The sequence below is a fragment of the Bos indicus genome, chromosome 1 (assembly GCF_029378745.1).
Source record: "Bos indicus isolate NIAB-ARS_2022 breed Sahiwal x Tharparkar chromosome 1, NIAB-ARS_B.indTharparkar_mat_pri_1.0, whole genome shotgun sequence".
Classification (NCBI taxonomy): Eukaryota; Metazoa; Chordata; class Mammalia; order Artiodactyla; family Bovidae; genus Bos; species Bos indicus.
In genome coordinates this window covers 155,874,939-155,947,027 of record NC_091760.1, presented here as the reverse complement: position 1 = coordinate 155,947,027, position 72,089 = coordinate 155,874,939, and the positions used below count along the sequence as shown (strand labels likewise).

At 42.0% G+C, this 72,089-nt stretch overlaps 1 long non-coding RNA gene across 1 annotated transcript; it reads right to left on the bottom strand.

The window, feature by feature from the left end:
• Positions 1–49,790: 49,790 nt before the first annotated feature.
• Positions 49,791–68,771, bottom strand: LOC139185230 (uncharacterized). The gene is made up of 2 exons (XR_011568800.1): positions 66,596–68,771; positions 49,791–51,522 (listed from the first exon to the last, which is right to left on the bottom strand). It is a non-coding gene; the product is annotated as an uncharacterized lncRNA (long non-coding RNA).
• Positions 68,772–72,089: the final 3,318 nt, after the last annotated feature.

Here is a 72,089-nt window from a genome sequence, read left to right as displayed (position 1 = left end):
CACAGTTAGCTCCCAGTCTTTTTTTTTTGCTGACTATAGAGCTTCTCCATCTTTGTCTGCAAAGAATATAATCAATCTGATTTCAGTGTTTACCATCTGGTGATGTCCATGTGTAGAGTCTTCTCTTGTGCTGTTGGAAGAGGGTATTTGCTATGACCAGTGCATTCTCTTGGCAAAATTCTGTTAACCTTTGCCCTCTTTGAACTCCAAGGCCAAATTTACCTGTTGCTCCAGGTATCTCTTGACTTCCTACTTTTGCATTCCAGTCCCCTATAATGAAAAGGATATCTTTTTCCTGTGTTAGCTCTAGAAGGTCTTATAGGTCTTCATAGAACCATTCAACTTCAGCTTCTTCAACATTACTGGTTGGGGCATAGATTTGGATTACCATGATATTGAATGGTTTGCCTTGGAACAAACAGAGATCATTCTGTCGTTTTTGAGATTTCACCCAAGCACTGCGTTTTGGACTCTTTTGTTGACTATACGGGCTACTCCACTTCCAGTTTACCTTGATTCATGGACCTAACATTCCAGGTTCCTACACAATATAGTTCTTTACAGCATCAGACCTTGCTTCCGTCACCAGTCACATCCACAACTGGACAATGTTTTCCCTTTGTTTCAGCCTCTTCATTCCTTCTGGAGCTGTTTCTCCTCTCTTCTCCAGTGGCATATTGGGCACCTACCAACTGGGGAGTTCATCTTTCAGTATCATATATATTTGTTTTTCATACTGTTTATGAGGTTCTCATGGAAAGAATACTGAAGTGGCTTGCCATTCCCTTCTCCAGTGGACTACATTTTGCCAGAACTCTCCACCATGACCCATCTGTCTTGGGTGGCCCTACATGGCATGGCTCATAGTTTCACTGAGTTAGACAAGGCTGTGGTCCATGTGATGAGTTTGATTATTTTCCTGTGATTGTGGTTTTCATTCTGTTTTCTCATTGGATGGACAAGAATACTGGGTTTATGGAAGCTTCATGATGGTAGAGACTGCCTGGGAGAAACTAGGTCTTATTTTGATGGGCAGGGCCAGTAAATCTTTAATCCAATTTTCTGTCGATGGGTGGGGCTGTGCTCCCTCCCGGTTGTTTGACCTGAGACCAAACTACGGTGGAGGTAATGAAGATAATGGTGACCTCCTTCAAAAGGTCCGGTCCCATACACCCGACCCTGTGGCAGCCACCACAGAGCTACACCTCCACTGGACAGTCCTGGACCCTAACAGGCGGGTTGTGGTCAGTCCCTTGTGGGGCCACTGCTCCTTTCTCCTGGGTCCTGGTGTGCACAAGGTTTTGTGTGTGCTCTCCAAGAGTCTTTTTCCCCAGTTCTGTGTAAGTTCTGACAGCTCTACGGTGAGGTTAATGGCAACCTCCTCCAAAGCCAGACAAAACAATACCAAAAAAAAAGAGAGAATACAGACAATCATTCCTGATGAACACAGATGCAATAATATTCAACAATGCATTAGCAAACTGAATTCAACAGTACCTTAAAGGGATCATACGTGATCAAGTGGGATTTACCCCAGGGATGCAAAGATGGTTCAAATTTGCAAATCAATCAATATGATATACCACATTAACAAAATTAAGGATTAAAATTATATGATTATCTTTGTAGATGCAGCAAAAGCTTTTAATAAAATTCAACACTCATTTATGATAAAAATTCTCAGCAAAGTCACAATATTTCAAGATTTTTGAAGAAAATATGAAATTATTTTTAACATCAAGATATGGATGGATTTTGTCAACAAGACACAAAAATAATAAACGAAAAAAAAGCCAAAATTCTATTGCATTAAAATGAAGAACATCTATTTTTCTAAGTATAGCATAACAGAAGAGCCAAAACAAATGGTAACTGAGGGAAAATATCTGCCCCGTACATAGTACTGACAGGAGGCATTCGCTACTACTGACAGAAGGCGCTATAACGGACTGAATGTTTGTATCTTCTCAAAACTCATATGTTGACATCCTAACCCCCAGTGGGATGACGTTACGATGTGGGACCTTTGGGGGGTAATTAGGTCATAAGGGTGGGGCCCTCATGAATCAGATTAGTGTCCTTACAGAAAGGAAAAAGAGAAGCTGATTTAAGGATAAGATCCTGTCTACAAACCAGGGAAAGTGACCTCACTGAAGAATAAATCTGCTAGAACCCAAATCATGGACTTCCTGATAGCTGGAACGTTGAGCTATAAATCTCTGCTGTTTAAGCAAAAAAAAAAAAATGCTGTCAGAAGTGACATTAAAAATGTGCAATAATTAAGGATAAATATGACAAAAGACTTGAAAGACCTGAACACTGAAAATTATAAACTATAACAGAATAATTAAACATGTAAATAAGTGGTGAGAGAGACCGTGTACATCAATCTGAAGACTCAATAATGTTAAGAAATCCACTTTCCCAAAATCAAGCTATAGATTTTAGAACACCAGTTAAAACCCTTGCAGGCTTTTCTGTAGAAATTAACTGACTGATTCTAAAATTGATACAAAAATCCAAAGGATCTAGAGTAGCCAAAACAGTGTGGAAAGGGGTGATCAAGTTAGAGGACTAACAGCAATGAAGCTACAATATTTAGGACAGTCAGGTGTTGGTGTAAAGACAGAAAGATAGATGGATGGAATAGGACAGAGTCTATAGATTCAGACATGTTCAGACAACTGAATATGTACAGACAACTGATTTTGACAAAGTTTCAAGGCAATTCAATAAAGAAAACTTGGCTCTTTTCAACAAATGGTGCTGACATAATTGAATATTATTTGTGGTTTTAATAGCACAAGATATGGTACATATACTATCGATGATACATCTCTTGTACCATAAAGAAAACTTTTGAATTTGTATTACTTTAAGATATGATGCCACAAGTACAATCTTTAAAAGAAAATATTAACAAACTGAGCATCAAATTTTAATCAAAATTTAAAACTTCTGCTTTTTGAAATGCACTGATAACAGAATGAAAAAATATTCTACAGACTTGGAAAGACATTGGCAAATTACACATCTGATTAAGGGCTTGTATCTAAAGTATACATTCAAAACTCAATAATAAGAAAACAAACAGTTGGCAATAGACTTGTAAAAAATACTTCACCAAAGAAGATATATTGATGGCAGATAAGCAAATGAAACAATCCTCAATAACATTAAATTAAGACCACAATGAGCAAAGCAGACCTGTTAAGATAGCTAGAATTTTCTTTAAAACATTTTCCATACCTGGTGTTACCAAGGGTTTTGGAACAACTGAACTTTAATCACACTGGTGAGAATGACTGTAAAAGGGCTCAAGTCCTTTGGGAAAAAATATTTAATAATTCTCCTAAAAAGTGAAATGTACCTATGTGTAATCCAGGCAATCCACTTCCAGATATTCATCCAGGAAAGTTAATGTCAGAACAAAGACTCAGTTCAGTTCACTCGCTCAGTCATGTCCGACTCTTTGCAACCCCATGAATTGCAGCACGCCAGGCCTCCCTGTCCATCACCAACTCCCGGAGTTCACTCAGACTCACGTCCATTGAGTCAGTGATGCCATCCAGCCATTTCATCCTCTGTCATTCCCTTCTCCTCTTGCCCCCAATCCCTCCCAGCATCAGAGTCTTTTCCAATGAGTCAACTCTTCCCATGAGGTGGCCAAAGTACTGGAGTTTCAGCTTTAGCATCATTCCTTCCAAAGACATCCCAGGGCTGATCTCCTTCAGAATGGACTGGTTGGATCTCCTTGCAGTCCAAGGGACTCTCAAGAGTCTTCTCCAACACCACAGTTCAAAAGCATCAATTCTTCGGCGCTCAGCCTTCTTCACAGTCCAACTCTCACATCCATACATGACCACAGGAAAAACCATAGCCTTGACTAGACGGACTTTTGTTGGCAAAGTAATGTCTCTGCTTTTGAATATGCTATCTAGGTTGGTCATAACTTTCCTTCCAAGGAGTAAACATCTTTTAATTTCATGGTTGCAGTCACCATCTGCAGTGATTTTGGAGCCCCAAAAAATAAAGTCTGACACTGTTTCCACTGTTTCCCCATCTATTTCCCATGAAGTGATGGGATCTTCATTTTCTGAATGTTGAGCTTTAAGCTAATTTTTCACTCTCCATTTTCACTTTCATCAAGAGGCTTTTTATTTCCTCTTCACTTTCTGCCATAAGGGTGGTGTCATCTGCATATCTGAGGTTATTGATATTTCTCCCAGAAATCTTGATTCCAGCTTGTGTTTCTTCCAGTCCAGTGTTTCTCATGATGTACTCTGCATAGAAGTTAAATAAGCAGGGTGACAGTATACAGCCTTGACGTACTCCTTTTCCTATTTGGAACCAGTCTGTTGTTCCATGTCCAGTTCTAACTGTTGCTTCCTGACCTACATACAGGTTTCTCAAGAGGCAGATCAGGTGGTCTGGTATTCCCATCTCTTTCAGAATTTTCCACAGTTTATTGTGATCCACACAGTCAAAGGCTTTGGCATAGTCAATAAAGCAGAAATAGATGTTTTTCTGGAACTTTCTTGCTTTTTCTATGATCCAGCGGATGTTGGCAATTTGATCTCTGGTTCCTCTGCCTTTTCTAAAACCAGCTTGAACAACAGGAAGTTCATGGTTCACATATTGCTGAAGCCTGGCTTGGAGAATTTTGAGCATTCCTTTACTAGTGTGTGAGATGAGTGCAATTGTGCGGTAGTTTGAGCATTCTTTGGCATTGCCTTTCTTTGAGATTGGAATGAAAACTCACCTTTTCCAGTCCTGTGGCCACTGCTGAGTTTTCCAAATGTGCTGGCGTATTGAGTGCAGCACTTTTACAGCATCATTTTTCAGGATTTGAAATAGCTCAACTGGAATTCCATCACCTCCACTAGCTTTGTTCGTAGTGATGCTTTCTAAGGCCCACTTGACTTCACATTCCAGGGTGTCTGGCTCTAGGTCAGTGATCACACCATCATGATTATTTGGGTCATGAAGATCTTTTTTGTACAGTTCTTCTATGTATTCTTGCCATCGCTTCTTAATATCTTCTGCTTCTGTTAGGTCCATACCATTTCTGTCCTTTATTGAACCCATCTTTGCATGAAATGTTCCCTTGGTATCTCTAAGTTTCTTGAAGAGATCTCTAGTCTTTCCCATTCTGTTGTTTTCCTCTATTTCTTTGTATTGATCACTGAAGAAGGCTTTCTTATCTCTTCTTGCTATTCTTTTTTGTATTAGTTCCAAACTGGAAACAGCACAGAGAAAATATATAAAGAAACTGTGGTATAGTAACATATACTATAAAAGTCGCTTGTTCCTGGGAAGAAAAGTTATGACCAACCTAGACAGCCTGTTAAAAAGCAGAGACATCACTTTGCCAACAAAGGTCCATCTAATCAAAGCTATGGTTTTTCCAGTGGTCATGTATGATTGTGAGAGCTGGACCATAAAGAAGGCTGAATGTCAAAGAATTGATGCTTTCAAACTGTGGTGTTGGAGAAGACTCTTGAGAGTCCCTTGGACTGCAAGGAGATCCAACCAGTCCATCCTAAAGGAAATCAGTCCTGAATATTCATTGGAAGGACTGATGCTGAAGCTGAAACTCCAATACTTTGGCCACCTGATACGAAGAGCTGACTCATTGGAAAAGACCCTGATGCTGGGAAAGATTGAAGGCAGGAGGAGAAGGGGATGACAGAGGATGAGATGGCTGAATGGCATCACCAACTCAATGGGAATGAGTTTGAGCAACACCAGGAGATAGTGAAGGACAGGGTAGCCAGAGTCAGACATGACTTAGTGACTAAATAATGACAATAGTAACACAATGGAACTCACTCATAAAAACACAGGAATTATTGATGCAAAGAAGGACAGGGGTGAATCTCAAAATAATTATTCTGAGCAAAAGAGGCCAGACACTCCCCACACCAACAAAAATACAGTCAGCTGGACTCTGTTTGTCTATGTTTCCAGAAAACACAAACAAACCTGTTGTGACAGAAAACAGATTAGAGGCTGACTGGGGCTGGGAAGGGGAGAGGCAAGAGGAAGTGATTAGGGAGACATGAAGAAACTCTGGGTGTGATGGGCGCTTGCATTATTTGATTATTGTTATAGTTTCGTGGGTGTAAACATGTGTCAGAACTTACCAAGCAGTACGCCTTAAATAAGCACTGCCTGTTTGATGGCGACTATTCCTCAATAAAGCTGATAAAATGCTTACATATAAAAAAAGTAGACTGGATCTTTCCTTTTATGCAAATCCAGAACCCCTTTAAGGAAAGTTTGAAGTGAAAAGTATGGTGGCCCCACTAATGGTTATCAGGCTGGACTCTTGGGAGGTATAAGAATTCACCTAGAGGTTGAAGCAATTGCTTTCACCTAAAGCTCGAAAGACTTCCCTGGTGGCTCAGATGGTAAAGAGTCTCCCTTCAGTGTGGAAGACCGGGTTCGATTCCTGGGTTAGGAAGAACCCCTAGAGAAGGAAATGACAACCCACTCCAGTATCCTTGCCTGGAAAATTCCATGGATGGAGGAGCCTAGCAGGCTACAGTCCATGGGGTTACAAAGAGTCGGACATGACTGAGTGACTTCACACATACAAAGCTTGAATAGACCAAGATCAGGCCCAAGTGTTTAAGCTCTAAAGAATGTTAAATTGATAATGTCAATTTAAGAAAAGAAATATAAATTTTAAAAATTAAATTAGGTTCAGAAATTATTATTAATATACAACTGTTGTTGTGTTTTAGTCACTCAGTTGTGTCCTACTCTTTGCAACCCCATGGACTGCAGAACGCCACGCTTCACTGTTCTTCACCATCTCCTGGAGCTTTCTCAAACTCATATCCATTGAGTCGGTGATGCCATCCAACCATCTCATCCTCTGTCGTCCCCTTCTCCTCCTGCCGTCAATCTTTCCCAGCATCAGGCTCTTTTCTAATGAGTTGTCTCTTTACATCAGGTGGCCAAAGTACTGGAGTTTCACCTTCAGCATCAGTCCTTCCAATGAATATTCAGGACTGATTTCCTTTAGGATGTTCTGGTCGTATCTCCTTGCAGTCCAAGGGACTCTCAAGAGTTTTCTCCAACACCACAGTTTGAAAGTATCAATTCTTCAACACTCAGCCTTCTTTATAGTCCAACTCTCACATCTATACATTACTACTGGAATAACCATAGCTTTTACTATATGAACCCTTGTCTGCAAAGTAACATCTCTGCTTTTCAGTATGCTGTCTAAGTTTGTCATAGCTTTTCTTCCAAGTTAGATATTACTTGGAATATCTAACTTAAAGTTAGATATTGCTGTGCCCATTTGATGGACAAGAAAACTAAGACAAATTAGCTACCTTACCCATGACCACCTGGCTGAGAAAATAAGGAGATTGGGAATTTTTTATATACAGTAGAAACCAGAAAATCTACCTAATTTTAAAAAGTTGACACAATCCTCAACTGCACAAAATTCAAAAATGATGTATATATTTATTAATTCACCACTTGTACTTCTAACACATTTTTGTGCAAAATCTTTGTTCATCTATTTTATGACAATTTTATAACATTGTTTATAAGAAGACAAAAAGATGGCTCATTATTTCCTCTAGAGACCTGCATACACCATGAGCCATTGTGCGCGTGTCATTATTTGTTATATTTCTGATCAGAGCACACTTTCCAGTTTGGCTTCATATTGGAAGAACTGAATCTTCCATTGGCAATTTTACATTTCTAATAATTGGAAGAATTCCCATTGATTCATTCCTGTTTCCTTGCATTTCAACCAAGCTTCTCCTCAATACCTACATACTTCTAGAGCTGGATACCTTAGCCCCCATTCATTTCATGATCAAGTATATGCCCTTGTAGGTTCTTGTCTCAATGCTGGGTTCACTGGCCCAGGTGATGGAATGAATATTTCTGGAAGGCAGTTCCAGCTGGGACGGATGGCTGAAAAAAAGGTGAGAGTGAGGTCACTCAGTCGTGCCTGACTCTTTGCCACCCTATGGACTGTGGCCTGTCCGGCTCCTCCGTCCATGGGATTTTCCAGGCAAGAGTACTGGATGGGTTGCCATTTTCTTCTCCAGGGGATCTTCCCAACCCAGGGATCAAACTCAGGTCTCTCTCATTGTGGGCAGACTCTACCCTCTGAGCCACAGGGGAATCCAGGGGTGGATGGCTAACAATACCTTAACTGAATATATGTCTATGGCCCACATAAATACATCCCTCTTGAATTGCATCTTCTAGAATTACTGGAGTGTCTCCAATGCTACCCAACCCAAGTAAATAAAATGGGGCAGGGAGCATTTGAGGAGAGAAAAGACAACGGTCTTAATGAATTTCAGTTAAAATACCTAGCTCTCGAAAATTTTGAAAACTCCTGTACTATGAGAATACGTGAGTAGAGTCCCTCCTGCAGCCCTAGAAGGGCCCTGTAAGGAAGGGAACCCGCCAATTAAAACTGATATTTCCTGATGGAATGGCCTCTGAAATTAGCCTCTCTTTCTCCTTCCGCTTGCCTGTTTCCTCGTGACTGCTTCCCCTCTCCCTCACGGCGTTCCCCACCCTCTGGCAGTCTCTCACTTCAGAGGACAGCAGCAGGGCACTTGGATTTACCTGCGGCCTGTAAAACACCTGAGAACTGCAGCTCCGATCCTTATCACGTGCTGGGGAGGGTACCATCATGATACCTTCAGCAAAATGAGCAACTATCAAGATAACGAGAAATACACTTTCCTTAAGAAATACTAATATATTGTCTCAGATCAGAAACCAATGTACACCCACATTTTAAAAAAATTAAGCATATTTAAAAAATTGGAGAATTTTGCTCCTCAAACTTAAACCCAGACCCCAGTTTTTATTATTCCTATGGAATTAAATCTCAGATTAATTATAGTTATCAGAGAATGACATCATTTACTTAATTTTTTTCTGTGTAACTTAAATTCCTTAACCAAAACATTCTTTATTTTCATTCTGTATTGCTCAGAATCTTTGTAAATTTTAAGTGGACAGCTTTTGTCACTGAGAATAGCCTGTGAAATGAAAGTAGAAGTGGCTTAGTCCTGTTTGACTCTTTGAGACCTCATGGACTGTATGGTCCATGGAATTCTCCAGGTCAGAATACTGAAGCGGGTAGCCTGTCCCTTCTCCAGGGGATCTTCCCAAGCCAGGGATCGAACCTAGGTCTCTGGCATTGCAGGAGGATTCTTTACCAATTGAGCTATCAGCTATTCAGGAGACTAGCCTGAGTGTAATTTAATTTGATTAATTAGGTTTCTGAATTGTCTCAGGAATGTGATTCATACCAGGGCATCTGTGTCACTTACAACTCTTAATGGTGAAGGTGGCAGAGAACCTATTGAGTGACTAAAACTACAAATAGTGGTTTGAGCAAAGGTTTGAATTATTCCAGGAGCCGCTCTTACTTCAGGTGAGGCTTGATCCAGGAGCTCAGTGACTGACAGTGTGAGCCTGAATCCTGTCTCTGACCTCTGTCTTCTGTCCTAGCGGCTTCAACCTTAGATTCTGCATAATACACAACCCAGCAGAGCCATGCTGTATCCTGTGGGTAAGAAAATGCTGCCACCACTTCAGAACTCACTTCCTGATATAACATTGTTAAAGAGGGGAACTACTCATTTCCAGAAGACCAGCAAACATCTCATTCTATTTCCCTGACTCTGAATTATATTCATATTCATGAATATACCTAATCATGTTTGTACCAGGCAATATGGCAGGGGAAATGGTGAAAGGGAATAGAATCTAGTGCTTATCTTATTTCAATCTAAACTCACATCTAACGCAGATATGGGGTCATTTCTGCACAAATCAAATGGCTGTGGTGTGTTGTTGGGTACAGGCAGTGAAGGTAGATATGCCAGAAGAAAATAATGATAAGGGTGAACAGATCTCAGGGATGCAGCCAAGGAATAAATGCCCACTGCAACATCTATGAAATGATTAGACTTTGATGTCAGACAATCTGGAGCTCTAATTACATTAAATTCAATCATGTATTATGAATAGGACTTCAGACACAAGTTGACTTTTTAAAGACAGTTCCCTCTTCTATAAAATGGTGAAAATAATACCCCTCGAAGTTATTATGAAAGTTACATAATATACATATAGTGAATGACAGTGTTTGTGATCCATAATAGGTGCTCAGTAATAATAGTCACTCTTGTACAAATTCTTCATTCCTATGAATGGCTGCTGTTAATCTGGAGGTTAGGGGAATCCTCTTTTGCAGAGAACAAATCGCCACTCTGGAGTTCCCTGGTGGCCCACAGGTTAGGATTCTGGGTTTTCATTGTCATAGCCCAGGTTTAATCCCTGGTCAGGGAACTGAGATTCACAAACCGAGCAGTGCAGAAAAAACAAACACACACATCACTACCTCCTGGCCAGAGGAAGAGCAGCCCTGAACTTCAAGAGGCAATTGACTGTTTCCTCCCGGCCTCACCCGATGCACAGAAAACCCCCTGCAAGCCTCCACCGAAGGGTATTTTAGGTTGGAAACAGTCCTGGGGTCCCACATCCAAACAAGAATTCAGTGTTCTGGGGAAATAACGATCTGAACAGTGATCAAATTCCTACTCTAGCTCCGAAGCGTCCATTTAAGTCCACAGGCATGCACGCACGCATGCTTAGTCGCTTCAGTCGTGTTCCACTCTCTGTGACACTCTGGACTGTAGCCCACCAGGCTCCTCTGTTCATGAGCTTCTCCAGGCAAGAATCCTGGAGTGGGTTGCCATGCCCTCCTTGGAGGATCTTCCCAACCCAAGAATCGAACCCATGCTGCTTATGTCTCCTGCATTGGCAAGCGGGTTCTTTACCACTAGCGCCAGCTGGGAAACCCCAATTGCACAGTGTAGCTAAAAGACTAGGACCTTCAAAGGTATGTTGGTTGTGATTGCAATGGATTTTTCCCCAAAACACAAGTCCATCCACATCAGAGTTTCTTTGGGGAAGATATATTCATAAGTGATTCCTAAATTAATTTTCTGCACAGTCCCTATTCAAAAATAGTGAGTAGTTTAGTCTGGCAGCAAGCACATCACTGGGGACATACATTTTGAATGTTTAACAATCATCATCGAGGATATACATTTTTTAACATTTGAGAAATCTAAACGGAGCCATATTACAGAGAAAATCCCTAGGGGAGGGAGCAGCGGATGGACAGGGAGCAGGCAAACAGCAGACTCTTCAAAGGCACGTCCAGCCTCCCGGGGCCCATCCCCTCTCCTCGCCAAGCAGTCAGCGGCTCCAGACCGCGCTGCAGCCTCGACGCATGTTCTTTCTCTGTATTTCTCTGTAAAAGTGTTCTGTCACGTGTGTGCTGCAGCATTTGTGATCTTCTCTTCAAGGGAGAAAGGACAAAAGTGAAAACAAGCGTTCTCACGGAGAAGCAGATTGCCAGGCCCGACGGTTCTAGCCTCTCTCTGGCGCAGACAGTGGGATGGCCTCTGGTGGGCATCGTCAGCCCCGGTGAAGTTCAGTTTTGCTGCTGTTTGGTTTTCAGTTCACAGCTCCCACTCTGTGGAAGGTTGCAGGTGTGAAGCAGCTGTCTTCAAGGTAACATCTCATACATTTGCGCAGGATGGCAGGCCAGGCTTGCATCTGTGTGTTTTCCCTTTTTCTTTTCTTTTCCTTCTCATTTGAGTTTACAGGACTTCAATCTGGTACTCAATAGCCATTATGTCCAGAGAGCACTTTCTTTAATTTAACATAGAATCCTCCTGCTATAATAGCAAGGAGGTTTCTTCTTTATTCTGCTCTGTTGATATTTGAGAACAGCTGGTCAATCTATTCTGTGTTAAAACCGCTCATGAACTTAAAGATGTTATTAGATTTCTTCCTCTCTCCTGGTCATAGAATGATCCCGACTCATTTGCTATAGTATTTCTTGCTTACAAATTATTTTATCCTCTCTGTTTTTCTTATTTACCCTATCCCCAATTTCCCCATGCCTTCCTGAACAGAACCTTTCACTTTGGTTATGGAATATAACCAAACGGATATTGGGATATAGTAAAAGGAGAGAAAAGTAAGGAATGTCATAAGAGGAGAAGAGTAAAGAATATAGTAACTGTCCAGGGGAAAACAAATTCCTATGGGACTTGCCTGGCGGTCCAGCGGTTAAGACTCCGTGCTTCCAGTGCGGTTTGACACCAGGATTTGATCCCTGGTATCTAGGGACTAACCCACATGCCAAGCAGTGAGTCCAAAATCTAAGAGACCAGAAAGGAACATAATCAGAGGAAACATAGTTAACTGTGGACGTGGTCTTTAGGTAGAACTGGAGTTGAGTCTACCTGTAGTCTATCACAATATTCTGGAACATTCTTACAGATTACTTAACACTTCAGTCCTCACTATGTGAAACAGGGAGATCCAACCAGTCCATTCTGAAGGAGATCAGCCCTGGGATTTCTGTGGAAGGAATGATGGTAAAGCTGAAACTCCAGTACTTTGGCCACCTCATGCGAAGAGTTGACTCATTGGAAAAGACTCTGATGGTGGCAGGGATTGGGGGCAAGAGGAGAAGGGGATGACAGAGGATGAGATGGCTGGATGGCATCACTGACTCGATGGACGTGAGTCTGAGTGAACTCCGGGAGTTGGTGATGGACAGGGAGGCCTGGCGTGCTGCGATTCATGGGGTTGTGAAGAGTCAGACACGACTGAGCCACTGATCTGATCTGATCTGATCTGACTGTAAGAACTAAATGGTGCACATGAAGAAACAGCTCTCCTGGTACCAAGAGCCTCACTAAGTGTTTATGCCGACGGGGCAGGCGCTGTGACTGCCCCACCCAGATCCCTTGAGTTCCTTCAGCCGTCTCAGTGATTTCTTCCTGCTCCTTGCTATTTACTTCCAGTGGCCTCGTGCACAACCCTCTTGGGGAGGATGGTCCCAGGAGCACTGGAGGAGAATCCCCTGGAATTTACGTGACCCTGGGGTGGGCGTCCCCAGTGACTGGCGACGTGAGTGGAGGAGGCCCAGGTGACTCGTGGGGGCAGTCACCTCCCACCCGGGCCCCCATGAAGGATGAGGCTAAACATCCCGCCTGAGACTTGGCCTGGAGCGCACTTGCGGCTTGGTGTCTTCCCTTCTCCTGTCCTGATACCTAGCCTCTCACTAGTGTCTCCCAGGAGCACTTCCTTAATAAATCAGTTACGTGCAAATCCTCATCTTGGGACCTGTCTCTGGGAGTCCTGACCTAAGACTATTACCAGTGCAGTGATCATTCTCACTTACTCACAGTGTGCAATACCGAAGTAGAAGAAAGAGAATACCGATTTTCACTCAGATGAGCCAATATTCCGAGAAAACTCCCAAACAGGGCCACTTCCTTAACTCATCAAACTGTGATGATGAGTTATACCAAACTGAGGCGCATCATGAATTATTTAGTAAATTACCAGAAGAAAAGGAGGCTTTAAGTGGGTGGCATGAACATACCAGAACAATTCACAATAATTCATTCATTAGCAACGGCCTTGCCGGTCCTCACCTTGTTCCTGTACTACTGACCAACAGTGTATAAGACCCTTCCCAGACTAGGGGTGCAGTTCCGCTCAGCATCAAGAAGATGTGGTTTCTGTGTCTCATCTCCACCCTTCCTTTGCAGGAGAGGCTGGAGGCAGGGCCTTGAGAATTTGGACGAAGGCCTCTTCTCTAAGTCCTGCTGCAGGAGGACACACAAGAATCAAACCTCTGAGAGCAAAGCATAGGTACCCAAAGCTGTATGGGAGGAGAGGAGTCTGAGGTCTTACGTAGATGGGCTCAGGACAAGAACAATGGAGAACACTCAGGAAGCCCCCCACGTGATGGCCAGCCAGGTCCATGGTCATTCACCTAAGGTGTGGGAACGTGTCAGGGTGGCTTAAAAGTCCAGACGCAGGGACTTTCCTGGCGGCCCAGTAACCAAGACCCTGCACTCCCAACACAGGGGGCCTGGGCTCAATCCCTGGTCTCATGGGAGACCAGGGGAAGCCAAATGAATAAATAAATAAACACACTTTTTTTTTTAATAAAAAGTCCAGATGCGGAGATTTTAGAGCTGAAGACTACAGAGGGTGGGAGTTTATGAGTCTCACTGTCAAGTCACCACTCCTGAAGGGGGCATTTAAGAGACTTAAATTTATTTACTCCCGCAGATCATCTCTGATCTTTGTTTCCACCTTTGCCATTGCACACAACTCCAGGATTGGTCAGCAATTAGTCAATCAATCTGCTGCCCCTAACTCAAGTGGAAATCAGGTAACCCATAGGAAGCAGTATGTTTAGGGTTCTGCCCGCCCTCCAAGGCAGGGCCACGCCTGTCTTATACCATGAGCTTTGTGCCAGTTTTAAGACTCTATTTCAGTTAGCTGAGGCTGCAAAGAATGCAACCCGAAATATGCAAAGCAGTGTGATCATTATTGTTCATGTGCTTTTAGCTTTCCTGAGTCTTCTCGGGCAAAGGTCAACAATTCTTTAATTTTAAAATTAATCTAAAATCAACTACAGTCCAGTGAAAATTAATTAAAAAAAACAATTTGTGACTTTCTGTTTTAACAAGTTTATATTTGGCCCACTCACCTTGAATCTAAGAATGTGACTATATGGTGTGTTTATAGAATAAAAAACCTTATGCTTTATCATAGATATATGTATATAAGCAAATAAGCAAATAGTCTGTATATATACAGGCATATATATATATATAGCCATAATATGATTATGTATCAATCATAAAATCTCACCAATTAATATTAACACATTAATATTAAATCATATACTTGTAAAAAATAAATAAAATTAAATTAAGCTGATCTGATCAATCCTGCCCATCTCTCTCCCCCTTTTACCAATTTCCATTTTACTTAGGTTGAGTTTGAAGCTTTCTAAAAATCAAAGGGATATGTTTTTATTTTGGTCAAGATTACCTTCCAGCCTTGCAACGTAATTAGACTTCCTACCAAATCCACCCACATAACTGCAATCTTATTCATTTTTTTGAAACTGAACTTTTACATTTAAATTGATAACATAGAGATGATACGTAACCAGCTACATTAGTCCAGTTTACTTTTTTCCAAAAGGTAAGAAATTATTATTTATCTTTCCCTAGCTTTTGCTCTTGACAAGGCCACAGCATGGTAAACACGTTGAGAAAGCAAAGCATGCACGCACGCGCACACACACACACACGCACAAAGTTTCTACAAGGCCCCTTTTCCCGTTGCCACTGTTCCCATTGAAGACCAGTGCCTATGGTGATCCTATTTGGATGATGTTCTCACTTCTGTTTGGTTGTTTATTTGTTTGCTTTAAGTTTCATGTCATCTCCATACTCTATGTCATAGACTAGGACCGGGAAGGGATTTAAAATTCTCTTCCTCGGTAGCTTGTCCTCTCACCCTAGTCTGCTTTTGAAGAAGCAGTTTACATCCAAATCCATTTCCTTACTTAATTCATAAAGATTGATGACATGTCTTGCATTATTTAGATCCTGAGCCCAACAGAAATAAGTTCTTCTCAAAGTCACAAATGAGAAAATGAGTTTGAGATTTACAGTTACACATAACTATATGTATAACTGATAAACAGCAAGGACCTACTGTGTAGCAGAAGGAACTGTATTCAATCTCTTATAATAATCTGTCATGAAAAAGAATCTGAAAAAGAATAGGTATATGTAAATACGTAGAACTGAATCACTTTGTTACACACCAGAAACGGACACAATATTATAAATTAACTCTGTGTGTGCTGAGTCGCTCAGTCACGTCCGACTCTCTGTGACCCCATGGACTGCAGCCCGCCAGGCTCCTCTGTCCATGGGATTCTCCTGGCAAGAATACTGGAGTTGGTGGCCATGCCCTCCTCCAGGGGATCTTCCTGACCCAGGGATGGGACCTGCGTCTCTTCTGTCTCCTGTATAGGCAGGTTCTTTACCAATAGTGCCACCTGGGAAGCCTGTAAATTAACTATACTTCAATTTTTTAAAAATGTTTTAAGTTACTGATGAACTCTGTATTTTCAAAGGTAACAACTAAATGCCATTACATGATTCTCATCTTATTAGACTTTTCAGCAACATTTGAAACAACTAATCACTGTTTCTGCATTAAAACATATTCTTCACTTGTTTTCCAGAAAATCACACTCTTTCTGACCCCTCCTTCTCAGCTTCACAGGCTGATACCTCCTTATCCCTCTGAGTCCCAAGTTTTAATCCATAGACCACTTCTCTAAGACATGGCCAAAGTGATCTCATCCCATCTCATGACTTAAATCACCTATCTGCTGCTCATCCTCAAATTTCTACCCCTAACTTGAAACTCTCTTTCTCTCATCTCCAGACTCATATATTCAAGAGCTTACTTGGTAACTTCACTTGGATATCTAATAGATACATCACTTTTAACATATTCAAATGAGGATCTTTACATGCACAAACGCACACACCCTCCATCTCCAATCTTGCCCATCTTAACTGAAACTCCACTCAATTTGTTAATTCAATACCTGTTTACATCAATATTTTGAAGGAATCAATAGCTCTACTCATACCCTAAGAGCCATCATCATATCATATCGTCTCTACCTTCAAAGTATATCCAGAACCGGACTGCTTACTGCGTCCATTGCCACCACCCTGATCCAGCCACCCAGTATCATCCTAACTGACATCTCTCTGTCCTCGCACTTCATCCGTCTGTTCTCAGTCAACATAACATTCAGAGCCGTCCTGTTCACAGGGAGCTGTGATCATCTCAGACTTTGGCACAAAACCCTTCAGTGGCTTCCCATGGGACTCGGAGCAAAAGCCAAGGTCTTTTCCGTGTTTTACAAGGTCCTACGGTCTAGTGTTCATCACCCCTGTGCTGTCACCTCCTATGACTCTCTCCCTCTTTTGCTCCATTCTAAGAATCCCAGCCTCTTTGCTTTTCCCCACAAAAACGTCAGGCTTGCCCCTGCCCCGTGGACTCTGCACTTGCTGCTCTTGAGAACGTGAAACAGAGCTAATGCAGCTGGAGGAATCATGCTTCCTGGCTTCAGACTATACTGCAAAGCTACAATAATCAAGACAGTATGGTACTGGCACAAAAAACAGAAATACAGATCAATAGAACAAAATAGAAAGCCCAGCGATAAATCCAAGAATCTATGGTCACCCAATCCATGAGAAAGGAGATAGGAATATGGAATAGAGAAAAGACAGTCTCTTCAATAAGTGGCTCTAGGAAAACTGGGCAGCTACATGTAAAATAATAAAATTAGAACGTAACACCATACACAAAAATAAAGTCAAAATGGATTAAAGACCTAAATGTAAGGCTGCACATCATAAAACTTTTAGAGGAAAACATACTCTGTGACATAAATCCCAGCAATTTCTTTTGTGACCCACTTCCTAGAGTACTGAAAATAAAAACAAAAATAAACAAATAGGACCTGATTCAACTTAAAAGCTTTTGCACAGCAAAGGAAACCTCAAACAAGATGAATAGACAACCAACCCCCAGCATAGGAGAAAATATTTGCAAATGAAACAAGGGATTAATCTCCAAAGTATTCAAACAGCTCATGTAGCTCAATATCTGTTTTGTTCTTTACTGAATCCCCAGCTTCCAGGGCTGGAAGTAAGTAGATACTTAATGAATATTGGTTGAATGAATGAGTCAGTTCAGTTCAGTTCAGTTCAGTCACTTAGTCGTGTCCAACTCTTTGCAATGCCACGGACTACAGCATGCCAGCCCTGCCTGTCCATCACCAACTCCCGGAGTTTACTCAAACTCATGTCCATTGAGTCAGTGATGCCATCCAACCATCTCATCCTCTGTCGTCCCCTTCTCCTCCTACCTTCAATGTTTCCCAGCATCAGGGTCCTTTCCAATGAGTCAGTTCTTCACATCAGGTGGCCAAAGTATTGGAGTTTCACCTTCAGCATCAGTCCTTCCAGTGAATATTCAGGACTGATTTCCTATAGGATTGACTGGCTGGATCTCCTTGCAGTCCAAGGGACTCTCAAGAGTCTTCTCCAACACCATAGTTCAAAAGAAGCAGTTCTTCAGCACTCAGCTTTCTTTATGGTACAACTCTCAAATCCATACATGACTACTAGAAAAACCATAGCATTGACTAGACGGACCTTTGTTGGCAAAGTAATGTCTCTGCTTTTTAATATGCTGTCTAGGTAGGTCATAACTTTTCTTCCAAGGAGCAAGCGTCTTTTAATTTCATGGCTGTAGTCACCATCTGCAGTGACTTCGGAGCCCAAGAAAATAAAGTCTTTCACTGTTTCCATTGTTTTCCCATCTATTTTCCATGAAGTGAGGGGACCAGATGCCATGATCTTAGTTTTCTGAATGTTGAGTTTTAAGCTAACTGGCTTCCCTGATAGCTCAGTTGGTACCAAATCCACCTGCAATGCAGGAGACCCCAGTTCAATTCCTGGGTTGAGAAGATCCGCTGGAGAAGTGAAAAAGCTACCTTCTCCAGTAATCTGGCCTTGAGAACTTGTCCATGGGGTTAGTTCGCAAAAAGTCAGGCAGGACTGAGCGACTTTCACTTTCATTGAGGCTTCCCTGATAGCTCAGTTGGTAAAGAATGAATGAGTAATGCTTAGTAAATGCAGAGATGGTTTTATCTGCTTGCTGCTTAGTCGCTTCAGTCGTGTCCGACTCTGTGTGACCCCATAGACGGCAGCCCACCAGGCTCCCCCGTCCCTGGGATTCTCCAGGCAAGAACACTGGAGTGGGTTGCCATTTCCTTCTCCAATGCATGGAAGTGAAAAGTGAGAGTGAAGTTGCTCAGTCGTGTCCGACTCTTAGCGACCCCATGGACTGCAGCCTTCCAGGCTCCTCCCTCCATGGGATTTTCCAGGCAAGAGTACTGGAGTGGGATGCCATTGCCTTCTCCTAATTTTATCTAACCCATCTCAGATATCCAAATCAAAAGAAGATGCTCTGGGAATGGACACAAGAATAGTCACCGGAGGCCACACCCGATCATTACTAAAGCAATAGAAGGTATCAAACCGAAACGCATGACCTTCCAACTTTAACAGGCTGCCATATGCATTAGTCCCCGGGTGCCCCTGGTTGGGAAGAAGTGGATCGCGCCCAACTCGTCCAATACGATAGGCTGCTGAGCACTCACACTCTATTCGATGACTTGCTGCAGCCTTACCGAGCCCTCAGCCTTTTTCCACTGGGTGAGGGTAGCAAATTTGCCATCCACTGGCATCCCTGTTCCAGGACCATGTCACTGTGCCCTTCTCTATGTGAGCATACAGTTTCTTGACCTTGATATATCAGAGAATTATGTGGAGTTTTGTTCAAAAATGGAGTTTTATTAAATTGAGGACACAGTAGCTCCTCCAGCATGGCCATTCAAACCCTCTACCTGATTCCACTGCTTTGTTTTCCTGATGTTTTCCATTCTCCTCTTTGCAAAATGTTTGTTTTCCTTTTGCTCTTACTATTATTTTTTAAATCTGAAGGTGCCTAGCAGGGATTCTGCACAGCTCACCTGAAAGCAACAGAAAATGAGTCAAGGAGTGAAAAAGTAGCTGAACTTTTATTACTCAGAAGAGACCCATTTAGACAACTTTTCAGAACTGTGGTAAGTCTTCCAATTGTGTGTGTGTGTTTGTCTTTCTGTGTCTCAAATTCCATCGTACCTAAGACGAGGGGGGCTTCCCTTGCCCTATTGTCTCACCTGCAGGCTTGGAGTTACCTACAGGCACTCGTGTGCATTAGCTGTTCATCTGGGGATTGGGGATATTACTATTAGGGTGTGGAAGATTTGTTTCATACAGGGAGTTACGTAGCATCTTCAGGGGATCTGAGACCTAGAAAACAGCAGTCCTATTCAAGGAAGACCATGTTACCAGGGAGTCCAGATATCCATCAATGTACCACAAAAATTAAACGTCTCTTATAACAGCAGTAGAAGCACCGTGGGCAATGAATTCTTCGAGGGTGGCAAAGCAGATGAAATCCAGTCATCACATTTTACAACAGATCTGCTGCTCGATAAAGTACAACTGGAGAGCAGGCTGTTAGCAATAAGGCCATTTCTAAGAATAAAATGAAAGTTTGTAAAAGATCCGTTTGAATTATTAGCTCCAAAAAACGTGGCTGGAGAAGAAAACGGTTGCGCGTCTCACTGGCTGTTCTCACGCGCGTGATTAGAACAAAGGGAGGCACAGAGGAGCAGGGGACAGCAGGCAAAGCGAATTTCCCTCCGACAGAAAGAGGCACGTCTTCACGCAGTGCCCCGTCAGGGCGTGGAGAGGCCACCCGCAGGTAAGGAGGACACCGCGGCCTCTGGAAGCACGCAGATGCGCAGGCAGGGGGAAAGCGCACTCCTTTCCATCCAACGCGGTTTCTTCTTTCGCTTACAGAAGCATTTTGTTTTAGTACCAAGAGGACACCTCTAGCCTTTACTTTATTCTGCATCCTGTGGAGTTCCCCTCGCTGCTCCAGACACCCCAATCCAGATTCCACTTCAAATGCAAGGCATTTGGAAGTCACAAGGAGATCATTATGATCTTCGATTTGCTGATTTATTCTTGGCTGCACTGGGTCTTCCTTGCTGCGTAGGGCCTTCCTCCAGCTGCAGGGAGCGGGGTTTATTGTCGAGTTGCTGTGCACGGGCTTCTCACTGGGGTGGCTTCTCTCATTGGGAGCAGAACCTCTAGGGTACCCGGGCTCGGGTGTGGCACCCAGGCTTCAATGCTTCACAGCACACAGGATCTTCCTGGACCCTGAAGCAAACCCACATCCCCTGCGTTGGCAGGCGGACTTTTAACCCCTGGATCACCAGGGAAGCCCTTCTCTCTGGTTCTGATGGTGGACGAATCAACATGGAGTATTCGTGTTTTCCAAGTCAGTATCTGCCACCGCGTTAAGCATGAGATGTGCAATCTTTCATCCAAAGAGCAGAGAACCGTGTTCACAGGTCACAGTGGCCAGCACCCTCCTTTCACTCCATGAACATATTTCTCCCACATTGTATGGAGACAAACAGATGCATCCTGACTCCAGAAAATAAGGTGCTTCGTTATGGAATCCAGTCCAGTGAAGGAAAATGAGAGCCATACTTTTTCCTGATACTGAAGATCCTGGCATGTAAAGATCCTTCCCTCTTCTGGGGGATGCTCTCAGGACCCTTCTGTGCCCTCTTTTTCAAACCTTTTGAGTAGAAAATGCCAAAATTTTCTTTGAAGAATGTATAGCAGGGCCCTCCAGAATGTGTAGGTTCGATCAATGGCAAATCGTATCAAAAGGTCCTGTCAGTGTTTGCTGCTTTTCTCATTGTTAAAGGTGCATCCCTTTCTCGTATAAAGCAAGTGGGTGCAAGATAAGTTTGATAATACTGAAGACCATGAGGACTAATTCTCTTTCTACTCAAAAGACGGGGGAAGAGAGTTTATATATCAAATATTGCAGGTCTGATACGGGCACTTTAGGAAGACAATATAGGCCCAAGATAAAGGGAAAAAACTCTCCTGACTTGCTCAGTCTAAATACCTGGAGGCTGAAAGTCGCGAGATCAAAGGTTATGACATCTCCGCAGATAAATAGACTTGTTTACTGTATTCTGAAAAAGCAGGACCAAAGTATTTGAAGAAGTATTTTGGGGCTGAATTATCACAATTGCTGGTGTCAGGTTTGGGGTTTTTCCACATCACAGGATGAATATAGATTTAGTAAGCAGCATTCTCTCTAATGTTGTATTTAAGATCCAAAGAAGATTTGGGTTCATTTTATTTTTATTTATTTTGTTTTAGACACTTTTCTACAATTTTGGGGTTTGAATCTGCCTGCAATGCAAGAGACCCTGGTTTGATTCCTGGGTCAAGAAGATTCCCTGGAGAAGGAATCTTGGGCTTCCCTGATGGCCCAGATGGTAAAGAATCTGCCAGCAATGTGGGAGACCTGAGTTCGATCCCCGGGTTGGGAAGTCATGTCAGACTCTTTGCGACCCCATGACCATTGCCTGCCAGGCTCCTCTGTCCATGGGAATTCTCCAGGCAAGACTACTGGAGTGGGTTGCCTTGCCCTCCTCCAGGGGATCTTCCTGACCCAGGGATCAAACCCAGGTCTCCCACAGGGAAACCAAGCACAGCACAGCACTATGCACTTTTTAAAAAATTAAATTATGAATCCCCACTCCGTGTGCAGTAAAGTAGGTATTCTTACTATCATCATTTTTCAGGTAGTAACTGAGGCTCAGAGAGGGTAAGTAACCATCTTGACATCCCAAAGCCCATAGGTACTAAAGTCCAGCCCCAGATCTGTGCTGGCAACGATACCATCCACCTCTGACTCAATCACACATTCAATGGCTGTTCAGTGAGCACCTCGGAGGGGAAAGGGGCTGTGTTAAGGTATTAATAAAGTAAATAATGTCTTTTCTTCAAAAGGAAGAAATTTTTTCTTCACAGTTAAGAAGAGAGATGAGACATGAACTCAGATGCCGAATCCTAAAAAAACATGTGACGAGCTGATAGACACCTGGAATATAGCGAGCAACCTTGGTTCCTACGAGTGGTCCGGGGACAGAGGGGGAGGGGCACGGAGAAGCAGTGGGAGGGAGACTCAGGAGGAGGGACCGGCCGTCACGCTGGGTCATCAGAGAGGAAGCCCGCAGTAAGTACCCTTTCGGTGTTGAGAAGAGAGAGTTCCTTGTGGGAGAGCAATCCGTTCTCACAAAGGGCAGGGGTCTGCCAGCTTCAACGTGCTGTTGTTTCCACGAGGCCAGATCTCTGGGAGCCAAACTCGGCTCCTGCCTTTCTTCCCACTAGGACGGTAAGGAAACTGACCAAGTGTTCACACACTTAAAATACATAATTTAGCTACAACATATCCATGAGACGGAGTAAAATTTTTTTCTTAAAAAAAGGAAGACCTGCCTGTACTGACAATACCAGTTGTTGCCAAGAAAGAGAGGCAGATGAGACTCTCATAGATTGAAGGTGTGAGGGTGGAGAATGTTACACCTCTTTGGAAAAAGGTTGAACCATTTCCTATAAAACTCGACATATACCTACTCTATAACTCAGCAATTCTATCCCTAGGTATTTACCCAAAAGGAATAAAGATGTCCACAAAAAGGCTTGTACAAGAAGCGCAATAGCATAGTTGAATCTTGAAAACCGTAAGCTGCATAAAAGTAGCCAGACACAAGACTACAGGCCTTCTGATTCCATTTATATGAAGTTCTAGACTTGGAAAAATGACCATTAGGTGTTCAAGTTGAAACAAAGGTTGGCCCTGGGAGGTCAGTGCAAGCATCACTGGGAAGGAACATGAGGGAACCTCCTGGGTGACAGTGATGGTCTAGATTCTGACTGGAGCTTGGGTGGCACAGATATATGGAGCTGTCAAAACTAATTAGTGTCACTTAAGATTGATACATTCCATTGCATATAAATTTTACCCTGAAAGACATAAAAAGAAGTCTAAAAGATATTGAGTTCTAGTTAAAGATCTGCATGATGTAATATGTAGAAGTGAAATGTCCTGATGTTTGCTACTTACTTTAAAATGTATCAAAAAATAAGATGGACTGATGGATTGATAAATAGATAATGTGACATATCTATCCTCCCATTATTAAAATATTAATTATAGCATCTAACTATAGTTAATATTCTTTCAACCTTTCTAGATCTTTAAAAGTTTTCATAATAAAATATTGGGGAAATGTAACTCAAGAATATATTAATGCATGCATACTGTTAAAAGAATTTGGAATATTTGAATAACGTACAAATTAAAGGTAGAGTATCCTGCAGTGAGGGAAACTTAGGTTCTTATTTTGTTAAGTACCCTCCTTTCTTGAAGTGTGGTATAGAAGGAAATAACCAGAGAAGTAACACCGCTAACTACGGAGCAGGACTGAAGGTCCCCAGTTTCATGACACAAGATACATGACTTTTGTGTTTCAGAAATAATTCAACTTTAGACTTCAGATGGACTTGTAATTTAAAAAACTGAGTCGACTGACCAAGAATATTGGAATATAAATACAGTCTCTGGATACTTAAGAATTTGTTAAAGACATTTTTTGCTTTTGTGCAGAGAATTTGGAAAAGCTCCTAAGTGCACAGTGAAAAGAAAGAAGCCACCCACAGCCCTATCCTCCCACCAAAAGGAAATCACTGTTAATAGTTTGAGAAACTTACTTCTAATGATTTTTCTTTCCACATGTTAACAGAGTCAGAATGGCAAATATAATATTCTAGTATAATGTAAATATATTTCATGTAAATAAAAAATCCATAAATAATTTTAAAGACTACATAATTTAATTTTAAATAGATATATGTATTTATTTATTAAGCACATGTTGTATTATACTATGGACATGTGGGCATATATGTTATTTTATTTTATTTTGCTATAACAATGTTGAAAAAACATCTGAGTAAAAAGTTCTTTACATATTAATTGTTTTTAAGGCAGAGAGTTTCTGGAAATGTACATTGAACAGGGCATGTTAGTTGGCCTATGGGTTAAGAATAGCCCCCATGGATTCGTGACAAAGTGCCCTGTTGCTGCGTGTGCTAAGTCACCTCAGTCATGCCCGACTCTTTGTGACCCCATGGACTGTGGCCCGCCAGGACCCTCTGTCCATGGGATTCTCCAGTCTAGGATACTGGAGTGGGTTGCCATGCCCTCCTCCAGGGCATCTTCCTGACGCAGGGATTGTCCCCTGCCCTGGCAGGCAGGGCTTCTACCACCACGCCACCTGGAAGTCCTGTGCTGTAGACAGCTCAGTGATACTGAGTGTAAGATGAACCTCATCCTATGGTTTGTCAACGTCCTAGGAGCTCATGGAAAGGGGACTGTGAACCGTCTATACCTGCGTTTCATGCAAACACAGATGTAGGCACTGGCCAGGGGATGGGATGGGAAGGAGGAGACAAGGAGCTGTCTGAAGCGTTCCTTCCAATCCAGCAAGGAGAGAAACATAATCTAAGCTGGGCAGGAGCCCGGTGCTAGAAGATGTACTAGAAGCGGGGCATGGGGTCTGCCTGACCTCCTCCCTCCCTGGACGGAGCGACCTTGTAAAATCCACCAAAGGATAAAGCAACTATATCAGGGCAACAGGAAGATGGATACACCACGGTGCCTCAAGGCCATCTTTAAGGAAATAGATACAAGGTGGTTAGGTTTTCCATTTTACAGCAGAGAAAGGTGAGAAGTGTGGAGAGGCACTCAGAAGTGCGGATTCACAGCAAAAGAACGGAAACTCAATGTATCCTAGGCAAGACGACCCCATGCAAGGTGAAAAAAGATCTCTTTTTCTCTCCATTTCTGGCTCAGCCAGTGACTCAGAGCTAGGAGCAGCAGGCACCAGCTGGAGGGAAAGCTAAACACTAAGTAATCAGGAATTTTGCAAACTGGTTTGGTAACCTGAAACTGACCGTGTTGGGAGTATTTACAGCATGGAAATCAGCAAATGCCACATATCACAGCCTTTCTCCCCAGCCCCCCTGGAAAATCTGATTTACCACTTCATCATAGCTCAAACCCAAAGCTTCTTTTCTGATATCTCTCCCCCAAATCCCAGACCCATTGTTGTCAATTACATTCAGACCATCGCTACTCAGATTCATTAAGTTTGACAGAGAACACATCATATTGTCTCCCAGGTATGACCTTACTTCTGTTAACATCATCTTAACGTCGAAATTCAAAACCTCACAATTGTATTGGACCTCTGCTCAGTAATAACAAGAAGGAGGAAAGGGAGAATTATTTGAGTGGTATTAATTTCTTAACATATATGTGACCTTTGTGACAAACTCTTTACAAATATTTTCACAACATCTCTTGAAAGAAGTTAATACTGCAGTTCTGCAAAGGGAAGACTAAGGTTCAGGGAAGTTTTGCTATTCACCAAAACTTCCACAGCTAATAAGTTTCAGAACTGAGATCTGAATGCAGGGCCCTCCATGTGATACATGGACATCACCAGATGGTCAACACCAAAATCAGATTGATTATATTCTTTGTAGCCAAAGATGGAGAAGCTCTATACAGTCAGCAATAACAAGACCAGGAGCTGACTGTGGCTCAGACCGTGAACTCCTTATTGCCAAATTCAGACTTAAATTGAAGAAAGTAGGGAAAACCACTAGACCATTCAGGTATGACCTAAATCAGATCCCTTATGATTATACAGTGGAGGTAAGAAATAGATTTAAGGGCCTAGATCTGATAGATAGAGTGCCTGATGAACTATGGAATGAGGTTCGTGACATTGTACAGGAAACAGGGATCAAGACCATTCCCATAGAAAAGAAATGCAAAAGAGCAAAATGGCTGTCTGGGAAGGCCTTACAAATAGCTGTGAAAAGAAGAGAAGCGAAAATCAAAGGAGAAAAGGAAAGATATAAACATCTGAATGCAGAGTTCCAAAGAACAGCAAGAAGAGATAAGAAAGCCTTCTTCAGTGATCAATGCAAAGAAATAGAGGAAAACAACGGGATGGGAAAGACTAGGGATCTCTACAAGAAAATCAGAGATACCAAAGGAACATTTCATGCAAAGATGAGCTCGATAAAGGACAGAAATGGTATGGACCTAACAGAAGCAGAAGATATTAAGAACAGATGGCAAGAACACACAGAAGAACTGTACAAAAAAGACCTTCACCACCCAGATAATCATGATGGTGTGATCACTGCCCTAGAGCCAGACATCCTGGAACGTGAAGTCAAGTGGGCCTTAGGAAGCATCACTATGAACAAAGCTAGTGGAGGTGATGGAATTCCAGTTGAGCTATTCCAAATCCTGAAAGATGATGCTGTGAAAGTGCTGCACTCAATATGCCAGCACATTTGGAAAACTCAGCAGTGGCCACAGGACTGGAAAAGGTCAGTTTTCATTCCAATCCCAAAGAAAGGCAATGCCAAAGAATGCTCAAACTACCGCACAATTGCACTCATCTCACACGCTAGTAAAGGAATGCTCAAAATTCTCCAAGCTAGGCTTCAGCAATAGGTGAACCGTGAACTTCCTGATGTTCAAGCTGGTTTTAGAAAAGGCAGAGGAACCAGAGATCAAATTGCCAACATCCGCTGGATCATAGAAAAAGCAAGAAAGTTCCAGAAAAACATCTATTTCTGCTTTATTGACTATGCCAAAGCCTTTGACTGTGTGGATCACAATAAACTGTGGAAAATTCTGAAAGAGATGGGAATACCAGACCACCTGATCTGCCTCTTGAGAAATTTGTATGCAGGTCAGGAAGCAACAGTTAGAACTGGACATGGAACAACAGACTGGTTCCAAATAGGAAAAGGAATTCGTCAAGGCTATATATTGTCACCCTGCTTATTTAACTTCTATGCAGAGTACATCATGAGAAACGCTGGACTGGAAGAAACACAAGTTGGAATCAATATTTCTGGGAGAAATATCAATAACCTCAGATATGCAGATGACACCATCCTTATGGCAGAAAGTGAAGAGGAACTCAAAAGCCTCTTGATGAAAGTGAAAGAGGAGAGTGAAAAAGTTGGCTTAAAGCTCAACATTCAGACAACAAAGATCATGGCATCCGGTCCCATCACTTCATGGGAAATAGATGGGGAAACAATGGAAACAGTGTCAGACTTTATTTTTCTGGGCTCCAAAATCACTACAGATGGTGGTTGCAGCCATGAAATTAAAAGACACTTACTCCTTGGAAGGAAAGTTATGTCCAACCTAGACAGCATATTCAAAAGCAGAGACATTACTTTGCCAACAAAGGTCTTTCTAGTCAAGGCTGTGGTTTTTCCAGTGGTCATGTATGGATGTGAGAGTTGGACTGTGAAGAAGGCTGAGCACTGAAGAATTGATGCTTTTGAACTGTGGTGTTGGAGAAGACTCTTGAGAGTCCCTTGGACTGCAAGGAGATCCAACCAGTCCATTCTGAAGGAGATCAGCCCTGGGATTTCTTTGGAAGGAATGATGCTAAAGCTGAAACTCCAGTACTTTGGCCACCTCATGCGAAGAGTTGACTCATTGGAAAAGACCCTGATGCTGGGAGGGATTTGGGGCAGGAGGAGAAGGGGACGACAGAGGATGAGATGGCTGGATGGCATCACTGACTAGATGGACATGAGTCTGAGTGAACTCCAGGAGTTGGTGATAGACAGGGAGGCCTGGCGTGCTGCGATTCATGGAGTTGCAAAGAGTCGGACATGACTGAGCAACTGACCTGATCTGATCTGATCTGCCCTCTAAAAACAAAATCTACTCCAAACACATGTGCCATATTTCTAACCAATCAATTGCTAAATTCAGCCCTTGAGGACATTTTTTCATTGTTTTTATGGATGTTTCTCTTTCAATTGTTTTAAAAAGATTTATTTTCTTACTTTATTATTTATTTTTGACTGTGCTGAGTCTTCTGTGCACGAGCTTTCTCTAGCTGGAGACACTGGGGGCTGCTCTCCAGTTGGAGTGCACAGGCTTCTCACTGAGGGGGCTTCTCTTGTCACAAAGCACCAGGCCGAGGGGGCACGGGCTTCCATAGCGCAGCTCGCAGGCTTAGCTGTCCTGCAGCATATGAAAGCCTGCCAGACCAGGGATCAAACCTATGTCCCTGGCGTTAGTAGGTGAACCCTCAACCACTGGATCACCAGAGAAGTCCCAGAAGTGTCGTTCGCATGGAATGAAACGCACAGATCTTAATGTGCTGTCACTGTGCTCACAAATACCTAGACACCGGTGTCAACGCACACTCTTATCAAAATGCAGAATTTTTCTATCGCCCCAGAAGGTTTCTTCCTTCCTTACTCCAGTTACTCCCCATAGACAGTAACCACTGCTTTGATTTATCTCATCAGAAGCAAGCTTTATCTGTTTTAGAACTTCATATAAATGAAATCACACAGTATGTACTCTTTTGTGGAAGGCACCTTTAGCTGACCAGTTTGAGAATTTATCCATATTATTCATGAATATCAGTATCTTTGTGTTACTATAGGTAGTATGCCATGATATCCCCTGGAGGAGGAAATGGCAATCCACTTCAGGATTCTTGCCTGAAAAATCCCATGGATGGAAGAGCCTGGTGGGCTACAGTCCATGGGCTCACAGAGTCAGACATGACCAAGCGGCTAACAATGACTATGCCATGCTATGGATAAACCAATGTTTTTTAATTGTCTTTTATTGATGAACATCTAAATAATTGGCTATTATGTTTAAGTATGCTATGAACAATCTTACACAAATCTTTTTGTTGACATATGTGTTCATTCCCTTTGGGGTAAAACCTAAAATTATGAGTTAATCCATAGGTTAGGTGCATTTTTACCTATATGAGAAGTTGTCAGACTGATTTCTGAAGTGATTCCATCATTTTATATTCTGACTAGCAGCAGACGACCATTCTAGTTGTTCCACATAATTGTCAACACTCAGTATTGCCAGTCTTTTTAACTTCAGCCATCCACTGAGTGTGTGGTCATTATTCATTGGCTTTAATTTGCATTTCCCTAATGACAGTTCCTTAATAACTTACAGTGTAGACCTGGAGATTGAAGAAAACACAAGATTATCAGAAATATATCTTTGTGACTTTCAAGTAGGCAAAAATTCCTTTGACAGGGCCCAGAAAATGCTAACTGTAAAAGAAAAAATATACATACCTATATATATGACATCGTCAAAATTAAAACCTTAAAAAAAATGGATAAACAAGCCATACTCTGGAATAAGTACATACATACAAAGGACTTATTCTATATAAACAACTCTTTCAACTCATTTTCTTTTTTTTTTAATCCAATAAAAAATTATGGGCCAAAGACTGCCAGGGCCTTCACAAAGGAAGATATGCAATAGCTAAAAAGCACATGAGAAAATCTCTCATAACACTTCATCTTTACTTTTTGGGGAGCCAATCATTTTGTATCTTGTACTACAATTTGCGTAAGTACAACTCACAACCCAAACTGTAAACCACTTGAAAGTAAGATGAGTATTTAAGGCTTCTTTGTACCCCGAGGTACATATGGACGTGAAGACGGAACGGGCTCATAGACACTCTTGAATGGTTGACCAAACGATTTAACAAAGTCTGTCTGAAGTCATTTTAGCTGGCTATTAACACTGTAAGCAAATGAAGCAGTCATATTAGTGCAGCACCAAGAGAGAAGAAATAAAACAGATCAGGAGAAGACTAAGCCGAAGAGGAGGAATAAAGGATTTCCCACAGGCAACTGAAATGACATTTCAAGGGTTAGTGTAAAATGTAAGAGGAAATAGCGTTAGTAGAATGAAACGACACAGATAATGTGAAACAAGTCTTTCCAAAAATAAGACACCTACTCTTTTGCCCGGGCAAACCATCTCCGCGTGGGTAATTCTGCATCTATGAACGCCCAGGGGAAGCTACCAGACCAAAACAGGAAGCTGTGCATGCGCTGTCAGACGGAAGTCTCCAAGACATGCCTCCTGTGGACTCTGAGCTGCGTCCTGCTTGCCCGAAAATGCAGACTCCTTGCCGAAAAATAGACCCAGAAGATGCCCACGGCATCAGCACTGCACTGCAGCGGTGTTTTCAGATCTTGCCGGCACCTTGGAATTCCCAGCAGGCATGACTCCTCCAGGGTATGTCCTCCCTGAAATAAAATTTGTTCCCTGGGGCCCTTGTAACTGACTTGTGTGAAACTTGCTCATGCCCAGACTTCATGAACTATTGTTCAATATTTACAGGAACTCTGAAAGGAATTTTCTAGAAATAGAGTTACTCGAATCACATTCATAATTATTTTAAAATAAGAATGTACTCTCTGTTCCACATGATGACGTCAAGAATCAGTTCTTTTCAGGAAAAAAAAAAAAAATCCCTGAATATAGTCCAGCGATCTTATTTCAGTCCTAGATTTCAAACTAATTTGTATAGATCATTCAGTTCCCATGTATTGTTTTTTTTTTTTTTTCTCCCTTTCCTGATCACTACTTTGACACATGGAGAAATTCTGACCAATAGGAGCAATTTTCATGACTCTTCCTTTTTGAAATTCTCAGGAGAAAAGGAAAAAAAAAAGGAAACTTACTGAATAAATTAAATTACATTTCATGGCTAGAGCAGTAAACAAGGGGATTAGAGGGACACTCTGGGTGAGGTTCATACAGGTCCTGGGAAAAGAAGGAAAAATACAGAGGCTTTTTTTTTGTTTCTAAAAAGAGAGAAGAGTTAAAGGATTCAGAAGACCCTAAAAAATAACATTCCAGAAATATAAATTGTGTGTGTGTGTTTATGGATGTGGAGAAAAAAGATGTATGAGAATCAGATAAAAGAAAACCTTAAGTGAAAAATATAGGTTTGTCAGGAAAAACCTTGGAGTAAATGTATTTATCTCTAGTCAAGCAAAACACACCCAGACAACTTAGCAAAACTTCTTAAATAATATGATCTCACCCGAGATACCACCTCAGAAACGCAACTCTCCAACTGAATAGAGCCACCTAACACACACACACACACACACACACACACACACTCACACACACACACACACACACACACTTCAACAGCAGAGTTGATGCCACAGTGATAAGCATCAGTAATAAGTAGGAGAGGAGGAAGGTGATGAAATAGCAAAATGGCAGAATCGTCTTAAACACATTGGGTGGACATACTTAACAACCTTCAAGCCACTCTTGATACCACACTTCTTTCCCAAGTTTTCTCAATGAAAAGCTTAAAAGAAGAGAAAGTACTGGCGGCCAGGATTGGGAGAGAACAACAACAACAAAAAATGGTTCAAAACTCTACAATGACATCAAGGTAAACGTACTTCATTCCAGTTATTCCATTCTGTGTTCTTCCAAATGGCAAATAGACAGGATGCATGCTCAGAGCTCCTCAGCTCTCTCCCTTCCTTAGAGCAACACTGGATTAGATTTCTCAGCACATTTGATGCATTCCTATTAAAGACATATGTATACATTTCTTAGATCTGTCATATATTTTAAATGTTCATGGAGATCCTATTATGTAAAGGATCCCCCTAGTGTGTGAAGATCCAAGTTCCAATTCTGCTTCTTCAGACTCTGCTAAAATGCAGCTTGTCAGAACGGCAGTCCATCTCAGAATCACTGAATGGGTCTCTTTCTCCCTAATGTCAGGCTTCAGCATGTCATTTTTGTATTTTAATTTGCATCCCTTATGTGACTACCTATCCATTTCTAAGCTGAATTTTGCTGGGTGGTTTACAGCATTTATATTGCTTTGCACTTCTTCTTCAAGATGCTTAGTTTTGCATCTAACGTCTTCCTGGCAGGATTTTCTTTGTGCATAATTCTTTGGCACTCCAGGCGGCAGGCTCTGAAACAGTGGTTGGGCTTCTGTGGCCCCCAGACTTTCCCAAGGAATATGGGCAACCTGGGAGCCTCCTGAAGGATGTGGTGCCTGGGGTAAGGCATGCTCTTTGTTGGGTGAATTACCACCTCAGAAAAAGACGTAAAGAGGGTTTTCCTGGTGTCGGGGAGAGCAGAGGCAGGAAGCCTCATCAGTCTGCTCGGCGGCTCCGTCAGCACCAACCATGTTTTGGGCTCTGGTTTGAAATGGATAACCTAGATGTTTTTAGCCAGCGTGGACACTGAAGTTATGATTTAGGAGGTGTCAGTCGGAATCCATGATCCATGTGGTTTATTTTGTCATGGAAGATTCTCATGCCTGTCTTGCCTCCTTATACACCCTTGTAGAGATTGGAGCACAAATTTTAGGGACTTCAGTCCTGGTGTAGGTTTTTTAAAAAGATGTGTGCTATGGCAATAAATCTACAATGACTATTTTAAGGTCAAAATCTGTGAGACATAAGTGGTGAAAAAGACACCTGCATTAAGGTAGTACCAATAATAGCTACCAGCTATGTGATGCTAACCAGGGTGCAGCCAGAAACTAAGCTATTTCCATATACCTAGTCTTTAGAATAATGCCACAACTTAGGTACTACTATTTATGTTTTAAATATATACATGTTACGAAGAAGTAGATTGCCTTGACTCTGAAGCCGAAGTTTTTGCCTAGTACACCGTAGCGTCACAGTGTAATGCATTTAGGTACACTTGGAAAACATATCCCACTCTCAAGTGTCAGGCGGTACTGTCATGGTTGTTGGAGAAGAGTCTTAATCTCACACTGTTCTCACTGCTGCTCTCAAGAGGAAGAAATGCCTTAAAGTGGTTTGAATGGTACAGCCATCCCGTGAGTCATTTGAGTGAGTGTAGTTAGACCTTTTGGAATCAGGTACAGGAATACTTCAAAACTACTGTTTTACCACTTCAAGAACTCAAGATATGTGCCCAAGTCATCAGAAGCTGCTCTTACCCACTCCTGAGTGTGGAGAAGGAAAGGCCTCCGCAAGAAAATAACCAGCAGAACAACTACTTCCGGGCTGACGGTGGGCTGAGATTCCTTCGTTTTCCTCCTGCGGAGGCAGCAGAAAATGTTTGCGTTCCGAGAGCACTTCAAAACAAGTTTAGTTACCTACTTCTTGGAAGGTCCCTATATGTTAAAGCCTCTAAGATTTTGTTTCTGTAACAATGCAAGTGAAACACATCTGTTTTCATCATCTATCGCTGTTATTTTGAAGTGAGATATCGACTGAAGGTCGAGGTCAAGACTCTGGAAGCACTAACCTCAAACAATGTGTTTAGTATTTCCTTAACACCTCTCCAGCTTGTGTGGATGTGACATTTCGTAGTTTAATGGTTATGGCTTCCTGATATATCTCTATGGAAGAAGTATTATATGTCGGCATTCCGTAAAGTAGAAATACCCGTCACTATTGAGACAGGAGACTGCATTTGCTAATAAATTGATAATTTGGGCCGCAATAAGCAATTGCAGGTTATCAGTAGTTGCTTTATTAAACAGTTTTCAGCAATATCTCTCCAGTAAAATGTTGCATTGATGACATCAATCCTTTTTTTTTTTAATTTCTTTATTGAAGTATAGTTGATTTACAATATTGTGTTAGTTTCCGGCATACAGCAGTGATTCAGTTTTATGTATGTTCTTTTTCAGATTGTTATTCATTATGGTTATTACAAGATATTGAATATAGTTCCCTGTGCTATACAATAGGTCCTTGTTGTTCATTCATTTTGTATACAGTAACGTGTATCTGCTAATTCCAAGCTTCTAATGTATGCCTCTCCCTCCCTTTCCGCTTTGGTAACCATAAAGTTTGTTTTCTATGCATGACGTCAACCCTTTAGCTGAAAAGAGAAATTAATCTACTGTTCAGGCAACTAAAGGGATCATAATTGTAGTTGTGAATTGGTAGATCTTGATTGTAGTTGGTCTCATCCATAGATTAGAGAAACTACTTTGTTGATTTCGATGGATTCCCGAATTTGCAAGGATCTGTTTTCTCCCTCTCCCTCTCCCTCTCTCTCAGTGAGGGTCCTTTACTGTCACAACATCACCCCCAGGCTTGCAAATCAAAAGGAACTTGCCATGGTGCGACATTATATTTAATTTGTGAGGAAAAAATGTAGGATGAAAACAGTCTATAACACAGAGAAAATTCTGAAGTCATCCACCCAGTTGTTCATGTAAAGATCATAGAGCTATTAATACTTTGAGTTGTCACAAACAGCAAAAACACTGCAATATAAATGATTAAAAGGAGTGAAAGAATGGTCTTTGAAAATTTTGCTTAATGAAATGTTTTAAAACTTGAGACAAAATATCAAAGAAAATAAAATAAGGATGAAATATGTATAAAAAGTACATGTCATTTAATTCAATTTTTTTTTAAAAAATGCATTGAACTGTACACTTTAAAAATAATTTTTAATTTATTTATTTTTGGCTGCACTGGGTCCACATTGGTTTGAGCGGGCTTTCTCTAGTTGCGGAGAGTGGGGGCTGCTCTTCATGGCACAGTGCAGGCTCTTCCTTGGGGGGCTTCTCTTGTTGCTGAGCTCAGGCTCGGCACACAGGCTTCAGTGCTTGTGGCCCTTGGGCCCAGTAGCTGTGGGTCCCGGGCTCTAACGCACAAGCTCAATAGTTGTGGCCCACAGGAGTGTGGGGTCTTCCCAGACCAGGAACCGAACCCTTGTCTTCTGCATTGGCAGGCAGACTCTTTATCACTGAGCCCACAGGGAAGCCCTAAATTTGATGTTTATTCATATACTCCTTGACATCATAAAAGAAATTGTTTCTTTTGTAAGACATTATTTAGTGTGACATTAAAATTAAAAATAAAATAAATGAGTCCTCAGGCCTGAGCTGATGTAATAAATGTCTATCATTGCATTCATATGTCTACCCCAACTACTGAGCTCTGGAGCCAGCACAGACAGCCTTTGCCACCTGAGAGGGATGTCAATCCATCTTCTTGATAAGGTAAGATACCTGTGATCACACACCCTCAGGACAGAGCAGATGGGGCATGTCTGGGTGAAAAGATGACTGCCCCAACTTGGGCACCATCCAAGTCAAGACCAGCCCAAGAGCTGGAATTGAACCCGGAGCAGAGCTAGGGTGCGGAGCTGGTTTCTGTCCCTTTTTGATTTTTAAATTCTGTCCACAGTCCTCTTTCGGCGCTTCTTCCCTCTGCCCTAAGGAAGTCTCACCGTTGCATACAATTCTAGCTTGCTTTGTGTCCTTACCGATTTATCCCACTTTACATTAAATTCTACTCTCTTTTGTTCTGGAGGGGAAACCTTGACAATTTCAGCCTTCCCAAGGACAGTGTGACGAGAATCCTCAGCGGGTTATGTAATTCTTATCAGCCTCCATCTAGAGACACAGTTTGAAACTTGTGTGAAGTATTATTCCTCAGTTAATGAGACAAGGGCTTTGACCAATTAACACGTACTTCTTAGCCTTTAAAACAATGTGGGATTGTGCTTAAGAGATTTCTGACAGAAACAGCTAAAACATTGTGTGTGTGTGTGTGTGTGTGTGCGCGCGCGCATGTGTTTGGGCACGAGCACACAAGCGTGCACATCCCTTAAACTTGGGTTAGAAGCTAGAAAGAGAGTTAAAAATTAAAAATAATAGGCAGAGTCTTGAAAGTCTAAGTATTGTTTTCAGCTTGAATCTTAAAGAAGGGTTTGAGTGGTTCATACTCTATCTAAAATGGCTTGTTCATAAATAATGAATACTAGAAAGAAAGGCAGAATGCTGAAAGCCCCTTTACATCCAAAAGGAAATTTATGATCCCTTCAAAATTCTAAATCATTTCAGGCTGTGTAAAAAGAATACCTTTAGGTATTATTCCTGACCTTAGTCCTACTCTGCAAACTTGATAGAATTATATTCCGTATAAGGCAGAGTTAATCAACCTCAGCACGACTGATATTTTGGACCCGATGCTTCTCTGCTGTCCGGGGCTGTCCTGGGAATGATGGGACGTCTAACAACATTTCTGGCCTCTACCCACTAGATTCTAACAGCAATCCCACCATCAGCGGTGAGAATCAAAAACATCTCCAGACATTGCCAAATGTCCCCTGGGAAATGGAGATAGTTTTGATTCTCACAACTGATGGTGGGACGGTTTTATGGATCACTTGTCAGCTTGGCTAGGTGGGAAGGATTTCCCCAGAATATCCGTCCACTTATGGTGCTAGAGGGAAGTTGACCAAAAGTTTGCATGAGGTTCTTGAAAGGTGTAGAGGAAGCTGTAGCCATCATGCCCTGCAGGTTTTTGTAGTTAGACCGAGCAAGAGACAGACGCAGAGATGCCGATGGAGTCTGCCCTGTCCCGGCTTCATCAGCACCCTGCATCCAACTTTTCTTCCCAATGGCTGGTCCTGCTGACCAACAGCTACCCCAGGCTGGGCTCTCTAATTCTTCTTAACTTCAGCATCTAGACGTTCTAAGCTTCCAGATTTTCTGGTAAATTATCCCTCCTCCTCGTGTACATCAGAAGGGCTGGCTGGCGGAAGGATCTATCTGATCCTTCAGCTCTTCCTTTTGGACGTCTCTCCAACTTCTCCCCATTTGTGCAACATCTTCCTAATGATAGATTCTTTATTCATATTCTTTATCATCACTATGATACTCATAGGGGGTTTGACTTCCTAGTGGAATCCTGGAAGACAGGATAGCGCAAACAGTTCAGAAAGAGGAAATGCTTAGAATAGATTTTGCTCTGGCATTTTCTATGTGATCACAGATAATTTTGAGGATCCCAGTTGGTTTGATTTCCTCGCATCTGTGATGCTGGAAAATATCCCTATGTTATCCTGTACACACAGACCCCCTCATTCTTCACTTAGTCATGGAGAAGCAGCGGATGGAAGAAAACATTAAAATTCCCCCTGCTGAGGACTTTTCTGGTAGTCCAGTGGTTAAGACTCCATGCTCCCACTGCAGAGGGCTGGGTTCCAATCCCCCCTGTTTGGGGAAGTAAGATCCCACATGCCAAGCAGAAAGGCCAAATAAAAAAAAAAAAAAGAAAGAAATCACTCCTGTTTCTTAGTTGTTGCAGTTATAAATCCAGGAGGATGCAAGAGGTAGCAAAGGGTATTAATAAATTGTCTAGAGAGATAAAGATCTCATGGGATAAAATCAAAAGTAGAGAAAAAGTAACGCTGAGTATGTAGTGAAATGAGATGATGTTTAAGGCATTTGAAGGGAGATATAGCTCAGAAATAAATAGGTTTCAGTACCTGCCATAAATACCAAAACACCCAAAGAAAAATCTGTAGGCAAATGTAACCTTGAGAGGTATAAATCAATAAAGAATAAAAAATTTTTCTAAGACAGACTGAAATGTGTGGAGGAGAAATAAATGCTACAAGTTCCATGTTTAGTAAAATTGAGCATTGGACTTCAGAAAGTATTGTATAAACAAAAAAGTTATAATGTTCATGGTGTATTCCACAATGGTTGTAAGGAATTTTGAAATTATAAAGATGAAAAAAAATGAGGCTGCAAGACTAGAATTCTGAACCGTAGATTTTTTTAAGCTCAGTGGATCAAGTCAAACATGTGCTACCTGTCTTCATTTGCATTTGGTTCTAAATGGTTAACTCTGGACCAAACCAAATGCAGGACGACAGAGACTCTAGGAGACGTCAGGTATCACCTGGAGGCGTGCTGGGCAGTGTGCCCTGGGGCCACACCCAGAGGTCCTGACTCATTAGATCCCACGTGGAGTCAGGAAACGGTCACGTCTTGAAATACTCCAGATGATTCTGACCTACAAAGTCCAAGGTCATACCTTGAAAAACAGTTATCTGAACCCAATAGAATGAGTTCCCAGACTCTGTGCTTAGTATACCAAGTGAAAATATCTACGTATTTTTAAATTTATTTTATACTCCAACTGGGAGTAGAGTTAGTTTTTGATGATGCACTGGTTTCTGCTGTGCAACAGCGTGAATCAGCGGTAAGTATACATGTAGCCACTCCCATCCGTCTGGGCCATGCTCCGCCGTAGTGTATCTGCACCAATGCTGGTCTCCCAATTCGTCCCACGTGCCCCTTCCCCTCCTGTGTCCACACGTCCGTTCTGTATGTTTGTGTCTCTCTTCCTGCCCTGCAAATAGGTTCGTCAGTTAAATTTTTCTAGATTCCATAAATGTTATTATTAAAGTATAAAAGTACCACATTATGTCAGATACGACACTTTGCTGAAGAGAACATACCACTTGCTTTGTTTCAAAGTAAGATGCATGAAGCTTATTATCTGTGTGTGTGTGTGTGTGTGAACATCCTGCACTAATACTCCTGAGGCTGTTTGCAGCTCTGTCTCAGATGTAAAGGCACAGGCGTCTGAAATTTGCTAGCAGACCCAAGAAGATGGCCCCAGGACAGAGTAGAATTTTTGTCCCATTAGAGTACTCCTAATTCCACAGAAATGTATAACAATTACCCGTGTGACTGTGTTGATCAAGGAAAATCTGTATTTTCTTTCAAATAAAGTATATTTAGGAAAACCAAGGACAACTTCAGTTCACTGTGAAGTTCACTCTGACTTTTGGCAAAAGGGGAGAATGTGGAAACATAGAGCTTTTGAGAATGGTAAAGGAGTTCACATTTTGTATTTAAGGGTTTTGCAATAATTCGGATATGGAGTGGGATAGCAGTCATTCACACGTGCTGCCTGCATTTTTTCTGTTTTTTCGCGACTGGAACTGTTATTGCACTCAGCGAGGGTGAGCGTTTCAAATGTCCCCTCTCGAATCCTGGCTGTGTAGACTTTGCTGTCTCTGAGATGCCTTTCCTGTTCCTTCTTCATGTCACCACGTCCTGCTTTTGCCTGAGCTTCAGCTCGGCCTCACCTCCCTCCAGGGCTTTCCTGGAAACTACTCCCCACAGTCAGTGCGGGCTTCCTCTTCACTGCCCTGTCACTCTGGCATCTGCAATGCGTTTGCCTCCACCTGCAAGTTCAATGAGATCAAAAGCTGTTTCTAAGCAAATTGTAGGGTTAAAAATACGCATAGTAAGTGGATCTTAAAAACTGAAATTCTTAACATTTGGCAAAAAAAATATCAATAACCTCAGATATGCAGACACCACCCTTATGGCAGAAAGTAAAGAGGAACTAAAAAGCCCCTTGATGAAAGTGAAAGAGGAGAATGAAAAAGTTGGCTTAAAGCTCAACATTCAGAAAACTAAGATCATGGCATCTGGTCCCATCACTTCATGGGAAATAGTGGAAACAGTGTCAGACTTTATCTTTCTGGGCTCCAAAATCACTGCAGATGGTGACTGCAGCCATGAAATTAAAAGACGCTTACTCCTTGGAAGGAAAGTTATGACCAACCTAAACACCACATTAAAAAACAGAGACATTACTTTGCCAACAAAGGTCAGTCTAGTCAAGGCTATGGTTTTTCCAGTGGTCATGTATGGATGTGAGAGTTGGACTGTGAAGAAAGCTGAGCGCCAAAGAATTGATGCTTTTGAACTTTGGTGTTGGAGAAGACTCTTGAGAGTCCCTTGGACTGCAAGGACCTCCAACCAGTCCATTCTGAAGGAGATCAGCCCTGGGATTTCTTTGGAAGGAATGATGCTAAAGCTGAAACTCCAGTACTTTGGCCACCTCATGCGAAGAGTTGACTCATTGGAAAAGACTCTGATGCTGGGAGGGATTGGGGGCAAGAGAAGAAGGAGACGACAGAGGATGAGATGGCTGGATGGCATCACGGTGAGTTTAAGTGAACTCCGGGAGTTGGTGATGGACAGGGAGGCCTGGCGTGCTGCGATTCATGGGGTCTCGAAGAGTTGGACACGACTGAGCAACTGAACTGAACTGAACTGAACTGAATGAATCCTAATGGCATCACTGACTCAATGCACATGAGTTTGAACAAACTTCAGAAGAGAGTGAAGGACAGGGAAGCCTGGCGTGCTGCAGTACACACGGTCTCAAAGAGTCGGACACGACTGAGCGACTGAGCAACAGCAACAATGAAATTTGACATTAGTGCCTGAGTGCTGCATGCATACAAAAACCAGAAGGTCATTCATCGCAAGACGTTTATCTACATCAAAAGAATTGAATATAATAACGTGCTGCACACCCACATCAGGAAACAGGGACATGGACACTTTATAAGCAGTATGACTGATGGCCTGCCGTGTTGAACTGCTACAAAGTGTGATCAGAGTGTGTTTTCCCTATTACACTGCAAAATACACACACACACACGCACACACACACACACAAAGGCCATACGATTCTCTGGCCCTTGTGTTTGCTCTGTCTAGCACTCAGCACAGAGCTGAGCAAACATCCATGTTACTGTTTCCTTTGCCCTTCTTACTAGGAACAGGTTACTACTATTCTTTGAGACAAGTACAGATTCTCTGATCCAAAAATAAGAAAACAAGTAAGTACTTGATTTTCAAAGAATGAGCATAGAGTATTTCCTTTCATTGATTTATTTACTTAAAACACAAGTTTATCACTTAATTAGTGCTGTTTATTTGGGAACAATTTCACATTTGATTTTACTGTTCAAAACTTTTTTAAAGTGCAGTTTACTTATTTTGTTTTGTCTTCTTTTCTCCTACTGTGAGTTGAGCCGTGCAACGCCAAACTATGGTTAAGAAAATGAGTTTTGCTTTTAATCAATCAAACTTAAAAGTTGTCATTTGAAGCTCATAGCTACTTAAAAGAATGACTACATAAAGAAGAAGTGGTTTAATATTTAAACAGTGAGACAATAATCAGAAAATAATGGAAACAGGTAACTTTACATAAAGTGAGAATCCTATATAATGCATAGGGTTTCTTCCAGTAACTTCCAAAATTAGTATCTCACGAATGAGTGCAAATTACTTACTCAGTGCAATCAGACTGAACCTGCTGTCTGACTATAAAGCTATCGTTGTTGAGGCATTTATGTCCTAGCAAACAAATATTGTTCGGGTAGGAAGAGGAACACACAAGGGAAAAGAAATTTGTACATATTTCAAATGAGAAACTCTTCACTGAATTAAAAATATAAAGAAGACATTAAATATTTTGAACCCTTCATTAATCCCCAAGTCCCTATATCATTTTATTCTTAATCTTACTTCTTAATTCTTAATCTTCTATCTTAATTCTTAACCTACATCAAAAATTTATTTTGTCAACACAAATATTCCTGAGATTTCTGTACATTGTATTATAGAAACTATTTGTTGCCTCATAGTTTATAGACCAAAAGATATGCATATGGAGAAACTCATTTTTACAAGAATGTCTTAACAAAATACATGACTGATGAAACTGTGTTTACTTTGCAACAGAAATTTTAAATCTGAAATCTCTGCCATAAATTTTACATTAAAAATTTTTCTTCTATTTTTCCCAGTTTTATTAAGGTATAATTGCTACATAGCATTGTATAAGTTTAAGGTATATAGTATAATGATTTGACATATATATTATGAAATGATAACCTTATTATGAAATGGTTACTTATATTTTATAAAATGAATTTAATTATCCATCATCTCGTAATCATTCCAAAAAAAAAAGGAAAGAAAACACTTTTTCTTGTGGTGAGAACTGTTAGGATTCACTCTCCTCACCACTTCACATACACTGTACGCCAGCGCTGAGCACGTCATCGTGCTGTACGTTATATCACCAGCTCCCACTCCCGGTAATCTCCAGTCTGATCTCTTTGCCACGGGTTGGTTTGTTTAGACCCCATGTACAAGTGAGACGATGCAGTGTTTGTCTACCTCTGACTCACTTCACTTAATGCCCTCAGGTTCCACACTATTGCAAACGGCAGAATTTCCTTCTTTAACACTCCAAAATCATGGGTTCCAAAATCACCGTGAACGGCGACTGCAGCCATGAAATTAAAAGATGCACGCTCCTTGGAAGAAAAGCTATGACCAACCTAGACAGCATATTAAAAGGCAGAGATGTTACTTTGCCAACAAAGGTCCGTCTAGTCAGAGCTACGTTTTTCCAGTGGCCATGTATGAATGTGAGAGCTGAACCACGAAGACTGAGCACTGAAGAATCAATGCTTTCAAACTGTGGTTTTGGAGAAGACTCTTAGGAGTCCCTTGGACTGCAAGGAGATCAAACCAATCAATCCTAAAGGAAATCAGTCCTGAATATTCATTGAAAGAACTGACGCTGAAGCTGAAACTCCAATACTTTGGCCACCTAATGTGAAGAGCTGACTCATTTGAAAAGACCCTGATGCTGGGAAAGATTGAAGGTGGGAGGAGAAGGGGATGACAGAGGATGACATGGTTGGATGGCATCACCGACTCAATGGACATGGGTTTGGGTAAACTCCGGGAGTTGGTGATGGACAGGGAGGCCTGGTGTGCTGCAGTCCATGGGGTGGCAAAGAGTTGGACTCGACTGAGCGACTGAACAACAATATATTCCACAACTTCTTTATCCATTCTTCTGTCAATGAACACAAGTTTTTCCCCCCATATCTTGGTTATTGTAAATAATGCTGCAAGAAACATGGGGGTTCAGATATCTTAGTGAGTTAGTGTTTTCACACATTGTTTTGAAAAAAACAACTGAAAGACACATGTTCACGACTCACTGTCAAGCACCCATTTCCTTGATGAGCCGGCCCACCAACCACTGATCTATTGCAGCCATAGCACTAACTCGTCCTTTCAAATTTCAACACCTGCTCCATATCTCTTGCCAAGATGATCTCAGTGCTTCACCATACATAGGATTCTTGAGCACAGCAAGTGTTTTTGTTACTTTTATTATTACACTTCTATACATTTCCCAAGTAACTTTTATTATTGCTGCTAAGTCACTTCAGTCATGTCCAACTCTGTGCGACCCCAAAGATGGTAGCCCACTAGGCTCCCCCGTCCCTGGGACTCTCCAGGCAAGAACACTGGAGTGGGTTGCCATTTCCTTCTCCAATGCATGAAGGTGAAAAGTGAAAGTGAGGTCACTCATTCTTGTTTGACTCTTCACAACCCCGTGGACTGCAGCCTACCAGGCTCCTCCGTCCATAGGATTTTCCAGGCAAGAGTACTGGAGTGGGGTGCCACTGCCTTCTCTGAACTTTTATTAGTACACTTTTATAAATTTTCCCAGTTTGATCTTTCTAGTCAGAGAAATGTGACCTTGTCTATTAATTCTACTACTGTAGCAATGGGGACATCCTTGACCTTTAGGTCAAGTTCTTCCCAGGAACATGGTGTTCGACTACCCAGCACAAATTTCAGAAAGAACTGAAAAGTTCACCTTGGAATTTAGGGTTGAAATGTCGTACCCTTTCAATATCACACCTGGCTACTTGAGTTCATGATTTGAAATGAACCACGATTCCACACCACCAGTATTCAAGGAACCACACAAACGTAATATAGCTCTGTCTTCTAGGAGCCCCATGAGTCATCTGTTACACAAGAAACAGGTGATCTGACTTCACGCAACATATTAAAGTTACAAAAAAATAAATAAATAAATAAAGTTACAGAAATGTACTGGCTCACAGTGTGGGTAAGAAAAAGGCAACAGAGCAATACCAAAAGGTGACGACTGAGATTGTTGGCCAGTGGGGTAGCTCTTTGCGTGGGGTCTCAGGCCACTTTTAATAAAAGCGCACACAGGTAAAGTGCTGGGCCGGTACATCATGCCCCTCCTCCTGTCTGATGTCAGTGAAAAAGTTCAGGTGAAAACGATCAGTCATCTCCTAAATGACTTCCCTTTCCCAGCCCAGCTTTTTCCTTATATCCTCCATAATATTGACAAAAATACCTTCCTAAAAACTTTTAATCCCTTGTTAGCTCCCTACTGCACATGAAGTCCTAACTCCTCTGGAAAATACACAGAAAAAGGCATTAATGATGCAACCCCAGCATGTTCAGACTGCACCTCTCTCCACTGTCCCCTGCCGTCTCCTGTGTACCCCAGAGGGAGATGCTTCGTGCAGGAGGTGGTCATGAGAGTCCACCTGACTAGGAGCACTGTGAATGTGCTTTGTCCATCCAGCGACGGACATGGAACTGACACATCAAAGCAGTTCAGTCGCTCAGTTGTGTCCAACTCTGTGCGACCCCACGGACTGCAGCACACAAGGCCTCACTGTCCATCACCAACTCCTGGAGTTCACTCAAACTCATGTCCATTGAGTCAGTGATGCCATCCAACCATTTCATCCTCTGTCAGCCCCTTCTCCTCCTGCCTTCAATCTTTCCCAGCATCAGAGTCTTTTCCAAAGAGTCGGTTCTTTGCATCAGGTGGCTAAAGTATTGGAGCTTCAGCTTCAGCCTCACTCCTTCCAATGAATATTCAGGACTGATCTCCTTTAGGATTGATGGTTGGATCTCCTTGCAGTCCAAGGGACTCTCAAGAGTCTTCTCCAACACCACAGCTCAAAAGAAGCAATTCTTTGGAGCTTAGCTTTCTTTATAGTCCAACTCTCACATCCATACATGACCACTGGAAAAACCATCACTTTGACTAGGCAGACCTTTGTTCTTAAAGTAATGTCTCTGCTTTTTAATATGCTGTATAGGTTGGTCATAGCTTTTCGTCTAAGGAGCAAGTGTCTTTTAAGTTCATGGCTGCAGTCACCATCTGCAGTGATTTTGGAGCCCCCCAAAATTAAATCTGTCACTGTTTCCATTGTTTCCCCATCTATTTGCCATGAAGTGATGGGACCAGATGCCATGATCTGTTTTCTGAATGCTGAGTTTTAAGCCAACATTTTCACTCTCCTCTTTCACTTTCATCAAGAGGCTTTTTAGTTCTTCACTTTCTGCCATAAGGGTGGTGTCATCTGCGTATCTGAGGTTATTGATATTTCTCCTGACACATATCAGACATTAAAAAACAGAGTCCAGATGCAAGATGGTTGATGAAAACTTTTAACTTCCTTTCTATTCCAAATTACAGAGGGGAAAAAATGAGGGTGAAACTTGTCCATGGCAGCACTGGAAACACAAGAGGAGTATAGACAGTGAGCGAGCCCAGGCAGGAACTGGAGGAGGAGGTCAGCACTGGCCAGCAACACCCAGTGTGGCTGAGGAACCTGTGAGCTCAGGCAGGAACCGGAGGAGGGGGTCAACACTGACAGTGAGCGAGCCCAGGCAGGAACCGGAGGAGGAGGTCAGCACTGGCCAGCAACACCCAGTGTGGCTGAGGAACGTGTGAGCTCAGGCAGGAGCCGGAGGAGGGGGTCAACACTGACAGTGAGTGAGCTCAGGCAGGAACTGGAGGAGGTCAGTGCTGGCCAGCAACACCCAGTGTGGCTGAGGAACCTGTGACCCTTGTATGTTTTTAAAAGGCTCTTATAAATTTTCATGATTTCCAGTTATTTAGGAAAATCTATTTTTAGTATGGACGTAAGTGGTGAACAAATCAGTGACCTAGAAGACCAAGCAGAATGATTCTCTCACAAAGCACTGAAAAGATAGAGCTATTGAAGAAGGAAATGGCAACTCACTCCAGTGTTCTTGCCTGGAGAATCCCAGGGACAGATGAGCCTGGCAGGTCACAAGAGTCGGACATGACTTAACACCTAAACCACTCCCACCATGGAAGGCATGGGTGTGTATTTCTACTAGGAGAAATAAGATTAGATTAGAAAGAATAGATTCAGAATTTCCAGTTCCCATTTAATAGGGATTGCAATTCCAAGGGAAGAAGAAGATGCAGGGTTGGAATAATTAAAACATAATAGAAGAAAAGTTCTCTGAGCTGCAAAAGAAAAAAAATAGAAGATGTAAATCTTTGGTTTGAAAGAGTTGATATTGCCAAGCTAGAAAATTCTCAAGTTAGTGAAAATTCTGCTTCAAAGGTAAAGAGAAAAATCATAACGCTGAAACTGCAAAAATATGAAAAGAATTTCCTTCAACTTCAAAGGAGTAGAGTTAGAATGAGAATGCAGATGTGTCGTATGCAAATCTGGATGCTGGAGTGGAAAAAAATTCCTCTGGGGTCCTGAGATATAATTATTTTGAGCCTAGAATTCCATATCCAGGAAAATTATGAACCAAGTATAAGAGCAAAGGAAAAATATTTAGGGGCCAAGAAAGACCCAGACAGCTTAAAATCCACAAATTCTTTCTGTAAGAGTTACTCAGAGCACTACTGAGACGAGCCAACCGGTGATATGTGGAATAGAGGGAGAAGCGCAGCTAAAAGGGAAAAAGTAAAAAAGCAGCAGGTAAACTCCTTATTTCATTTACATAGCTATGATTACGGCTGACTAAGACATTGAAGAAAATTCTATAATTCCTGTGCTCTAGCGATTCCTAAGTAAAAAGGCAAAACTTTGAAAAGAGCAAATGGAAAAAAAAAGCATCAGAGAATATTATATATTCTTTTATATCAATATTTTGGTAAGTTTAGAAATCTAGATTCTAAAACCACAGACTCTAGATTCCAGAGGGCCCATCGTCTTGGATTGTAAAAGAACTTATGTCTCTATCTCCACTTGCCTCTAACTGAAATTTAGCGCGACCTTCAATCATGAACTTTGCCAAGAAGCACAGTGGTGTAAGCAACACCTGTGACTGTCATCTGTGCAAATCATAGAAATGTCTGTATCATTTCCTGCTGATGCAGGTAACGAAAATATCATTAATAAGAGTCATTGGATCAGCTGTAGATTCCACATAATCCCTAAGTTCCCGTCTACAGATGATCCTGCAAACGGGCTGACCATTTTTAGGAGAGTACGTAGGGAGAGAAACGATCCTTTCTTTAAGTTTGGTGGCAGCATTTTGGCTGCTACCCACTCCCCCACCCCCGCCCGCTCCCCCCTGCCCCGGCAAACGTGCAGTTACCCATTCGGTGACTGCCACCTGATTACTCTCTGATATACTTATCTCCCTCTGTTCAATAGTTGAAAGGGGGTGAGCTTTTCCCCTCACTTGGTAAAATTTTGTAAAACTGGACAGCTGGACAGTTTAACTCTCCATAAGGCAGGATGGTGTTCTGTAATACAGATAACTGGTGAGCCACCAGTATAAGCCTTGCAAGTGCAAACACATCATACGACTGAGATAACTACTGAAGTATTATTTAAAGCAACTTATTAGCAGTCACAGATTGTGCAGAGATACAGGCCACGCGTGTTACAAGTTCTGAGAAGCAAAGGTTCTTTTCTTTATTTGGACTCCTCTTCAGTCCCCATTTTGTTCTCTGTTGGGAAGCTAGGCTCTTACTACATTATAAGCTAGCCTCTTAATATATTATACAAGCAGGCTTTGTGCATTTTTATTCCATTAAAATACTGCACGTGTTGAGAATAACACTGTGAGAACCTCCTAAACATAATCGGGAAAAAAGCCCACACACATTATTTGTAGGAAGGCATGGAAGGTCGTGTGACTCCACTCACAGTGGAAGTCAAATTCCAGGAAGAACAATCTTCAAAATGATGTTAAGAAGTGGTCCATATAGTTCATCAAATGCCAAAGGTGTTCGAGGCATTTAAAAAAAGAAAAAGGCAAAGGCTCCCCAATCCAGATCGAGCTGATGTCTTGCATTAAGATAAACATTTACCAAAAGTAAATCAAGAAACAAAGGAGATGGACTAGACCAATAATTATAGGAAAACCTGAAGGGCAAGCAAAGATGTGCACATCCACCTCTCATCACCCTCACCACCCTCATGACTACCAAAGACTTGCGCCAAAATGCTGCTACCAAGCTTGCAAAGAAAGGATCATTTCTCTCCCTATATACTCCTAAAAAGAAGATGGATGTATATTCAGATTCATATGTACTCAGATGTATGTTTCAGATTCTTATCCGTTTTAGGTAACTACAAGATATTGAGTAATTTCTGTGAAAGCGAATCACATTTGTGTACTGTTTATAATCAGCTTTTCCCACCTTTTCATAGCATTAAATACTTCTATAGTATCATTTTTAAGGGCTAAATAAAGACTTGTTGTTAAATATTTATGCTTCATTCAGTTCTTGTTTCTATCAAAAACACTTCCATAAAAATCTTGTAGCTCTAATTTTGCAAACATCGATGACTATGTTCTTAGTATGAATCCCCTAAAGTAAAAATGCTGGTTTAAAGGTTGTAATGCAAAATTCTGAGGCATTCAATAGCTATGGCCAAACTGCCTTCCAGAAAGATTTTAAAAATTTATACTCTTACCAACAGCATATGACAGTGACTCTTCTCATGCCATTTCGCCAGCAATTAGAATATGATATTTTTCATCTGTTTTTAATCTGAGGTCCGTAAAACTAGATTTATCATAAAATTAAGATTTTTTTCTACTCTAACTCTATACTAAATTGTATTTTCAAACTCAAATATCGTATTGATAATGACCTGAAAGCAGCTTGACTGTGATATAGAAATTAGAACATTTATTTACCTCTTACAGACTTTTTTCCCTAAGCTTCTCTTCTTTGTCTATCAGTTTTACTAAAAGATTGAAGCTTAGGTTTTGAGAGTTTGCTTTTAACTGCCTCCAATGAGTAAAATTATTAAAATTTAAATATGACTTTAAAAACCACGCATGGGACCTTTGTGCCACTGAAGAAGGTCAAGTTCAAGCCCCTTATTTAAAAAGACCTCTCCCTGAGAGATCACAAAAGGAAGTCTATTAACATTACATCTTTCTCCTTTCTTTTCCTCTTTGTTCATTTTAAAACAAGGCTGGTACTGCCTGAGAGCTAAGGCTGCAGGAAACTTGTCATGACTTCTGCTATGTTGATCTGGCACCAAGACTGCGCCTGCGTTCACGGAAGCCACTACGCAATCATTAGGGCAAATCCTTGACGAATTATCCACCTAAACAAAGCCTAGCTATTTCGTTCTCTAAACAATCCTGGAAAGGACTCATCAAAGATTGCCAACTTGGGCGTTTTGTGTTTTTATTTTCAAACAAGCAATTTAGAGTTTGGTATATTTGGAGTTCGGTTACTAAACATTTTCATGTTCCTGTAAGAGACAGTGATGAGTTTTCAAACAGAAATGATGTTTGAAATGCTTTGACACTAAACTTTCAGACTGTGAAATGGTCTAACATTTTAAAATTATCTCTTTTGGAAAGAAAAAGAAGAAATTCGCTTGCTCTGGCTCCAGTTGTGCTGTAGACAAGCAAATAAAACAACCTACTGAAAAAAAGTTGAAGATGACGGTTGCAAGTGATTTTATGCGTAGATGCAGCCATATTCTTCAATTAATTATAACAACAGTGTTATCTTTTATTGTTCATTCTCATATAAAAATTGCCAAAAAAAAATGCTACAATGCTGAAAAAAAGAGTAGTTGAGGGAGATCAAAGCAGATCAAAAACAATCGAAACCTCTGTTGTCTTAGCAGTTATCAAAGGAAATCACACAGCTCTGAAGACATCTAATACTTATTTATTTCATTAAAACCCATACAGTTGAAGTCAAAAGAGAAAAAGAAAAAAACCAAGATAGCACAATAAAACATGATTTTTTTTTCTGTAGCTTCACCCAGGATCTTTTCAAATATTTGATGGCCTGCGTATCTTATTTAGAAAATAATTACAAACCCTAAAACCTAAACGTTCGCTTTACATGCTGTTTACCTGGACATGGACCTGTTTCTTTCGTTGCCAGGCTCTAGTGATAAAAGGTCCATATTAGCCGTGTCAGTTTTATTTATTCCCAGCTCAACTGTTTGTAATACATCAGCTCAATGAAGACATTAAGTCTGTAGTTTCCAGTGAGTCACAGCAGTAGAACGAGGTCACGCGACAAGAGCGGTGCTAGACCGTAGGAAATTTACGAAGGCGGCGCTGACACTGGTTACACGCTTCCTGGAACCCCTGCCTTCTGCAAGCTCGTCAGTGGGGTCAGGGCTGGGAGGCGAAAGAGGGGTTCTGAGGGGAGTAACTTGGAAGAGAACCCTAGAGTCCAGCTCACAAGGGGGAGAGACAGACCCCACCACTACCCACTACCCCAAACCTAGCGACAGGGGCTTCCGTGAGACCATTTTTAGGCTGTTGAGGCTCTTTCTTGACGTGTGTGATTTGCAGCTGGGGAACTCAGAGGTCCTTTGCTGAACTCCTACAGGGGAAAGCCAAAGGATCTGCGGATGGCCAACGAGGGGGTCCATTGCTGATCTGGGAGATAAACTGCACTTCCTGTGGACAATGGGCTCAGCTCAGTTCAGTCGCTCAGTCATGTCTGACTCTTTGCGACCCCATGGACCACAGCACGCCAGACCTCCCTGTTTATCAACAACTCCCAGAGTTTACTCAAACTCATGTCCATTGAGTTGGTGATGCCATCTAACCATCTCATCCTCTGTCGTCCCCTTCTTCTCCTGCCCTCAATCCCTCCCAGCATCAGGGTCTTTTCCAATGAGTCAGGTCTTCCCATCAGGTGACCAAAGTATTGGAGTTTCAGCTTCAGCATCAGTCCTTCCAATGAATATTCAGGACTGATCTCCTTTAGGATGGACTGGTTGGATCTCCTTGCAGTCCAAGGGACTCTCAAGAGTCTTCTCCAGCACCACAGTTCAAAAGCATCAATTCTTCGGTGCTCAGCTTTCTTTATAGTCCAACTCTCACATCCATATATGACTACTGGAAAAATCAGAGCTTTGACTAGACGGACCTTCATGGGCAAAGTAATGTCTCTGCTTTTTAATATGCTATCTAGGTTGGTCATAACTTTTCTTCCAAGGAGCAAGCGTTTTTTAATTTCATGGCGGCAGTCACCATCCACGGTGATTTTGGATCACGGGTTAAAGGTGCACAAACCCCAGAGCAGGTGATCAGACTGGAGTCATTCAGGCTTCTTCCCAAGATGGCCAGGCAGAGGATAAGGAGCAGACTGATGGAACCAGTGGTGGAGGGGGGTGGTGAGGGGGTGGGATGCTGCCAAAGGAGACCTATCACATCAGCGGGGTTGCAGTCAGAAAGGCCCAGCAAAGGAAACTTGAAAAGACCTGACCAAGTCTCTGACAGCGCGAGGGTCAGCGGTGAATGCCTCCCAGGTCCAGAGAGGGTCCCGTCATCTTGAAATGGTACCCGATACCTGCGCTTCCTGCTTCTCCTTCTGTCTCTCTGCCCCAATCCTGGTGGCTCAACAACTGCATAGCCATCTGGAAAAAGAAGAGGGGGAAAGAAAGAGTTAACTTTCAGCTCAGTAGGATTCATACCAGGACTGAATGATCTACTTTCGGAGATGAGATTGTGGCTACAGCTGGCCAGAGGGCTCCTGGTTCTATGAGAAGGACCAGCAGGGTCAACGAGCCTCTCCAGGTTTCCAACCAGGAGCAAGGAAAGGCTACCACTCACCCAAGGAGGCTTAGCGGGCTTGAGCAAAACAAACATAGCTGGTTTACTGTAATTTCTCCCTGTGAGCCCCAAATATTCTTCTGCTTTTAGAAATCACTTCTCCAAAATGGTCAGTAATCTTTAAAAGGCAGTATAATATCATCAGAAAATAAATGGACCTGTGATCCTGAGATCTGAAGTCAAGCTCTGAATTCACAGTCAAATAGCTGAGTGGGCTTGGTGACATCATTTAGCCTCTCTGAACCTCATTTTCTTCATCTATAAATGTAAGAGGTTAGAATAGTTAATCTCTAAAATTATTTCCTGCTTTTTAAATTGAATTATAGTTGATTTACAATGTCATGTTAGTTTCGGCTATACAGCAAAGTGATTCAGATCTATCTTTATCTATCTATATACTTTCTCAGATTCTTTTGCTCTATAGGTTATTACAAAATGTTTAGGAGAGATAAGTGAGGAGGTTGTAATGAGCATAAGCACATACACTGTATATAAAATAGATAACCAGCGAGGACCTACTGTACAGCAAAGGGAACTATACCCTTTCTTGCTTTTTAAAATATTTTTGTTTACTTGTCTGCACCGGGTCTTCGATGCTGCATGTGGAATCTTTGGTTGCACGTGGGATCTAGTTCCCCGACCAGGGATCAAACTCAGGCCCCCAGCAAGGGGAGCCCAGAGTCTTAGCCACTGGACCATCAGGAAAGGTTCCCTGTCCTGTTTTTGACACTGTTTGTCATGGTTGGGAGTCTCCAGAAACACACTCCCACACAAGGATTCTAGTGCAAACTGAGGGGGTAATCCCAGGAAACTCAGCAGAGAATCCAGAAAGAGAGAAGGAAAGGAAGCCGTAAAAAGCGTGTTCAGCTTCTCTAGTGACTCAGGGGCAAGGAATCCACCTGTCCATGCAGGAGACACAGGTTTGATTCCTGGAGCAGGAAGATCCCCTGCAGAAGGAAATGGCAACCTGCTCCAATATTCTTGCCTGGGAAATCCCGTGGACAGAGGAGAATCTGGCGGGCTACAGTCCACGGGGTTGAAGAGCTGGACGTGACTTAGTGACTAAACAAAAAGAAAAAAGCGGGTCATCAAGCTAGCTACCACGGTGGGCACCAGGGGGTCAGTCCCCCTGAGACAATGTGGCGGGTTGGCCACACTGGCCAGGAGATGTATGAGGCCAAACTGGTAGTTTTAAACTTTCTAGTATCAACATTTAAAAAGTTAAAAAAGATAAAGCTGATTTTAATCATCTATTCTACCTATTAAATTCAAAACATTACATTTCAACATATAAACACTATTGAGATATTATTTTTTTTGCCATGTCTTTGAAATCAATTTTATTTCAACATGTAAACACTATTGAGATACTAATTTTTTTTTTTTTACCATGTCTTTGAAATCAATTTATACCAGATTTGGACACTAAAATTTAATCCTGATGTGTATTTAGAATCTGTAAAATTTGCAGTTGAAAAGTAGGTTTATGTAGCCAAGTTTTTCCAAATATAAAGGTCTTCCAGTAACTGAAGAGTATCATGTTTTAACTTTAAATGAATGAAAATGAGATAAAATTGAAAATTCCTATCCTCCGTGACACTAGCAACATTCTGAATGCTCAGGAGCCCACCTGTCTCCGGTGGCTGCTGCCCTGGATGGCACAGCTCAGAGTTATTCCACCTGATGGACAAGGAGCGTGGGGCACTTATCCACATCATGGGCCTTGGCTGGCTGATGGTTTCAGGGACCACTGACAACTGGGCACATAAGCGAGTTAGACACCAGAAGCAGCTTCTCACAGAGAGGTCCGGGTGCTCACAGTAAGAAGCCTTCTGCACGTCGAGATGAATGCCACGGGAACGCAGGCGGAGCGCGGACGGCATCTACTGATGCGTAGGGCCTCCATCTTGCCATGTGTTGCCATGTTCATCAAGTCTTTTTTTGATCTCTTGGAAGGAGGTGATAAATCTTTTTTTTCAATTATCTCCCACAGGTACCTCTTTCCTTCCATCACCTCTGGTGGTGGACTGTGTGTCTGAGGACTCACCTTCACCAGCAGGGTGTGAGACACAGCATCCTCCTTACCATTATTTGCAAGTATTCAGGCATGAGGGTGGGTGCTGCCATATTTGGGGCTGGTGGGATTTCTTATGTTGCCATATCCAGCTTAGTTTCTGAAACCAAATCTGATTTTCAGTTCAGTTCAGTTCGGTCGCTCAGTCTTATCCCACTCTTTGTGACCTCATGGACTGCGGCACGCCAGGACTCCCTATCCATCACCATCTCCCGGAGTTTACTCAAACTCATGTCCATCGAGCTGATGATGCCATCCAACCATCTCATCCTCTATCATTCCCTTCTGCTCCTGCCTTCAATCTTTCCTAGCATCAGGGTCTTTTCCAATGAGTAAGTTCTTCACATCAGGTGGCCAAACCACATCAGGTGGTTTCCGCTTCAGTATCAGTCCTTCCAATGAACACCCAGGACTGATCTCCTTTAGAATGGACTAGTTGGATCTCCTTGCAGTCCAAAGACTCTCAAGAGTGTTCTCCAACACCACAGTTCAAAAGCATCAATTCTTTGGAGCTCAGCTTTCTTTCTAGTCCAACTCTCACATCCATACATGACCACTGGAAAAACCATAGTCTTGACTATACAGACTTTTGTGGGCAAAGTAATGTTTCTCCTTTTTAATATGCTGTCTAGGTTGGTCATAACTTTTCTTCCAAAGAGCAAGCATCTTTTAATTTCATGGCTGCAGTCACCATCTGCAGTGATTCTGGAGCCCAAAAAATAAAGTCTGTCACTGTTTCCACTGTTTCCCCATCTATTTGCCATGAAGTGATGGGACCGGATGCCAAGATCTTAGTTTTCTTAGTTTTCTAAAACCTGATTTTAGGTAGAAAGAATTTAACATCCAACTTAATACTCCAGGACTTGGTATTTAAATCTCTCTCCATTCTTAGTTTAGAGCTTAACCATGAGACCCTTGTATCCATCAGACCCATTCAAACTTGTGCCATAGTTTGATTGCTTGATTCTGTGGTCCGGTCTCTTTTACCAAGGCGCAGCTTGGCCAGTGGCTCTATTTCCTAACTTCAGGCAGAATACAGTCCACCTACTCAGTTCCCCTGGTTGTGCCTACGTGCTTGCCTGAAGTGTCTCTGGAGGCCTTGTGCTTCTGTCCTCTCCCCCGTCATTCCTCAGCGCTTTTTGCGGTTCTGTGCCCCGGCCCCGCCCCCGTCATTCCTCAGCGCTTTTTGGTCTTCGTTACACTGTGCTTTCTGGGCTGTGCAGGCTAAGCCCTGTTGTCCCCGTGTGCTGCCTTCCAGCCCGCATCTCCTCCCCACCCCTCCTTCCCAGTCTGTGCCATCTAACTGGAAGCACCTTGTTTCAGGTTGCTGCCTCCATCACCATATCCCACACCACTACACTCGATCAAGTCACAGATACCACAGAGCATCCATGAACATGTGTCAACTATTATTACTTCTCTTTCTTTCTGACCTATTCTGCATTATGGAGTCTGACTCATTTCTTGAAATCCTGTATTCGAGATGCCAAAACTTGCTAAAGAAAATCCATAACTGTCCTACATGGAGTCAGATGCCAGGAGACAAAAGGAGATGACGATGCTCCGAGCCTCAACTAGTTTCACGCAAAGTAGAGGGAAGACTCATAAGCATGACCGAGTTAGAGAACAATCGAGACTGGCAAACTTCATCTGTGAAGGGCCAGGAAGTACAGTCTGTCAGTCACTGTGGGATGTGTGTTTTTTGTTGCAACTCCTCAGCTCTGTCATAGCATAAAGGCAGCACAGATCACAAATGGGCATGGCGGTGGTCTAATAAAACTACTGGACATTGAAAGGGACACTAGCTTTGAATTTCACGATTTTTCCACATCATGAGATACTATTGCTCTTTTTTGCTTTTTCCAAATATTAAAAATATAAAATAGAAATGAACACACCATTCTTAGCTTGCAGAGTATACAAAAACAGGCAGTGAGCAGGTGTGCTTAGCTGGCATAGTTTTCCAACTCAAGAATATAATTGAGAAGTTAGTTGGGTGGCTCAGATCCAATGGTACACAAGTTTAAGGAAGAGAGGGGATCACTGAGATCCCTTTATCAGAAAGTCAAAATGCAAACTGAATCTAGAAGGTAGTAAAATAAGTCGGATGATGAAAGGAGGGAAGAGTATGCTCAGTGAGTGACAGCGTAATCCAGGGAGCTGAGCTGACGGTGATGTGTCAGTGATTAAGGAGGTGATGCTAAAAAGGCCCTTGCTGTGCTGTGTTGTGCTTAGTCACTCAGTCATGTCTGACTCTTTGAGATCCCGTGGACAGTAGCCCACCAGGCTCCTCTGTCCATGGGATTCTCCAGGCAAGACTACCAGAGTGGGTTGCCATTTCCTCCTCCAGGGGATCTTCCCAACCCAGGGATCGAACCCAGATCTCCCGCACTGCAGGTGGATTCTTTACCATCTAAGCCACCAGGGAAACCCAAGAATACTGGAGTGGGTAGCCTATCCTTTCTCCAGGGGATATTCCTGACCTTGGAATCAAACCAGGGTCTCCTGCATTGCAGGTGAGTTCTTTACCAGTTGAGGTAACAGGGAAGCCCAAAAAGGTCCTTATGATTCACCCATTGTTGGGTATCTGTTGATTATGTACACTTGGCCACAAAGCTGAGAAGACAAAACGAAAAGTTGCTTCTTCTCTCTAGCCTCTGCTTGTAGAATGGCTTTTAGAAAAACACTGAAATTTGTTCTAGCCTCTGCAACTTGTCAACTCCCGCAATTATTTTCTTCTCCGTACGTCTTTGATCTTTATTCTGGATACTTTCCTCAGATCTGTTTTCTATTATCTAGAGCTTATTCTCAATAGTGTCTAATCTGCTCTGGAACACTTCCAAGATTATAATGTATTGATATTTGGCCTCTAGGTTATTTTAAGAATTCTGTTTTCTTAAAACCTCATTTCCTAGTTTTATAATGACCTTGTTTTGAGTGCATTATTATAACTCAGTCTTCTCTTTAAGCCAACTAAATATTTTATGGTATAGTTTGGACTGTTTTATTTTCTCTAGGTTTAAGGGTGTAGATTGTATTGTTTCTCATGATACTTTGTTCTTTGGGCAGGGTATAATTGCTGATGGAAAGTGCCTGTTCAGTGGGGTTTTTGCTGAGAGGCCTTTATGAAAGTGTCCTTCCAAATGGTTTTGCTTTTGTGCTTGCAAAGCCCGTAGAGGCTTTACTCATTCCATAACCGTTTCTACATTAATGTCTTACCTTCTATCAGATCAGATCAGATCAGATTAGATCAGTCGCTCAGTTGTGTCCAACTCTTTGCGACCCCATGAATCGCAGCACGCCAGGCCTCCCTGTCCATTACCAACTCCCGGAGTTCACTCAGACTCACGTCCATTGAGTCAGTGATGCCATCCAGCCATCTCATCCTCTGTCGTCCCCTTCTCCTCCTGCCCCCAATCCCTCCCAGCATCAGAGTCTTTTCCAATGAGTCAACTCCTCGCATGAGGTGGCCAAAGTATTGGAGTTTCAGCTTTAGCATCATTCCTTCCAAAGAAATCCCAGGGCTGATCTCCTTCAGAATGGACTGGTTTGGATCTCCTTCCAGTCCAAGGGACTCTCAAGAGTCTTCTCCAATACCACAGTTCAAAAGCATCAATTCTTCGGCGCTCAGCCTTCTTCACAGTCCAACTCTCACATCCATACATGACCACAGGAAAAACCATAGCCTTGACTAGACTGACCTTTGTTGGCAAAGTAATGTCTCTGCTTTTGAGTATGCTATCTAGGTTGGTCATAACTTTCTTTCCAAGGAGTAAGCATCTTTTAATTTCATGGTTGCAGTCACCATCTGCAGTGATTTTGGAGCCCAGAAAAATAAAGTCTGACACTGTTTCCCCATCTATTTCCCATGAAGTGATGGGACCAGATGCCATGATCTTAGTTTTCTGAATGTTGAGCTTTAAGCCAACTTTTTCACTCTCCACTTTCACTTTCATCTATACCATATGAGTAATATAATTTTAAATCCCACAGCCACAAAGAGTACAGGCTTAAGTTTGATATCTTATGCAGTAATGATTTTCCCATTCATGACCCAAGCATAAGACACGTTTTCCTGACACCTTCCTAAAGCTACTAGTTAGAGTTTTCTAGTCCCTCAAGCTCCTTACCCAGCGTTAGCCTAAACTTTCATTTCCTGTCCCAGGCATTACGATTTGAGGCCCCGCTGTAAATCTGTGGGTCTCATATATCCACAGATCATTGCTTTCTGTTCCATCACTGTGGACTGCCCCTCCATTTGAGTTTACCTGTGTATTTCGCACACGTCATTATATTTTGTCTAACATTTCTGTCCTTGGAAGGCAAAGGGAGCCTTACAATGCACTTTCATCCAACAAATTCTCCAAAAGACCCAGTGGTTTTTGCGTTTAGGATGAGGACATAAAAATATGTGAGGATCAAGAGGATGAAGATTTTAAATGTGGACAAAGAGCATGTGAAGGATTTAGAGAAGGAAAGTAAGATCCCTCCAGAGACACAGAGGACTGAGACGTCTTTGGGATATACACATTTTATTTATTTTTAATTGTTAATTTTCAAATAATTTTATATTTACAGAAGATCTGCAGAGATAGTATAGAGGTGCCATATACTCTTCACCCAGCTTCCCCTAATGTTAGCATCTCACATCATGATGGTGCAATGGTCAAAAGTAGGAAATTAACAGTTACAATACCAGTCACTACATTACAGACTTATTCAGATTTTACCAGTTTTCCACCAATGCTCCTGTTTTGTTCCAAAGTCCACTCCGGGACCCACATTGTATTAGATGTTGTGTCTCCTTCTCCACCTCCAGTCTGGGACATTCCCTCAGTTTATCCCTGTGTTTCATGACCTTGACACTCTTGATGAGTACTAGTCCATTATTTTGTAAAATGCTCCTCCGTTCGCTCTTGTTTGGTGGTTTCTCACAATCAGGTGAAGGCTGTGCACTGATAGGGGTGACATCACAGAGCTGGGGGCCCTTCTGAGTGCACCTTATCAGGGTTCCATATCCTGTGGCTGTTTAGTCACTCAGTCAGTCCCACTCTTTTGTGACCCCATGGACTGTAGCCTGCCAGGCTCCTCTGTCCACGGGATTTCCCAGGCAAGAGTTCTGGAGTGGGTTGCCATCTTCTTCCCCAGGGGATCTTTCTCTTGCATCACAGGTGGATTCTTTGCCACTGAGCCTCCATATCCTATCCAAGTGATATTAAACTTGATCACTTGGTTAAGCTGGTATCTACTGTGTTTGTAGCTTCATTAAAGTTAGTCTTTTTCCCTTTGTAAATAATAAATACCTGAGGAACAATATTTTGAGACTATGCAAATATCTGTTTTCTCTTTAAACTTTTGCCCACTCATTTTAGCATATATAGATGAATCCTGCCTGATTTTTACTAATCTTGCCTTATTTTTACTAATTACTAACATTTTAACTCATGTTCTAGTGGTCTACTGATGACTTGCTATTTCCTTCATTCCGTTTTCATGTATTAATGGAATTCTTCTGTAAGAAGGAGTTATCCTTTCTCTATCATTTACTTATTCAATCATTTATCTATGTCAGTATGGACTTCTGAGTATCCACTTCGTTGTTTCATAATCCAGTGTTTTATTTCGTTACTGAGATGGTTCTTGCTTTGGTCGCTGAGAGCAATTTCAAGCTGGCACCGTGCCCTTTCCACCCGCTGGCATCCTTAGTGTTCCCTTACACTTTGGTAACTACGGGATTCCCCAGACTCAGCTTGCATCGTCCCTGCCCTCGCCCCAGAATCAATCTCTTCTCCAAGGACCTGGGTAGATGTCTTAAACCATAGGAGTGGGTAGTTTAGAACCCTCCACTTTCATCCAGGGGATGAACATCAGAAATTGGGTCAGAAAAGAAGTTGGAAGGAATTTGGGGGAGCCCAGCATTCAGAGCTTGAGTAGAGAAGATTCTCAGAGAAGAGAGAGTAAACTAGAGCTGGACATCAGCGAAGCCATGAAGACAACTCCACGGAGCGTCCTACCTCGTCACCTTCTCTCAGGATTTCCCCTTCCAGCCAGACGGCCAGATAGCTTCATGCCCTGGGTGCACCAGACTCTGAGGAACGCCGGTAAACACATGGACAGCTAACAAATCCAGCCAGTGGACTGTAGCCCTTCATCTCTCCAACGGAAATGTTTCCCAAACTTTGTCAGGCCGATTCCCACTCATCTTTCTAAAGCAGGGCAAGCTGCACCTTTTCAGCCTATATCTATCATTTGCTTTATACAAATACCTTGGTTCCTATCTCTTCAGTCAATTGATGTTTGGATTATATTCTTACATTTTTTTTTTCCCATTTGTTTCACATTACTTGTTCCCCCAAAATACTGTAGCTCCTTTAAGTCAGGGGCCAGACCTCACACCCTCTGGTATGCTCAGTAGTCAACAATATCTAAATACCAAATAAGCATTTACTAAATATGTCACTTAACATTCATATTAATAAATCAAACGGTATATTGAGTCATCAAAGAAATAGTTGAGCACTGGGAAGATTCCAGGAGCTATCTTATCTATGCAGGAATGTTAAAAACTACTCCTTAAGATGCAAAGTTAGAATATTTATTACTTATGGCTTTGATGATATTCCAGGAAAATATAATCCTGAGCCATGGCAATTCTTATTTCTCACCAGGAAATAACTCATTAGGCTATTTATGGCCTACCTATTAATAAAGCAAGTATTTTATATGGCCACTTCTTGCTATTTTTTTTTAAATAAAAACTATCTTCTCTATTTCCATTTTTAAAATCAAGTACCTGTTAGAGAATTACTAGTATATAAAGCTATCAAATTTTCAAAGGACAAATAGGGGCATATTGATAAAATTAATTGTTTTTTTAAGATAAATAACATTGTTTTTCATATTAAAATAACATGTTCAGTTCAGTTCAGTCACTCAGTCGAGTCTGACTCTGTGTGACCCCATAGACAGCAGCCCACCAGGCTCCCCTGTCCCTGGGATTCTCCAGGCAAGAACACTGGAGTGGGTTGCCATTTCCTACTCCAGGGGATCTTCCCAACCCAGAGATCAAACCCATGTCTCTTAAGTCTCCTGCATTGGCAGGCAGATTCTTTTCTACTGCACCACCTGGTAAGCCCTTTATAACACTATATATATATATATATATATATAGTCTGTAAAAATTACTTTGGATTTTTTTCATTTAATGTTTCCTATTTTTCACATCATTAAATACTTTCTACACTATTTCTTTTGTAATAGTAAATGGAATTTTATAGATTTAATTTATTATATTACACTAGTTTCTATGCTTTGACATCAGGTGCTTCCAACATTCCCACAATCTATGCTGCACTGAACATTCCTATATGTAACTGTGAACACATCCATATTTCCTTTGCACAATTTTCTAAAAGTGATATGTGAATAGCTATACACAATTTGTGGGATTTTTTTGTTTTTGTTTTGAATTCCATCACCACCTGTTGTTCCAATTTACTACCTCAATCAGCAGTAGTTAAAGCAACTATCAAATAGTATATCATCTCATATTTTTAAAGGAACTTTTCTCCTCTCTTGAGAGTCTCCAGAAAGATGCTAAAATGAAGCTACATTTTCTTTTTCCTATTATGGGAGTGCCATTTTCCCTGAAACTTTGATTATTTTGTCAATACTTTGCTTCTTGCTATAAAAAATGCACAATGACACACATTACTGAGTGTGAGTCGAAAAGAAAGTACAAGGTCATCTGAAGTAAAAAAGTTCAAGGGCACAAGGCAAAGGCAGGAAGAACAAAACATGAAATTTATAAATCAGGCTCCTACGTGTAAATCTCTTGTCAAGAACAATTATTTTTTAAGTAAGTTATCTTGCTTTCTTTGGTATTATCAGTATGTTTTCATGAAAGATAATCTTCTGCACTTGTATTTCAGATTCACCAGTTTTTCTTGTGAAAAAGGAATCAGGGTCTGCCAGCAGTTCTATGTACACAAGTAACTGAGGGATAGTTGTCCTATTTAAAAAATACTTCCCTATAGAAATGTGATCATTAGTTCTTTATTTGTCATTATTTATACACTGTACACAGAGAAGGCAATGGCACCCCACTCCAGTACTCTTGCCTGGAAAATCCCATGGACAGAGGAGCCTGGTGGGCTACAGTCCATGGGGTCGTGAAGAGTCGGACACGACTGAGCAACTTCACTTTCACTTTTCACTTTCATGCATTGGAGAAGGAAATGCAACCCACTCCAGTGTTCTTGCCTGGAGAATCCCAGAGACGGGGGAGCCTGGTGGGCTGCCGTCTATGGGGTCGTACAGAGTCGGACGCGACTGAAGCGAGTTAGCAGAGCATACACTGTACAAATACCAATAAGGCCAAGAGAAAGGAAAATACAAATTTATGAATATCACAGTTCTGCCTGAACTTCAAATTTAGTTTCATGAATTATCCTTTCCTGTTTGGGACATAAGTCTTTGTTGCTAATATACATATTAGATTTACGTAATGTGCAACATTAAGATGACAATTCAATAATTTTCAATGATAAATTTTTATGCCAAGAGACAAATGAACACAAGCCCTTAAAGAAAACAGTAGCTGATACATACACGTCCTCATTTCTATAGCTAAAAGCCTGAAGAGCAATGTAGCTTTACTTACTTTCAAAGATTTGAATAGTTTTCAGGTACTATCTACTTTCTTTTTTTTTTTTTTTCCACATAGGATTCTTTTTATATGAAGTTTGAGAACAGGTCAAACCATTATGTTCAGTGGTGATATAAATCCAAACAGTGGTTGCCTTGGTGAAGTGGAGGGTGACTAGTGGGGCCATGAGAGAACATTTTGTAGAAATGGACATATTTGTTCCCTTGACTGGGAGTTGGTCTTTTGGGCATAGTTCAGTTCAGTTCAGTCTGTCAGTCGTGTCCGACTCTTTGCAACCCCATGAACCGCAGCACACCAGGCCTCCCTGTCCATCACCAAATCCCAGAGTCCACCCAAACCCATGTCCATTGAGTCAGTGATACCATCCAACCATCTCATCCTCTGTTGTCCCCTTCTCCTCCTGCCCCCAATTCCTCCCAGCATCAGGGTATTTTCCAGTGAGTCAGCTCTTCGTATCAGGTGGCCAAAGTATTGGAGTTTCAGCTTCAACATCAGTCCTTCCAATGAACACCCAGGACTAATCTCCTTTAGAATGGACTGGTTGGATCTCCTTGCAGTCTAAGGGACTCTCAAGAGTCTTCTCCAACACCACAGTTCAAAAGCATCAATTCTTCTATGCTCAGCTTTCTTTATAGTCCAACTCTTACATCCATACATGACCACTGGAAAAACCAAAGCTTTGACTAGACAGACAGGTCAGGAAGCAACAATCTACTTTCTTTCCCCTTTGAGATCTGAAAGGCTGGGGACGAAATCAACCTACGTTTTTTTCCTGTTCGTCCATCAATCATGGGTGAGAAAATCTCTACAAGTTTGCTTTAAACTGAAAAATCCTTTAAACTAATACTGAATTCTTCAAGTATAAAGGAGATGAAGTTGATGTGTAGGGAAAAAGGAACTCTATTGATGCCCAAAAAGACACGAAGAAAGCCAAGAATTACATAAGCAGTCTATTTGGCACTGGCCATAGCGCAGGATTTGATTTAGGTCATAGCTGAATGGTCTAGTGGTTTTCCCTACTTTCTTCAATTTAAGTCTGAATTTGGCAATAAGGAGTTCATGATCTGAGCCACAGAAGTGAGAAATAGATTTAAGGGCCTAGATCTGATAGACAGAGTGCCTGATGAACTATGGAATGAGGTTCGTGACATTGTACAGGAGACAGGGTTCAAGACCATCCCCATGGAAAAGAAATGCAAAAAAACAAAATGGCTGTCTGGGGAGGCCTTACAAATAGCTGTGAAAAGAAGAGAAGTGAAAAGCAAAGGAGAAAAGGAAAGATATGAGCATCTGAATGCAGAGTTCCAAAGAACAGCAAGAACAGATAAAGCCTTCTTCAGTGATCAATGCAAAGAAATAGAGGAAAACAACAGAATGGGAAAGACTAGAGATGTCTTCAAGAAAATCAGAGATACCAAGGGAACTTTTCATGCAAAGATGGGCTCAATAAAGGACAGAAATGGTATGGACCTCACAGAAGCAGAAGATATTAAGAAGAGATGGCAAGAATACACAGAAGAACTGTACAAAAAAGATCTTCAAGACCCAGATAATCACAATGGTGTGATCACTGACCTAGAGCCAGACATCCTGGAATGTGAAGTCAAGTGGGCCTTAGAAAACATCACTACGAACAAAGCTAGTGGAGGTGATGGAATTCCAGTTGAGCTATTCCAAATCCTGAAAGATGATGCTGTGAAAGTGCTGCACTCAATATGCCAGCACATTTGGAAAACTCAGCAGTGGCCACAGGACTGGAAAAGGTCAGTTTTCATTCCAATCCCAAAGAAAGGCAATGCCAAAGAATGCTCAAACTACCCCACAATTGTACTCATCTCACACGCTAGTAAAGGAATGCTCAAAATTCTCCAAGCCAGGCTTCAGCAATATGTGAACCATGAACTTCCAGATGTTCAAGCTGGTTTTAGAAAAGACAGAGGAACCAGAGATCAAATTGCCAATATCCACTGGATCATTGAAAAAGCAAGAGAGTTCCATAAAAGCATCTATTTCTGCTTTATTGACTATGCCAAAGCCTTTGACTGTGTGCATCACAATAAACTGTGGAAAATTCTGAAAGAGATGGGAATACCAGACCACCTGATCTGCCTCTTGAGAAATTTGTATGCAGGTCAGGAAGCAACAGTTAGAACTGGACGTGGAACAACAGACTGGTTCCAAATAGGAAAAGGAGTTCGTCAAGGCTATATACTGTCACCCTGCTTATTTAACTTATATGCAGAGTACATCATGAGAAACGCTGGACTGGAAGAAACACAAGCTGGAATCAAGATTGCCGGGAGAAATATCAAGAACCTCAGAGATGCAGATGACACCACCCTTATGGCAGAAAGTGAAGAGGAACTAAAAAGCCTCTTGATGAAAGTGAAAGTGGAGAGTGAAAAAGTTGGCTTGAAGCTCAACATTCAGAAAACGAAGATCATGGCATCCAGTCCCATCACTTAATGGGAAATAGATGGGGAAATAGTGGAAACAGTGTCAGACTTTATTTTTTTGGGCTCCAAAATCACTGCAGACAGTGACTGCAGCCATGAAATTAAAAGACGCTTACTCCTTGGAAGGAAAGTTATGACCAACCTAGATAGCATACTCAAAAGCAGAGACATTACTTTGCCAACAAATGTCCGTCTAGTCAAGGCTATGGTTTTTCCTGTGGTCATGTATGGATGTGAGTGTTGGACTGTGAAGAAGGCTGAGCGCCAAAGAATTGATGCTTTTAAACTGTGGTGTTGGAGAAGACTTTTGAGAGTCCCTTGGACTGCAAGGAGATCCAACCAGTACATTCTGAAGGAGATCAGCCCTGGGATTTCTTTGGAAGGACTGAGCTAAAGCTGAAACTCCAATACTTTGGCCATCTCATGTGAAGAGTTGACTCATTGGAAAAGACTCTGATGCTGGGAGGGATTTGGGGCAGGAGGAGAAGGGGACGACAGAAGATGAGATGGCTGGATGGCATCACTGACTCCATGGACGTGAGTCTGAGTGAACTCTGGGAGTTGGTGATGGACAGGGAGGCCTGGCGTGCTGCGATTCATGGGGTCACAAAGAGTTGGACATGACTGAGCAACTGAACTAATAGCGCAGGAAAGAGCTATCAGTTCTAAATAGATCTGTGCTGCCCAGGATGTAGGAATCTGCACACAGGATCTCCTTTTGCTGTTTTCCGTATTATTTATATTTTCTGCAAGTTGGATACTGTGTATCGGTAACATAAGCAACGTCGCTTCTTCCACGAAGAAGTAGTGGGTGAAAGATGTGATGAGTGATTAGCAGACTCAGGTCTACTTCTGACAAGTACATCAGAATGTTTGTAAATCACATAGGTGATTGCCAGCGTGCCTACAGGACGACTGAACAAATCTTCCAGAAAAATGCCTCACAGTTTCAATGCTGGGAGAGGGACTCTAAATGCATGTCACACCTTGGAAGAATTCACTGGCGAGGGGTAAGAACATGCACAGACGCACGCAAAACCCTGAACTCTCCTTGCAATGTTCCCAATTCTAAAAATGTGTTTTTTAACTGGCGTGAGTTATCTCTACGATACTGGCAAATTACCTGTTTTTCTAGCTTAAATTTTTGGAAGAGCTTTTTCGTAGATTGAGTGTGTACTGAAAAAAAAAAATGATCCATTATTTTCCAGAAACCATAATCATCAGAAACTTTTGGAGGAGGGAAGAGATTTGTGTAAATTGGCACTTGACAACTCAGTACTTTGAGAGCTTTCCTTCCTCCTTAATAGAAGATGTTGAAGTTTTTCTTTCTAGTGAAAGGATATAACTAGATACAATGACTCTTATTTGGGGCCTTAAAGTAAACTTCACAAACAGCTTCACTAATATTCAGTGAATGCCTGGATGGTCCATCTTTCACTCCGTCTCATTGTGTGTAATAATGTCAAATTTTGATGCGTGTGCTTCTTCTTTAACTTGTTTGTTTTATTTCTGGTCTTGCGGAGGTACTGTGCATTTCCTATTCTTCAAGGCTCTGATCAATAAGCACTTTCCCGATGCTTCCTGTGCTAAGGGAAGCAGAGATACCCCAGAAAGAGCCCTGACTCCTTCTGCTCAGACACCAGCAGCAAAGCATCATCAGGGAGTTTATATTAACCTACCATCTACGTCGTGACTTCCCTCACTGTCCGAGGAAGTCCACTTTCAGGGCACGGTGATGTTTTTGTTGTTGTTACTGCAAGATTGTAAAGACAAAGGGAGATAGTTAATGTTCAGACTGTTGTCATTTAGTCCAAAATTGTGTCTGACTCTTTTGGGACCCCATGGACGGCAGCCCAACAGACTCCTCTGTCCATGGGATTTCCCAGGCAAGAACACTAGAGTGGGTTGCGTCTCCTTCTCTAGGGGATCTTCCAGACCCAGGGACTGAACCTGCATCTTGGCATTGGCAGGCGGATTCTTTACTACTGAGCCACCACGGAATCCCAGAGTTCAGCCTACAACATCCACAGCAAAGTGTTTTATCCTGTAAAAGATAAGACTTGAAGGCCAGGCTTTGTTAAGAGAAGATTTTCTACCAGCCCCATCTTTCCCTGTTTCATCTTATCAAGAAGCAGGTGAATGCAGAGCATAAGAATTTTCCATAGAGTAGAAATGATCAGTATTCCACCTGTTACTTAGACTGTGAAGTTTTCCCTTCAGTGTTTTTATTTATTTGGAAGTGACTACATATTTACAGAATAGCTACAAACAGGGTACCGAGAGTTCTCCTGTACCCTTCCCCCAGCTGTGCATAATGATTAAAAGAGACACTGATGTATAGAACAGTCTTATGGACTCTGTGGGAGAGGGAGAGGGTGGGAAGATTTGGGAGAATGGCAATGAAACATGTAAAATATCATGTAGGAAACGAGTTGCCAGTCCAGGTTCGATGCATGATGCTGGATGCTTGGGGCTGGTGCACTGGGACGGCCCAGAGGGATGGTATGGGGAGGGAGGAGGGAGGAGGGTTCGGGATGGGGAACACATGTATACCTGTGGCGGATTCATTTTGATATTTGGCAAAACTAATACAATTATGTAAAGTTTAAAAATAAAATAAAATTGGAAGAATAAAAAAAAAAAAAAAAAGAAATGGACATTGGCACCACACTCAGACTTTATTTGGATTTCCTGGTTTTCTACTAATTTTCTTTCTTTCTTTCAATTCATGATATCACCCTGAATCTAGTGCATGAGTATCCTCTAAGCTAAGTCGCTTCAGTCGTGTCTGACTCTGTGCGACCCCATAGATGGCAGCCCACCGGGCTCCCCGTCCCTGGGATTCTCCAGGCAAGAACACTGGAGTGGGTTGCCATTTCCTTCTCCAATGCAGGAAAGTGAAAAGTGAAAGGGAAGTCACTCAGTCCTATCCTACTCTTCGAGACCCCATGGACTGCAGCCTATCAGGCTCCTCCACCCATGGGATTTTCCAGGCAAGAGTACTGGAGTGGGGTGCCACTGCCTTCTCCGGAGTATCCTCTAAGCTGTGATTATGTACATATCTTAGTCTTTCCTTGTCTTTCATGATCTCTGAAGGTTTTTTTGTTTGTTTGTTTGTTTTTGGCCAAGCTGTGTGCCATGTGGGATCTTAGTTCCTCAACCAGGGATCAAACCCCCAAGCCATGCCTTGGTAGCACTGAGCCTTAAACCACTGGGCTGCCAGGGAAGTCCCATGATCTCTATAGTTTTAAAGCAAATGGGATAAATTTTATAGAATGTCCCTCAATCTGAGTTAATCCAATATTTTCTCACAATAAGGCTAAATGTATATGTTTTGGGGAAGAACCCCGGAAAGGTGATGTTAAGCCATGAGTGGTATTCTTAATGAACAAAGACAAGATGTGGAGGAAAGAAAAGGCCAGAAGTTTGCTGCTTCTGGTCCCAAGAGAAAGTAGGGAGAGAGGGAGACAGAAGTAGAGGAAGGAGATAAGAGGGTAATACGGGATCGACTTTTCAGTATCTCCTCCACACACTTTTTGGGGCTAATCGTCAGGGCAAGGGCATCTTTGTAACATCTAGTTAAGTGTAGTGTGAGAGAGGCCACTGGGTTAGGGGGTCGCTTTCCCAGATTTAGGCTGTAGGCATTGATGTGCTGGTCAACATTGAATAACTGGCCTTGGGAGTGGGGGGCAGGGGTGCAGATGTGGGAGGCTGGAGCCCTGATCATAATGTTTGCTCATTTCCATGGTGTAAGCACTCTAGCCTTGGCCAATGTGAAACTATCAACTTAATGTTACTGAACAGAAGTGAGAAGAACTGTGTTTTAGTTCACTCTTACATAATACTTCCACCACACATCTATAACAAGTATGTTGTTTAGTTGCTAAGTCATGTCCAACTCTTTGCAACCCCATGGACTGCAGCCCACCAGCTCTTCTGTCCATGGGATTCCCCAGGCAAGCATACTAGAATGAGTTGCCATTTCCTTCTACAGGGGATCTTCCCAAACCAGGGATTGATTTTGCATCTCCTGAATCGGCAGGCAGATTACCAGTAAGCCACCTGGGAAGCCATAACAAATACAGATAATAGTAAAATGCAGTAAAACAATAGAAAGTGATGATTCTGAGTACTAATCAACTTGGCTTTTAATATAATTCATTTAAAGATATGTCTATATCATTTAACTTGTAATAATGGCTCTGTTTCACTTAAAGCCAGACATCCTGGAGTGTGAAGTCAAGTGAGCCTTAGAAGCATTACTACAAGCAAAACTAGTGGAGGTGAGGAAATTCCAGCTGAATTATTTCAAATCCTAAAAGATGATGCTGTGAAAGTGTGGCACTCAATATGCCAGCAAATTTGGAAAATTCAGCAGTGGTCATAGGACTGGAAAAATTCAGTTTTCATTCAAATCCCGAAGAAGGGCAATGCCAAAGAATGTTCAAACTACCACACAATTGTACTCATTTCACATGTTAGGAAGGTAATGCTCAAAATCCTTCAAGTTAGGCTTCCAGATGTTCAGGCTGGATTTAGAAAAGGCAGAAGAACCAGAGATCAAGTTGCCAACATCTGTTGGATCATCAAAAAAGCAAGGGAATTCAAAAAAAAAAAAAAATCTACTTCTGCTTCATTGAATACGTTACAGTCTTTGACTATGTGGATTGTAACAAACTGTGGAAAATTTTTCAAGAGATGGGAAGACCAGACCACCTTTCCTGCCTCCTGAGAAACCTTTATGCAGGTCAAGAAGCAACAGTCAGAACCAGACATAGAACAATGGACTGATTCCAAATCGGGAAAGGAGTACAACATGGTGGTGTATTGTCACCCTGTTTATTTAACTTATACATAGAGTACGTGGTGCGAAATGCTGTGCTGGATGAAGCTCAAACTGGAATCCATACTGCTGGGAGAAATATCAACAGCATCAGATACGCAGGCGACACATCCTAATAGCAGAAAGTGAAGAAGAACTAAGGAGCCTCTTGATGAAATTGAAAGAGGAGAATGAAAAAGTTGGCTTAAAATTCAATGTTCAAAAAACTAAGATCATGGTATCTCATCCCATCACTCCATGGCAAATCAGTGGGGAAACAATGGAGACAGTGACAGATTTTATTTTCTTGGGCTCCAAAATCACTGCAGATGGTGACTGCAGCCATGAATTAAAAGATGCTTGCTCCTTGGAAGAAAAGCTATGACAAACTTAGTATATTAAAAAGCAGAGACATCACTTTGCAGACAAATGTCCATATAGTAAACACTATGGCTTTTCCAGTAGTCATGTATGGATGTGAGTTGGACCATAAAGAAAGCTAAGTGCCAAAGAATTGATGCTTTCAAACTGTGATGCTGGATAAGACTCTTGAGAGTCCCTTGAACCGTAAGGAGATCTAATCATCCAATCCTAAAGGAAATCAGCCTTGAATATTCACTGGAAGGACTGATGCTGAAACTGAAGCTTCAATACTTTGGCTACCTGATGTGAAGAGTTGACTCATTGGAAAAGACCCTGATGTTGGGAAAGATTGAAGGCAGGAGGAGAAGGGGACGACAGGGGATGAGATGGTTGGAAGGCATCACCGACTCGATGGACATGAGTTTGAGTAAACTCCAATAGATAGTGAAGGACAGGGAAGCCTTGTGTGGTGCAGTCCATGGGGTTACAAAGAGTCAGACACGACTAAACAACTGAACAAACACAAACAGAAAGAGTTGGAGTGCAAATTTCCAAAAAAAAATTGAGTTGCAAGCTCCCTCCAGCATGTCCCTACTTCTAGGGGATTCTGAGCATTTGGCCCAGCACCATATCCCATGTAGACCAGAAAGAAGGATGCAGAGACAGCTGTAGAAGGTATACAGAACTTAGAAAGTGATCCTGTCTCCTTGAGGCCTTAGTGTGGGAAGCAGGGGTCTCTGGAGTTTCTCACTCCCACATTGAGACCATTGGTGGACTAGCAGAGGTCTAAGGTCCAAGAAAGAGACCATGGGCTGGGATGGGGCAGGTGTGGAACTTTGACAGTAGGGGAAAAGTCCAAAGTTACAGCAACAGAAGTGGCCAGCACACATCATCTCGAAAGAGCAGTGGAATCTAGTCACATTTCAATGATCTCAATTTCAGGCAGAAGATGAATTAAGCCTTTCTATAGAAAAAATTCTATAGAAGGGCTTCCCTGGTGACTCAGATGGTAAAGCGTCTGCCTGCAATGCGGGAGACCTGGGTTTGATTATGGTTTGGGAGGATCCACTGGAGAATGAAATGGCAACCCACTCCAGTACCCTTGCCTGGAAAATCCCACAGACAGAGGAGCCTGGCAGGCTACAGTCCATGGAGTTGCAAAGAGTTGGACACGACTGAGTGGCTTCACTTTCTATAGAAAAAATTTGGAGCCTCCAGAAAACAATGCATAATCCAAGGATGCCACAAGTATACAAAAACACCCCCCTCATATACCCAGGTGCCATCTTGGGAAAGAGACAGACAAGGGAGAAAGAGAATCTGAGAGTTATCTCAAATTACATAAAGCTACTCAAAAGGCAGTCCATCAGCAGGGCCAGTGTGTTAGCTACCTGGGGTGAGATACATACAGGCGAGTCATGTTCAGGAATTTGTGTCATGAAATGACCCTGCCTTGACATCCTAGCATGTGATCAGTGGATGAGGATTGTTGAACAAGCCATAGACCAGTTCAGGTGCTGAACTTGTGTGGCCAGGCGCTCTTGGTGTAAGCTGCATCCTCATCCTATACTGGAAGACCATGCATTGGATCCATGATCCACTGGAAAGATCAATCAATTCGAGAAGCATTCTTCTCAGAGAGGACGGTTTTGAAATCATCACCTTCGGATGGGAAGACGATGCCGAGTCGTTTGAATGAGAGGTTGTCAGCGTGTGTGCCTTGGACCAGTAACATCAGCGTCATCCTCGAACACCTTAGAAACACAAACTTTAAGTCTCCACCCATTGCACTGAATCAGAAACCCTGGAGTTGGGCCCAGAAATCTGTGTTTTAACAAGCCCCCTAGGTGATTCAGTTGCAAGCCTGCATTTAAGAACTACTGGTTAGGATGTTTTAAGTGAAAGAATTATGTTCAAGCTGGAAGAAAATGAAACATGATTAATTAAGTGCAAATTATGTCCACTAGAATAGAGAGCTGGAGCCCATG